This window comes from Ranitomeya imitator, chromosome 1 (genome assembly GCF_032444005.1).
Source record: "Ranitomeya imitator isolate aRanImi1 chromosome 1, aRanImi1.pri, whole genome shotgun sequence".
Classification (NCBI taxonomy): domain Eukaryota; kingdom Metazoa; phylum Chordata; class Amphibia; order Anura; family Dendrobatidae; genus Ranitomeya; species Ranitomeya imitator.
In genome coordinates this window covers 543,645,247-543,717,335 of record NC_091282.1, presented here as the reverse complement: position 1 = coordinate 543,717,335, position 72,089 = coordinate 543,645,247, and the positions used below count along the sequence as shown (strand labels likewise).

At 41.4% G+C, this 72,089-nt stretch overlaps 1 protein-coding gene across 1 annotated transcript; it reads left to right on the top strand.

Annotated features, from left to right (window-relative positions):
• The first annotated feature begins 23,768 nt into the window (after nucleotides 1–23,768).
• THAP1 (THAP domain containing 1) lies at nucleotides 23,769–71,496 on the top strand. The gene is made up of 4 exons (XM_069767669.1): nucleotides 23,769–23,841; nucleotides 23,921–24,048; nucleotides 66,533–66,728; nucleotides 69,803–71,496. The coding sequence occupies exons 2-4, from the start codon at nucleotides 23,978–23,980 to the stop codon at nucleotides 70,244–70,246; spliced, it is 711 nt and encodes a 236-aa protein (XP_069623770.1). The 5' UTR covers nucleotides 23,769–23,841; nucleotides 23,921–23,977; the 3' UTR covers nucleotides 70,247–71,496.
• The last annotated feature ends 593 nt before the right edge of the window (nucleotides 71,497–72,089 follow it).

Below are 72,089 nucleotides of genomic sequence, written 5' to 3'. Positions count from 1 at the left end.
TTGATCCCTTCACGAACAAGGAATTAGCACGCAGTACCTGGAAAACCATTCTGACTTGCTTCACATGAGACTCCCAATCATCTGAGAAGATCAAAATGTCATCCAAGTAAACCATCAAGAATTTATCCAGATACTCACGGAAAATGTCATGCATAAAAGACTGAAAAACAGATGGAGCATTGGCAAGTCCGAACGGCATCACCAGATACTCAAACTGACCCTCGGGCGTATTAAATGCCGTTTTCCATTCATCTCCCTGCCTGATTCTCACCAGATTATACGCACCACGAAGATCAATCTTAGTAAACCAACTAGCCCCCTTAATCCGAGCAAACAAGTCAGAAATCAATGGCAAGGGATACTGAAACTTAACAGTGATCTTATTAAGAAGGCGGTAATCAATACACGGTCTTAGCGAACCATCCTTCTTGGCTACAAAAAAGAACCCTGCTCCCAATGGTGACGACGATGGGCGAATATGTCCCTTCTCCAGGGACTCCTTCACATAACTGCGCATAGCGGTGTGTTCAGGTACGGACAAATTAAATAAACGACCCTTAGGGAATTTACTACCAGGAATCAAATCGATAGCACAATCACAATTCCTATGCGGAGGTAGGGCATCAGACTTGGACTCTTCAAATACATCCTGAAAGTCCGACAAGAACTCTGGGATGTCAGAAGGAATGGATGACGAAATAGACAAAAATGGAACATCACCATGTACTCCCTGACAACCCCAGCTGGTTACCGACATAGAGTTCCAATCCAATACTGGATTATGGGTTTGTAGCCATGGCAACCCCAACACGACCACATCATGCAAATTATGCAGTACCAGAAAGCGAATAACTTCCTGATGTGCAGGAGCCATGCACATGGTCAGCTGGGCCCAGTACTGAGGCTTATTCTTGGCCAAAGGTGTAGCATCAATTCCTCTCAACGGAATAGGACACCGCAAAGGCTCCAAGAAAAATCCACAACGTTTAGCATAATCCAAATCCATCAGATTCAGGGCAGCGCCTGAATCCACAAACGCCATGACAGAATACGATGACAAAGAGCACATTAAGGTAATGGACAAAAGGAATTTGGACTGTACAGTACCAATAACGGCAGAGCTATCGAACCGCCTAGTGCGTTTAGGACAATTAGAAATAGCATGAGTAGAATCACCACAATAGAAACACAGTCTGTTCAGACGTCTGTGTTCTTGCCGTTCTACTTTAGTCATAGTCCTGTCGCACTGCATAGGCTCAGGTTTACTCTCAGACAATACCGCCAGATGGTGCACAGATTTACGCTCGCGCAAGCGACGACCGATCTGAATGGCCAAGGACATAGACTCATTCAAACCAGCAGGCATAGGAAATCCCACCATTACATCCTTAAGAGCTTCAGAGAGACCCTTTCTGAACAAAGCCGCTAGTGCAGATTCATTCCACAGAGTGAGTACTGACCACTTCCTAAATTTCTGACAATATACTTCTACATCATCCTGACCCTGGCATAAAGCCAGCAGATTTTTCTCAGCCTGATCCACTGAATTAGGCTCATCGTAAAGCAATCCCAGCGCCTGGAAAAATGCATCAACATTACTCAATGCAGAATCTCCTGGTGCAAGAGAAAACGCCCAGTCCTGTGGGTCGCCGCGCAAAAAAGAAATAATAATCAAAACCTGTTGAATAGGATTACCAGAAGAATGAGGTTTCAAGGCCAAAAATAGCTTACAATTATTTCTGAAGCTCAGGAACTTAGTTCTGTCACCAAAAAACAAATCAGGAATCGGAATTCTTGGTTCTAGCATCGATTTCTGATCAATAGTATCTTGAATCTTTCGTACATTTACAACAAGATTATCCATTGAGGAGCACAGAGCCTGAATATCCATGTCCACAGCTGTGTCCTGAAGCACTCTAATGTCTAGGGGAAAAAAAAGACTGAAGACAGAGCTAAGAAAAAAAAATGATGTCAGGATTTCTTTTTTCCCTCTATTGGGAATCATTGGGTGGCTCCTTGTACTGTTATGGCTGGCAATCAGGCAACACAGCGTGCAGTAATCAGCGCACATACAGAGATCTGGCAATAACCAAAAACAATAAGACGAGCTCTGAGACGTGGAATCTCTGTAGACTGCAGTACCTGATCTATCCTCACACAACTATAAGCAGCAGTGGATTGCGCCTATCACTACCTATGCAACTCGGCACTGCCTGAGGAGCTGACTAGCCTGAAGATAGAAATACAAGCCTGACTTACCTCAGAGAAATACCCCAAAGGAATAGGCAGCCCCCCACATATAATGACTGTTAGCAAGATGAAAAGACAAACGTAGGAATGAAATAGATTCAGCAAAGTGAGGCCCGATATTCTAGACAGAGCGAGGATAGCAAAGAGAACTATGCAGTCTACAAAAAACCCTAAAACGAAAACCACGCAAAGGGGCAAAAAGACCCACCGTGCCGAACTAACAGCACGGCGGTGCACCCCTTTGCTTCTCAGAGCTTCCAGCAAAAGTTAATAGCAAGCTGGACAGAAAAAACAGAAAACAAACTAGAAGCACTTATCTAGCAGAGCAGCAGGCCCAAGGAAAGATGCAGTAGCTCAGATCCAACACTGGAACATTGACAAGGAGCAAGGAAGACAGACTCAGGTGGAGCTAAATAGCAAGACAGCCAACGAGCTCACCAAAACACCTGAGGGAGGAAGCCCAGAGACTGCAATACCACTTGTGACCACAGAAGTGAACTCAGCCACAGAATTCACAACAGGTTACGTACAGGGTTACAGATATCGTTTAAAGTAAACAAATTTACAATGACAGACCGGTACAGAGGGGAGAGGACCCTGTCCTTGCGGACTTACATTCTACTTAATTAAATACATGTACTGTAAGCTGCACACACTGTACTAATTGTATTTGTCACAGACATCTATATATCTACCTATTCTATATGTGTTTACTGTATGTAATACATCTCTTCTATTCTTCTATCCTGACGGCTCCTGCTGTGATTTCACACTACCGTGGCTGTTGAATTGCCGGCTTTTCTTCTATCTATCTATTTATCTATCTCACTGACATATATATATATATATATATATATACTAGCTGAAGAGCCCGGCGTTGCCTGGGCATAGTAAATATCTGTGGTTAGTTATAGCACCTCACGTCTCTTATTTTCCCATCATTCCTCTCATTTTCTCCCTTACCCCTCTCATTTTCTCCCTTACACCTCTCATTTTCCCCCTCACTCCTCTTATTTTCCCCCTCACTCGTCTCATTCCCCCCTAACAACACTTGTCATTTCGACCTCACATCTGTCATTTTCCGATCACTCTACTATTTTCCCTCACTCCTCTCATTTTGCACTCACACCTTTTCATTTTCACCTCACACCCCTCATTTTCACCTCTGTATATACATGTTTGTCATCTCCCTTATATATAGTATACACCTGTATGTCTTCTCTTGTATATAGTATATACCTGTATGTCATCTCCCCTGCAAATAGTATATACCTGCTGTATGTCATCTCCTCCTATATATTGTATATACCCATGTGTCATCTCCTCCTGTATATATATTATATACCTGTATGTCATCTCTTCTGTACATACTATATACCTGTATGTCCTCTCCTCCTATATATAGTATATACCTGTATGTCATCTCCTGTATATAGTATATACCTGTATGTCATCTCCCCTGTATATAGTATATACCTGCTGTATGTCATCTCCTCCTCAATATACCTATGTTTCATCTCTTATTTATATAGTATATACCTGTATGTCATCTCCTCCTGTATATAGTATATACCTGTAAGTCATCTCCTCCTGTATATAGTATATACCTGTGTGTCATCTGCTCCTGTATATAGTATATACCTGTGTGTCATCTCCTCCTATATATAGTATATACCTGTGTCATCTCCTCCTGTATATAGTATATATCTGTGTCATCTCCTCCTGTATTAGACCGCGTTCACACATTATTTGGTCAGTATTTTTACCTCAGTATTTGTAAGCTAAATTGGCAGCCTGATAAATCCCCAGCCAACAGGAAGCCCTCCCCCCTGGCAGTATATATTAGGTCACACATACACATAATAGACAGGTCATGTGACTGACAGCTGGCGTATTTCCTATATGGTACATTTGTTGCTCTTGTAGTTTGTCTGCTTATTAATCAGATTTTTATTTTTAAAGGATACCAGACTTGTGTGTGCTTTAGGGCGAGTTTCATGTGTCAAGTTATGTGTGTTGAGTTGCATGTGGCGACATGCATGTAGCGACTTTTGTGAGATGAGTTTTGTGTGGCTACATGCGTGTAGCAACTTTTTGTGTGTCGAGTTGCATGTGACAGGTTAGTGTAGCAAGTTGTGTGCAGCAAGTTTTGCGCATGGCGAGTTTTATGTGTGGTGCGTTTTGAGTATGTGCAAGTTTTATGTGAGGCAACTTTTGCATGTGTTGCAACTTTTGTGCATGTGGCAGTTTTTCCGCGTGTGCAAATTTTGTGTGTGGCGAGTTTTCCATGAGGCGAGTTTTGCACGTGTGGCGAGTTTTGCGTGAGCCTAGTTTTGCATGTGGCAAGTTTTGCCCGTGGCGACTTTTGAGCGGCGACTTTTGTGTTTCGACTTTTATGTGGCGAGGTTGGTTTATGTGTGGTGAAATGTGTGCTGAGGGTGGTATGTGTGTTCAAGCACGTGGTAGTTTGTGGCATCTTTTGTGTGTGTTCATATCCCCGTGTGTGGTGAGTATCCCATGTCGGGGCCCCACCTTAGCAACTGTACGGTATATACTCTTTGGCGCCATGGCTCTCACTCTTTAAGTCCCCCTTGTTCACATCTGGCAGCTGTCAATTTGCCTCCAACACTTTTCCTTTCACTTTTTCCCCATTATGTAGATAGGGGCAAAATTGTTTGGTGAATTGGAAAGCGCGGGGTTAAAATTTCACCTCACAACATAGCCTATGACGCTCTCAGGGTCCAGACGTGTGACTGTGCAAAATTTTGTGGCTGTAGCTGCGACGCCTCCAACACTTTTCCTTTCACTTTTTCCCCATTATGTAGATAGGGGCAAAATTGTTTGGTGAATTGGAATGTGCGGGGTTAAAATTTCACCTCACAACATAGCCTATGACGCTCTCAGGATCCAGACGTGTGACTGTGCAAAATTTTGTGGCTGTAGCTGCGACGGTGCAGATGCCAATCCCGGACATACACACATACATACTGTACATACAGTGGGGCAAAAAAGTATTTAGTCAGTCAGCAATAGTGCAAGTTCCACCACTTAAAGGGAAGGTGCCATCAAAAAAATTTTTTTTTCAGAAATTGTAAAAATGTAAAGAATTAATGATTACATTTTCTTAAAAAATATTATCATTTGTTTATAATTTAGTAAAATATGAAAAATAATTTGAAAAGTTTTGGAATTTCCACTTTTCAACACTAGGGGGAGCAGCTGCTGAAATTTCAGAAAAACCTAGTGTACAAATAGCTCACATTACTGCACTGCAGTAATTATGGGCGGAGTCTGCTGAGTGTGTGATGTCTCCTCTCCTCTCCTTATGGGTGTTTGCTAAGGGATTAGAGAGGATGACATTCAGGGACCCAGTGAGCAGCCATTTTGTTGGTGACTGCAGAGTATGGCTGCGGTCACACTATCAGTATTTGGTCAGTATTTTACCTCAGTATTTGTAGCCAAAACCAGGAGTGGAACAAATAGAGGAAAAGTATAATAGAAACATCTGCACCACTTCTGCATTTATCACCCACTCCTGGTTTTGGCTACAAATACTGAGGTAAAATACTGACCAAATACTGCTAGTGTGACGGCAGCCTTATACTGACAAGTAGACAGTCACCAAGGATGGCAGGCAGCAAGGATTCTGGGAGATACGTGGTGGAGGGAGCAGGGTGACAGCAGCACAGAGTATTTCAGGAGAGCAGTGTGCTGGTCTATGGGGGCCCCCTGTTTGGTGTGCGGAGCAGCCAGGGATTGTACATAGAGCGCTGTCTTTTATACACATGGATGGACCGTCTGCTCCACAGAAATCCAGGAAACATTTCTGCGGATTGATGGCCTGGTCTGATCCAGACTTTGCATGCAGACCCCATTCCCCTCCTCAGATCCGGTCTTCCCCATCCTGTCCTGGCAATGTGTGAAAGCGAGGCGACAGGCGAAGTACGGGGTGACGCTGGGAAGGAAATGTAGCCATATAGTAACGATAAAAATGAGACCCCTCTCTTCAGCTGCCTCACCAGCCTTCCCCTGACTACACCTAACTGGAGGTCACGCTGTCCCCTCTATTACCCCAGACCCGCGTGCAGGTGCTCAGCCAGAACCACCATAGAATGGGTCCGCTTTCTGAAGATAATACTGCCATAGTGTTCTCGCATAATACCGCCATATAGATCACACACAATACTATCAAATAGATCACACAATACTGTCATACAGTTCTCACATAATACCACCATATAGATCACACATAATACCGCCAGTGTTCTCACATACCGCCATATAGATCTCACATACCGCCATATAGATCACACATAATACCGCCAGTGTTCTCACATACCGCCATATAGATCACATAATACCGCCAGTGTTCTCACATACCACCATATAGATCACACATAATAGCACCAGTGTTCTCACATACCACCATATGCTTCTCACATAATACCGCCATATAGATCACCCATAATGCCGCCACATAGATCTCACATGTATTGTAAATAAAGACTCGGCCAGAATAAAGTCCTTTATTAATCTTTTTTATACCATACCGAACGCATAATCCTCGACTCCCTCATCTCCCACAACAAAAATAATAAACCACAATGGGGAAAGACACGCAGGGGGGAGAGGAGTGCATAGGAGAGGACTAGATACTGACTGCTGAGCTGTGTATCTAATCCTGTCCTGTGTGATACTGTGCTGCGCCGTGTATCTAATCCTATCTTGTGTGATACTGTGCTGCGCCGTGTATCTAATCCTATCTTGTGTGATACTGTGCTGCGCCGTGTATCTAATCCTGTCCTGTGTGATACTGTGCTGCGCCGTGTATCTAATCCTATCTTGTGTGATACTGTACACAGGACAGGATTAGCTACACAAGACTAGATTAGCTACACAGGACAGAGGTAGCAGTGGTAGATGGTATATAGAGGCAGGCAGCAGTGGTAGATGGTATATAGAGGCAGGCAGCAGTCGTAGATGGTATATAGAGGCAGGCAGCAGTGGTAGATGGTATATAGAGGCAGGCAGCATTGGTAGGTGGTATATAGAGGCAGGCAGCAGTCGTAGATGGTATATAGAGGCAGGCAGCAGTCGTAGATGGTATATAGAGGCAGGCAGCAGTGGTAGATGGTATATAGAGACAGGCAGCAGTGGTAGATGGTATATAGAGGCAGGCAGCAGTGGTAGGTGGTATACAGAGGCAGGTAGCGGTGGTATACAGAGGCAGGTAGCGGTGGTATATAGGGGCAGGTAGCAGTGGTATATAGGGGCAGGTAGCAGTGGTATATAGGGGCTAGTAGCAGTGGTATTTAGTGGGCTAGTAGCAGTGGTATATAGTGGCTGGTAGCAGTGGTATATAGGGGCTAGTAGCAGTGGTATATAGGGGCTAGTAGCAGTGGTATATAGGGGCTAGTAGCAGTGGTATATAGGGGCTAGTAGCAGTGGTATATAGGGGCTAGTAGCAGTGGTATATAGGGGCTAGTAGCAGTGGTATATAGGGGCTAGTAGCAGTGGTATATAGGGGCTGGTAGCAGTGGTATATAGGGGCTGGTAGCAGTGGTATATAGTGGCTGGTAGCAGTGCTATATAGTGGCTAGTAGCAGTGGTATATAGGGGCTAGTAGCAGTGGTATATAGGGGCAGGTAGCAGTGGTATATAGGGGCTAGTAGCAGTGGTATATAGTGGCTGGTAGCAGTGGTATATAGGGGCAGGTAGCAGTGGTATATAGGGGCTAGTAGCAGTGGTATATAGTGGCTGGTAGCAGTGGTATATAGGGGCTAGTAGCAGTGGTATATAGGGGCTGGTAGCAGTGGTATATAGTGGCTGGTAGCAGTGGTATATAGTGGCTGGTAGCAGTGGTATATAGTGGCTGGTAGCAGTGGTATATAGGGGCTAGTAGCAGTGGTATATAGGGGCTGGTAGCAGTGGTATATAGGGACAGGTAGCAGATGCATAAGAAAATAAAAACTCTGTACTTACCTTCCCTCCTCTCCCAGGAAGTTCTGAATCATGTTCAGGGCAGAGCAGTGTGACGATCTCCCTGCTCTGCTCAGGTCGGCAGTGAGCAGTGATTGCAGCCTGTGCTGTAATACTAAGTACAGACTGCAATCACCGCTCCTGGCTGCAGATACTCACCCCGACCCTCGCTCCCAGCAGCAGCTTCTCCCTGGCATCTCCTGCTATGATCGCTGTGTGTGCGATGACAGAGGAAAAAAACAAAATGGCCGCGATCTCCTCTCACAGCTGTGATGTAGCAGCCCAGGGGGCGTGCCCAAGTCACAGCTGAGAGGCAGGAGGAGCGGTCGGAGTCCGACTGTTGGCTCCTATGCCCATGGCTGCCATAAGTGAGGTGTGCAAGTGTCGTGCCCAGACACTTACACCCACACTAATGAAAATGGCGGCCTCCAGTGGCAAAAGTAAAAATGAATAAATAAAAAAGTATTAAAGTACTACATTTACTTTTGTATTAAAAATAATTGATTATATAATCAATAATTATTAATACAAAAACTAAAATCACGGCACCCTCCCTTTAAAAAGATGAGAGGCGTCTGTAATTTACATCATAGGTAGACCTCAACTATGGGAGACAAACTGAGAAAAAAAAATCCAGAAAATCACATTGTCTGTTTTTTTAACATTTTATTTGCATATTATGGTTGAAAATAAGTACCGTATATACTCGAGTATAAGCCGACCCGAGTATAAGCCGACCCCCCCTAATTTTGCCACAAAAAACTGGGAAAACTTATTGACTCGAGTATAAGCCTAAGGTGGAAATGCAGCAGCTACCGGTGAATTTCAAAAATAAAAATAGATCATTATTTCCCCATAGCTGTGCCATATAGTGCTCTGCACCGTTCATATTTCCCCATAGCTGTGCCCCATATACAGTGCTCTGCACCGTTCATTATGCCCCATAGCTGTGCCATATACGGTGCTCTGCACCGTTCATTGTGCCCCATAGCTGTGCCCCATATACGGTGCTCTGCACCGTTCACTGTGCCCCATAGATGTGCCATATACGGTGCTCTGCACCGTTCACTGTGCCCCATAGATGTGCCATATACGGTGCCCTGCACCGTTCACTGTGCCCCATAGATGTGCCATATACGGTGCTCTGCACCGTTCATTGTGCCCCATAGCTGTGCCCCATATACGGTGCTCTGCACCGTTCACTGTGCCCCATAGATGTGCCATATACGGTGCTCTGCACCGTTCACTGTGCCCCATAGATGTGCCATATACGGTGCTCTGCACCGTTCACTGTGCCCCATAGATGTGCCATATACGGTGCTCTGCACCGTTCACTGTGCCCCATAGATGTGCCATATACGGTGCCCTGCACCGTTCACTGTGCCCCATAGATGTGCCATATACGGTGCCCTGCACCGTTCACTGTGCCCCATAGATGCTCCACATAAATCTCTGCCGCCGCTGCTGCTGCTGCAATAAAAAAAAAAAACACATACTCACCTCCCTTGATTGCAGCTCCCGGCGTCTCGTTCCGGCGCCTCCATCTTCCCGGCGTCTCTGTTCTGACTGATCAGGCAGAGGGCGCCGCGCACACTATATGCGTCATCGCGCCCCCTGCCTGAACAGTCAGAGCGCAGACGCCGGGAAGATGGAGGCGCCGGCCGGGAAGATGGAGCGACGCTCGGCGGCTGGAACAAGGACAGGTGAATATGCTATACTTACCTAGTCCTGGCGATCCTCGCGCTGTCCCTCTGCCTGGTCTTCGGTGCCGCAGCTTCTTTCTCTATCAGCGGTCACCGGCACCGCTGATTAGTGGAATGAATAGGCGGCTCCGCCCCTATGGGAGGTGGAGCCGCTTATTCATTTCTGTAATGAGCGGTCCCACATGACTGCTGAAGAGGGGAAGAAGCTGCAGCACAGAAGACCGTGGGACGGCAGGGACAGCGCGAGGATCGCTGGGACTAGGTAAGTATACCTCAGCGCCCTCACCCCCTCACCCGCCGACCCTGCCACCCACCTTGACTCGAGTATAAGCTGAGAGGGGCACTTTCAGCCCAAAATTTTGGGCTGAAAATCTCGGCTTATACTCGAGTATATACGGTATTTGGTCAGAAACAAAATTTCATCTCAATACTTTGTAATATATCCTTTGTTGGCAATGACAGAGGTCAAACGTTTTCTGTAAGTCTTCACAAGGTTGCCACACACTGTTGTTGGTATGTTGGCCCATTCCTCCATGCAGATCTCCTCTAGAGCAGTGATGTTTTTGGCTTTTCGCTTGGCAACACGGACTTTCAACTCCCTCCAAAGGTTTTCTATAGGGTTGAGACCTGGAGACTGGCTAGGCCACTCCAGGACCTTGAAATGCTTCTTACGAAGCCACTCCTTCGTTGCCCTGGCGGTGTGCTTTGGATCATTGTCATGTTGAAAGACCCCCCAGCCACGTTTCATCTTCAATGCCCTTGCTGATGGAAGGAGGTTTGCACTCAAAATCTCACGATACATGGCCCCATTCATTCTTTCATGTACCCGGATTAGTCTTCCTGGCCCCTTTGCAGAGAAACAGCCCCAAAGCATGATGTTTCCACCACCATGCTTTACAGTAGGTATGGTGTTTGATGGATGCAACTCAGTATTCTTTTTCCTCCAAACACGACAAGTTGTGTTTCTACCAAACAGTTCCAGTTTGGTTTCATCAGACCATAGGACATTCTCCCAAAACTCCTCTGGATCATCCAAATGCTCTCTAGCAAACTTCAGACGGGCCCGGACATGTACTGGCTTAAGCAGTGGGACACGTCTGGCACTGCAGGATCTGAGTCCATGGTGGCGTAGTGTGTTACTTATGGTAGGCCTTGTTACATTGGTCCCAGCTCTCTGCAGTTCATTCACTAGGTCCCCCCGCGTGGTTCTGGGATTTTTGCTCACCGTTCTTGTGATCATTCTGACCCCACGGGGTGGGATTTTGCGTGGAGCCCCAGGTCGAGGGAGATTATCAGTGGTCTTGTATGTCTTCCATTTTCTAATTATTGCTCCCACTGTTGATTTCTTCACTCCAAGCTGGTTGGCTATTGCAGATTCAGTCTTCCCAGCCTGGTGCAGGGCTACAATTTTGTTTCTGGTGTCCTTTGACAGCTCTTTGGTCTTCACCATAGTGGAGTTTGGAGTCAGACTGTTTGAGGGTGTGCACAGGTGTCTTTTTATACTGATAACAAGTTTAAACAGGTGCCATTACTACAGGTAATGAGTGGAGGAAAGAGGAGACTCTTAAAGAAGAAGTTACAGGTCTGTGAGAGCCAGAAATCTTGATTGTGTGTTTCTGACCAAATACTTATTTTCCACCATAATATGCAAATAAAATGTTAAAAAAACAGACAATGTGATTTTCTGGATATTTTTTCTCAGTTTGTCTCCCATAGTTGAGGTCTACCTATGATGTAAATTACAGATGCCTCTCATCTTTTTAAGTGGTGGGACTTGCACTATTGCTGACTGACTAAATACTTTCTTGCCCCACTGTAAATACACACATACACACACACATTCAGATATATATATATATATATATATATATATATATATATATATATATATATATATATATATATATATATATATATATATATATATATATATATACACACACAGTATTTAGCTATAGTTCTTATATTTATCACTGTGATTTGTAAGCCACACGCAATTTTAGTACTCCAATTTTTTTTTGTGTCATAGCCTACTTATTGACACAATTTTGGTGGGCCCAAAAAAATCAGGGCCACATTTTGATCAGTCTGTTATCTCCGTCCGACGCCTGGTCTATCTGTGGTCTCCAATTACTTGTTTTTCAGACATACATTCCACTTTTTTGTTTGTCTGCTACCCTTGTTCTATACAGAATTTTGTGGTTAAAAAAATATCCCGGCCACATATTGAAACAGTCTGTTATCTCAGTCAGATGCCTGGTCTATCTGTAGTGTTGAAATCCTTGCTTTTCAGGCATACATTCCAGTTTTTTGCCTGCTACCCTTGGCCTATACAGTATTTTGTTGTTAAAATTAAAAAAAAAAAATACAGGCCATGGGCGTGGCCTAGCACTCGATGTGAGTGGACGGCTCCTGTGACCTCTCTGCTGCATTGCTTCATTTTTTCTGTTCAAAGTCCCTTCAGAGTGCTGATAACGATCTGTGCTGGTGGTGGTGGGGAGTGAAGGCAGACCCCCGGCACGCTGTGCTGTGGTGACTAATGACCTTTCTCATTGAAGAATCAACTATGGTTTGAACAAGTACTTATTATTGGCATCTTCATTTTTTAATGTGTCTTTTAATAAGTATAGATTTAAAGGGCTTTTTCTAAATTTGAGGCCCAACGCTGCCTTGGTAAGCCCTTGTCAATCTAGACAAATTCAAGTTGCTATATAATGGATTTTTCAAAGTAACAATAGACCTTGGTGTGTAGTATTCAGAAATAACAGGAGATAAACTTGTAAAAAAAATATTTGCAAGCATTCTTTTAATTGGATTTTGCCCAGTGAGTTCTTGTAGCTCAACTGGGCGTTTCTTCAGAGAAGAATCTGAAGAAACACCCAGTTGGTCTACAAGCAGAGATGTCACATAGCGTGCTCCAAAAGCAACAATTGTTAATATATTTGTAATGGAGCGACACAGCAGCAGAATCAGGTGAAATCAGGGATTTTTACAGGGTATTTAAAGGGACTCTGTCACCTGAATTTGGAGGGAACAATCTTCAGCCATAGAGGCGGGGTTTTCGGGTGTTTGATTCACCTTTTCCTTACCCGCTGGTTGCATGCTGGCTGTAATATTGGATTGAAGTTCATTCTCTGTCCTCCGTAGTACATGCCTGCACAAGGCAATCTTGTCTTGCGCAGGCGTGTACTATGGAGGACAGAAAATGAACTTCAATCCAATATTGCAGCCAGCGGGTAAGGAAAGGGTGAATCAAACACCCGAAAACCCCGCCTCTATGGCTGAAGATTGTTCCCTCCAAATTCAAGTGACAGAGTCCCTTTAAGGCATTTTTTTAAGCCAGTGTCAGGTCCTCATTAACTCATGCATGTTCATGAGTTAAACATTAAACTTCTTTAGTTTAGAGCCTTATTTCCACCTTAAGCAATAACATATTTTAGAAAGGCAAATTATGAAAACATTAGTACTTGGTATGGCTGATGTCAGAATAACATTTTTTGGCGAGGTAACAAAATCATATGCTTTTGCCTAAGCTTGTAATGGAATAATTTGAGCTATTTGGGCCCTAACCAAGGAAACGCATATGAAAATCGTTATCAAATCTTATTACATCAGCTTCTTTGGCAGCAGTAGAAATGACCTCATCAAATGTTATACTTGTGTGATACAAACCATGCAGCATGTTAAAGGTCAGCATTCTTATATCTAAATTTTCAACAGTTTAGAAGAAATACTCTTATATCAGCAGTTTCCTTTGCATGAAGCAGCTGAAAGCAAAGACAAGGGAACCATTGGTGGAGATTGATTATTATCTTTATGACAATTTTCTGGCTTCAAAAATTTTTGGTGCATAAAATATTTGCACTTAAATTTACTGTTTATTTTACTTATGTCCACTTTTGAAAAGTACAAAAAAAGACCATACCAGTGAAAAATGGAACAAATTTATTTGGAAGTTTGTACCAAATAAAAAAATACTTCTCATTTCAGGGGCTCAAAAATAAAAGGACAAATTAACTTTACCATAAATAAAATTTTATTTTGTACTACTTTTTTAGAGGTTCCTTTGCAGGCAATGACTGCCTGAAGTCTGGAAGCCTTCACTTGGTTTCCCCCTTCCGCCGTTGATGCTTTGTCAGGTCTTATTGCAGTTGACTTCAGTTGCTGCTTATTTGTGGATCTTTCTGCCTTTAGTTTTGTCTTAGGCCTCTTTCAGACGTCAGTCAGTGAATTTCCACGGACTGTGTGTCCATGGGCCAAATACATGTCCATTTTTTAACAGTAGCACGGGCCACAAAACGTCCCGCACACGTGCTGACTGATGTCACACAGATGACATCCATGTGTCATCAGTGTGACACGTACCGGCGCCTGAGAAGCAGCAGTACTGTTAGCGCTGTTCCCCAGCACTAAAGACAGCTCTGATGGTTCTCCCCTATTCGCACTGTGATCAGCACTAGCAGGGGAGAATTTTGAGAGTGTATTCAACTAACCACCTGCTGCCGCTAATAACAGCAAGAGCAGATGCTGACTGATGGGAGTATTTATCAGCCGCTACATGCACTATAAATTAATTTATAAAAAGTGGGGTTCACCTGTATTTTGTTAACCAGTCAGGCAAAACTGACAGCTGTGAGCTGCAACCCTCAGCTGTCAGCATTAGCAAGGCTGGTTATCAAGAATAGAGGGGTCCCCACAATGTTTTTTGTAAAATTATTTAAATAATTTTTTTAAAAACAGCGTGGGGTCCCCCACATTTTTTACAACCAGTCTTGCTAAAGCAGACAGCTGGGGGCTGGTATTTTCAAGCTGGTAAGGGGTCATGGATATTGCCCCTCATCCTAAAAAGAGCAGTTCCGCATAAAAGGCACATCTGTTAGGTGCGCCAATTCTGGCGCTTTGACTGGCTCTTCCCACTTACCCTGTGGCAGTGGCGTTCATATTTGTGGGGTTGATGTCACCTTTGTATTGTCTACTGACATTAAGCCCATGGGTTGGGTTAGTAATGGAAAGGCATCTATAAGACTATAAGAAACCTATCCATTACTAATCCTATAGTTGTACTGTAAATAAAGACACAGCAACAATAAAGTCTTTTATTTGAAATAAAAACAAAACACACTTTTCCTTTTTTATTTTAAAAATAACAAACATAATTATACTTATCTAACACCCATTCCATTGGAGCCCTTGTCTCCTGCAATAAGACAAAATAAAAAAATAACCATATCCCTCACCAGACCCACGTTCTGTCCCACACAGTAATCCATGTCTAGAAGATAAACAATTTTTAACCTGGACGGTGCCAAGATGCGACCATCCAGGCTAAGAGCCACTTGGAGTACGAACTGCTGCAAGCGCAACATAAGTGACCAGCGGTGACGTCATCGAGGTTACTGTGTGTCACTGAAACTGCCTTCCAAGCTGGGCTGAACTGCAGTGACAGCACCATGAGAAAAAGTTATTATTATTATTATTATGAGTTCACAGCAGTTCAGTGAGTTCACCGCAGATCACCTTGTGGTGATTTCTCACGGTGATCTGCAGTGAACTAAGTCAGCAGAACTGCAGTGTACTCACTAACATTTCCTTACAGTGCTGAGGTCACCGCAGTTCAGCCCAGCTGGGAACATAGCCTCAGTGAACCGCAGTAACCTCGATGATGTCACTGCTGTCTTCTCTTGCCGCCGTGGGACGATCTTGTTGCCATGGACTTGGTACACGCCCCAAGCTGCCTCTTGACTGACACGCCGAACGCGCATGCGCACTGCGTCCGGAGGTCTCAAGGTTTTCAGTCACATGACAACAGTCGGGTGACTGTGCTTCGGTGACGTGGGGCGGTGACGCATGCGCGGTTAGGCGTTTGCAAGCGGAGTGTCAGCCGATGTTTGGCAGTAAGTGGAGACATGCTCTAATTGTGTGAACGCCTGAGATTGGCTGATATGTGACTTCAGTTTGGTGTATTCAGCATTGATTATTCCTACTGGATCTGGTTAGTAATTTAACATATTATGAGCCTGTTTGTAGATTGGCCCCTGGTATCCATAACTACATTGATGCATATTGCTGATTGGACGACTAAATGCGATGGGATTGTACGAAATAGCTTGATTCATCCAAGATGTTGTTATTATTCTTTCAAATATTTATGATACATATACAATTAAGGTTATTACTTGTTAATATGTGATATATATATATATATATATATATATATATATATATATATATATATATATATGATTTCTTTATATTGTGATTTACACATGTGGGCAGTACATTCACGGTGATTGGTGGTATTTGTACCTCCATACTATACAAGTCTGCCATTTGTAATACTTGGATAGCACTGCAGCCTTGCAGCGCTGGGCTCCTGGGTTCTAATCTCACTCAGGACAACATCTGCAAAGAGTTTGTATGTTCTCCCCGTGTTTGCGTGGGTTTCCTCCGGGCACTCCGGTTTCCTCCCACATTCCAAAGACATACTGATGGGGAATTTAGATTGTGAGCGCCATCGGGGACAGTGATGATAATGTGTGCAACCTGTAAAGCGCTGTGGAATATGTTAGCGCTATATAAAAATAAAGATTATTATTATTATTATTAAAACTAAAGATTATAAAGGTCGAAAAGTTGTATCATGTTGGAATAAAGCCTCTTTATTTTCTTCACCTGGACTGGATGCTGTTTCCATGTATTACAGCATGGGACAGAACATCGGACAGGTGAGGGATCTGGTTGTTTTTTATTTTTGTTTTATCACAGGAGACGAGGGATTCAATGGAATGGGCGTTAGGTGAGTATAACTGTGTTTTTTTTATTTTTAAGTGAAAATGGAAATGTGTGTTTTGTTTTTATTTCAAATAAAAAGACTTTATACTTGTGTTTATTTACAATATACAGTGGTATGGAAAGTATTCAGACCCCTTTAAATTTTTCACACTTTGTTTCATTGCAGCCATTTGGTAAATTCAAGAGTTCATTTTTTTCTCATTATTGTACACTCTGCACCCCATCTTGACTGAAAAAAACTCCAGAAATGTAGTAATTTTTGCAAATTTATTAAAAAAGAAAACCGAAATATCACATGGTCATAAGTATTCAGACCCTTTGCTTAGTATTGAGTAGAAGCACTCTTTTGGGCTAGTTCAGCCATGAGTCTTCTTGGGAATGATGCAACGAGTTTTTCACACCTGTCAAATTTTGTTTGAATGCAGATTGCACATTTTCTGTTAGTTCAATAAACCTCGTTTCAAGGCAGAAACATTACTGTGTCCAACAGTTATTAGATATATGAAACTGAAATAGCTGTTGCAAAAAAAACAATTTTTATAAAACATTAAACTTAAAGGGACACTGTCACCTGAATTTGGAGGGAACAATCTTCAGCCATAGGGGCGGGGTTTTTGATTCACCCTTTCCTTACCCGCTGGCTGCATGCTGGCTGCAATATTGGATTGAAGTTCATTCTCTGTCCTCCGTAGTACATGCTTGCACATGGTAATCTTGCCTTGCGCAGGCGTGTACTATGGAGGACAGAGAATGAACTTCAATCCAATATTGCAGCCAGCATGCAGCCAGCGGGTAAGGAAAGGGTGAATCAAACACCTGAAAACCCCGCCTCCATGGCTGAAGATTGTTCCCTCCAAATTCAGGTGACAGTGTCCCTTTAAGATTAATAGGGGTGCCCAAACTTTTTCATATAACTGTATGATTCCCTGCTCATCTGAAATCAGACTGAGAAAAAAACTGCAGCCTGCTGTGACTGTCCTCCTATCTCAGATGAGACTCGCCAATGCAAATCAATGCGTGTGATTAAAAAAAAAAATCACACGACGCTCGGACCATGCGAAGGCCGTCCGATTTGTACACACCGACGTCCTTTGAGAAGCCGACAATTCATCTGCCGTGTACAGTAAAATCATCAAGTCAAGTCAGAATAGAATAGATATAATAATGTCAGTCACATATAATTACGGTAGGCGAGGGCTTGTGCAGCTTAATGTACATGTATTTTTTTACTAAATAATTTTCTGTCACCAAAATTGACGCCTTTTGAGATTGGTTAAAAATGTAAATTTTATTTTTTACCACAATAAACAATATTACTCAAGTACTCAGTACCCCGACGAAGCCACTGCAAGTGGCGACACACGTTGGGTATTTGCTCCACTCCCAGTGGGTTTTTACAGCTAATGGCGCCACTCTAATTCATTGGGTACGGGTGGATTGCCTGTTTCTTGCCTTTAACCCTTATGTGCCTATCCTGAGGCATAATGCATGACTTGCTCTTTGCATCTCTTCTATCTTTTTTGTAGATTGAATAGAGACTGGTATCTGAATTGATATTTCTTCACAATTGTGCACCTTACACCAGTAAGTTATTTAAAGGGATGTGTGAATATGTAAATCTATTTGAGCTATACAATTGTTCATTTGTAGCATGTCCCATTGTTGCAAGGTTTGGTTTCATTAATATAGCCTTTACTGCATTGAGCTACAGATGGGCATGTTTAGGCAGTAGGTTATTGTATAGGTGCTCATTATCAACAGTAATGCACAAGTGGATATGCCCTGCACATGGGAAACCCTATTTTTGATATGCTGTCTATATAGGCTATTGACCATTGTGTATAGCATATGTATCTTTGGAGTTCAGCCTAGGTGGTTAGCCCTATTATGGGCCTTGGATTAACAGGTGTTAGGTCACATGTGGGACCATTTTTAGTGTTTTTAACCCCTTAAGCCCCAAGGGTGGTTTGCACGTTAATGACCGGGCCAATTTTTACAATTCTGACCACTGTCCCTTTATGAGGTTATAACTCTGGAACGCTTTAACGGATCCCAGTGATTCTGACACTGTTTTCTCGGGACATATTGTACTTCATGTTACTGGTAACATTTCTTTGATATTACCTGCGTTTATTTGTGAAAAAAATGGAAATTTGGCGAAAATTTTGAAAATTTCACTATTTTCCAAATTTGAATTTGTATGCCCTTAAATCACAGAGATATGTCACACAAAATATTTAATAAGTAACATTTCCCACATGTCTACTTTACATCAGCACAATTTTGGAACCAAAATTTTCTTTTGTTAGGGAGTTATAAGGGTTAAAAGTTGACCAGCAATTTCTCATTTTTACAACACCATTTTTTTTTAGGGACCACATCTCATTTGAAGTCATTTTGAGGGGTCTATATGATAGAAAATACCCAAGTGTGACACCATTCTAAAAACTGCACCCCTCAAGGTGCTCAAAACCACATGCAAGAAGTTTATTAACCCTTCAGGTGTTTTACAGGAATTTTTGGAATGTTTAAATAAAAATGAACTTTTAACTTTTTTCACACAAAATTTATTTTAGCTCCAACTTGATTTATTTTACCAAGGGTAATAGGAGAAAATGGACCCCAAACGTTGTTGCACAATTTGTCCTGAGTACGGTGATACCCCATATGTGGGGGTAAACCACTGTTTGGGCGCATGGCAGAGCTCGGAAGGGAAGGAGCGCCATTTGACTTTTCAATGCAAAATTGACTGGAATTGAGATGGGACCCCATGTTGCGTTTGGAGAGCCACTGATGTGCCTAAACATTGAAACCCCCCACAAGTGACACCATTTTGAAAAGTTGACCTTCTAAGGAACTTATCTAGATGTGTGGTGAGCACTTTGACCCACCAAGTGCTTCACAGAAGTTTATAATGTAGAGCCGTAAAAATAAAAAATAATATTTTTTCACAAAAATGATTTTTTTCGCTCACAATTTTTTATTTTCCCAAGGGTAAAAGAAATTGGAGCCCAAAAGTTGTTGTACAATTTGTCCTGAGTACGCTTATACCCCATATGTGGGGGTAAACCACTGTTTGGGCGAATGGCAGAGCTCGGAAGGGAAGGAGCGCCGTTTGACTTTTCAATGCAAAATTGACAGGAATTGAGATGGGATGCTATGTTGCGTTTGGAGAGCCACTAATGTGCCTAAACATTGAAACCCCCCCCAAGTGACACCATTTTGGAAAGTAGACCCCCTAAGGAACTCATCTAGATGTGTTGTGAGGGAGTTGAACCCCCAAGTGCTTCACTACAGTTTATAACACAGAGCTGTGAAAATGAAAAAAAAATTTTCCCGCAAAAATTATTTTTTAGCCCCCAGTTTTGTATTTTCCCAAGAGTAACAGTAGAAATTGGACCCCAAAAGAAAAGTTGTTGTCCAATTTGTCCTGAGTACGTTGATACCCCATATGTGGGGGGGAACCACCGTTTGGGCGCATGGCAGAGCTCGAAAGGGAAGGAGCGCCATTTGGAATGCAGACTTAGATGGAATGGTCTGCAGGCGTCACATTAGGTTTGCAAAGCCCCTAATTAACCTAAACAGTAGAAACCCCCTACAAGTGACCCCATATTGGAAACTAGACCCCTCAAGGAACTTATCTAGATGTGTTGTGAGTACTTTGAACCCCCAAGTGTTTCACTACAGTTTATAACGCAGAGCCATGAAAATAAAAAATCATTTTTTTCCCACAAAAATGTTTTTTAGCCCCCCAAATTTTTATTTTTCCAAGGGTAACAAGAGATATTGGACGCCAAAAGTTGTTGTCCAATTTGTCCTGAGCATGCTGATTCCCCATATGTTGGGGTAAATCCCTGTTTGGGTGCCTTGGAGAGCTCGGAAGGGAAGGAGCACTGTTTTACTTTTTCAATGCAGAATTGGCTGGAATTGAGATCGGACGCCATGTCGCGTTTGGAGAGCCCCTGATGTGCCTAAACAGTGGAAACCCCCCAATTATAACTGAAACCCTAATCCAAACACACCCCTAACCCTAATCCCAACAGTAACCCTAACCACACCTCTAACCCTGACACACCCCTATCCCTAATTCCAACCCTATTCCCAACTGTAAATGTAATCTAAACCCTAACCCTAAATTTAGCCCCAACCCTAACTTTAGCCACAACCCTAACCCTAACCCTAATGGGAAAATGGAAATAAATACATTTTTTTAATTTTTCCCTAACTAAGAGGGTGATGAAGGGGGGTTTGATTTACTTTTATAGCGGGTTTTTTAGCGGATTTTTATGATTGGCAGCCGTCACACACTGAAAGACGCTTTTTATTGCAAAAAATATTTTTTGCGTTACCACATTTTGAGACCTATAATTTTTCCATATTTTGGTCCACAGAGTCATGTGAGGTCTTGTTTTTTGCGGGACGAGTTGACGTTTTTATTGGTAACATTTTCGGGCACGTGACATTTTTTGATCGCTTTTTATTCCGATTTTTGTGAGGAAGAATGACCAAAAACCAGCTATTCATGAATTTCTTTTGGGGGAGGCGTTTATACCGTTCCGCGTTTGGTAAAATTGATAAAGCAGTTTTATTCTTCGGGTCAGTACGATTACAGCAATACCTCATTTATATCATTTTTTACGTTTTGGCGCTTTCATACGATAAAAAATATTTTATAGAAAAATAATTATTTTTGCATCGCTTTATTCTGAGGACTATAACTTTTTTTTTTTGTGCTGATGATGCTGTATGGTGGCTCGTTTTTTGCAGGACAAGATGACGCTTTCAGCGGTACCATGGTTATTTATATCTGTCTTTTTGATCGCGTGTTATTCCACTTTTTGTTCGGCAGTATGATAATAATACGTTTTTTGCCTCGTTTTTTTTTAAAAAAATTTACGGCGTTCACTGAAGGGGTTAACTAGCGGGACAGATTTATCGGTGGGGTCGTTACGGACGCGGCGATACTAAATACGTGTACTTTTATTTTTTTTTATTATTTAGATAAAGAAATGTATTTATGGGAACAATATATATATTTTTTTTCTTTATTTAGGAATTTTTTTTTTACACGTGAATATATATATATATTTTTTTACTTTATAACGTTGCCCCAGGGGGGGAAGGGGCATCATGTTATAGTGACAGATCGCGTTGCTGTGCACTGTGTCAGATCAGCGATCTGACGTGCATTGCTGCAGGCTTACCAGCGCTTGCTCTGAGCAGGCGCTGGTAAGCCACCTCCCTGCAGGACCCGGATGTAGCCCCGCCGCCATTTTGGATCCGGGCCTGCAGGGAGAAGGAGGTAGGAGACCCTCGGAGCAACGCGATCACATCGCGTTGCTCTGAGGGTCTCAGGGAAGCACGTAGGGAGACACCTCCCTGCGCGATGCTTCCCTATGCTGCCGGAACACTGAGATCATGTTTGATCGCAGTGTGCCGGGAGTTAATGTGTCGGGAGCGGTCCGTGACCGCTCCTGGCACATAGTGCTGGATGTCAGCTGCGATAGTCACGGGGGAGCGCGGCCGATCGCACATGACGTACTATCCCGCCACTGGGAATTAAGTCCCAGGTCACCTTGACGGGATAGTACGTCTTATGGGATTAAGGGGTTAATGTGTATGTTTTCTGTGTGTTTAACTCAATAAAAGTATATTTATTTCATGCTTTATCTTTGCCTCAGGTGGTCCCCTCCTTATGGCCTATCTCTTTTGTTTTGGTTCTACATTTTTTGTACAGGCCGAGGTTGGATCCCTTTTTTAACCATTCTGTGGTGCCCCCTCAATTTATATTGTAGCCTGGGAAGGGGGTAATACCCATGGAGCTTCCCAGGCTATTAATATCAACTCACAGTTGTATACTTAGCCTTTACTGGTTATGAAAATGGGGGACTCACAAAAAAATGACGTAGGGTCCCCCTATAATTAATAACCAGCCAAGGCTCGGCAGACAGCTGAGGGCTGATATTAATAGCCTAGGAAGGGGCCATGGACATTCAAAGCAAATGAACTCAGCTCAACTCACTGATGTCAGTGCCGTGGGAAAATTTTGAACAGTCTCTTTGGCTATTAGCTCCCAGGACCTTCCTGACGGTACCGTGAGAACTTTATCACACTCGCAGTGATTCGCATTCGCATGTAAATCGGATGACACTTGTCCCACTTTTCTGGACCAAAACCAGATAATTGTTACGGTGATGCGTATGAGACCTGAAGGTGAGTATGATGTGTTTTATTCTTAATTTTACTCTTGATGTAGACAGCAGGGGCTGACTACAACTCTGAACGTTTTCCTTTGCTCGCACTGACGGCAGGGGACAATGACGTTAGCTGCTTTCAGCACCCCGTGCCTGAGAGAATTATTAATACAAAATTAAAAATAGCGGCACCCTCCCTTTTAAAGGTGATGTCTGGGATGTAAATGGTCACTTGTTGATCGGTGGGCTACGCATCAGTAGAACCGAGCACTATTATCTCTAGGAGGGCATGTTCACACGTGGCATTTGGAAGGAGCATGAAATATGCAGCATTTTACAGTACCAGCAACAGCAATGAGATTTGTCATGCGGATTTTGAGCCTTTCTGCTATTTGCCAAGAGGCAACATGTCAGGTCAGTGTTTATGCAGCACTACTCACCCATCTAATGACTGGGAGAAAACTGGAGCAAAAAATACATGTATTGTACACAGCGTATTTCCTGCAAAAATCGCAATGTGTGAACATACCCTTAGAATGGAACTAGTCACTATGCTACCCTCTGCCAACCTCTGGAGGTCTCAGCGTGGGATGCCCACCGATCACCAAGTTATCCCCCCACACTTAAAATCTTTCCTAATTATTGTGGCATAAGAGCCGCAGGCCTCGGCTATTACCACCCGTCAGCCATGTCTGAGTGCACCCGCCTCCTGACGTCACGACCCTCGGCCCCTCCCCTATAACATCCCACAATGACGTCCGCGACCTACAAGCTAACTGGGCGTGGCAGATCACCACGTGACTCAAGCTGGCAAATGGTAGGCGTGCGCTGAGCTAGCAAACGTGACGACAGCTGAAGCGGGGTCAGCCATCTTGGAGCCGGGAGGAGCAGTACCCGCTAATTTCACTCTCTTTTAATAAACGGTAGTCGGCTGTAGGCGAAACAAATACCCTTCGGGACGGTGAACCGAGAAGACGACGTTAATCGTTTGTTTCTATCCAGAGGGAAAAATCGGGTGAGCTCATCACTGAAAAACAAGAGGCGGAGGGAGCCGACGCGATGGTGCAGTCCTGCTCTGCGTACGGCTGCAAAAACCGATATGACAAGGATAAACCCATCTCGTTCCACAAGTGAGTGATGCACGGGAAGGCGGTGAGGGGACGATGGCTTTTAGTTTTCCGTGAAGCCATAGTAGTGGCCGCGCTCCCGCCAAACATTGGTGTGCGCATGCGCTGCCTGTGAAGCGCGCCGCCGAGAGGGGGCGAGCTCAGTGCTGTGCGCGCTCCCGTGGAAGTGGCGGAGGCCGGCCGCACTGTGCCACTGATGGGGAGACTAGACGCCGACGGCTGCTGCTTTCTGCGCTTCCTTCATGGTGGACATAAAGCCACAAACTGTTTTGTATGCTCGGGAATATGGACACCCGCTGTGCCTATGGGAAGAAGATTCTTCAGCACACGCGTGTTTTTGTCATAAAACCTCCCTCTCCCTCCTGTTTTGGATAGTTTTCTTACTACTTTTTGTGACGAATGTTGCTGTTGCCATTTTTTGTATAGACTAGTGACCATCTTCCAAGCAGCAGCTGCCTGCAGAGTGGTCCACGGGCGGCGTGCGTCGCTCTGGGGTGTTGTTTCAGAAAAACAGACTTGTATTAACCGTCGGGACCGAGCCGCACTGTGCACTAGTCCTACCGGCGGGTCCAGTGACTGACAAGCCTTGACCTACGTGCGCGCGTATAAGAACAATTTTTCCATGGCAATAATGCAGTTCCAATGCTCTAGATGTACTATTCGGAACTTTCCAGAGCGCAGCTTTGTTTTTTTTTTTCTTAGAATTGTTGTGTTAGCACCCGTTCACACCAGTTTGGATGTGCTGGCCAGTTTTCTGCTATGTGCGGGGACGGACTAAACTGCATATTGGGATGATGGGATGATTGGCTGCAATACTAGACTCCACCACTAGATGGCAGCACATTTTACAAATGCAGCCCAGGAAATGACTTCTTGTAATATAGCAAGAAAGGAATTCAATGGAAATACTTAAATGAATCAGAACATCCACAGGGCTGGATTAAAGTTTAATAATAGAACCAGGGAAAAAAGATTGTAACTATATGGGATTATGTGTAGAATATCGGGTTACACACGCCTGGTGATATATCTCATCAACATCTCATAGGAATATGGGTATAACTATTGTTCTGTATGGGGATTATGGGTGAAATATCACAAATACACATGCTCAGGAACATACTTCATCTACTTCTGATAGGAATATGGGTATAATTATTGTTCTGTATGGGGATTATTGGTGAAATATCACAAATACACATGCTCAGGAACATACTTCATCTACTTCTGATAGGAATATGGGTATATCTATTATTCTGTATGGGGATTATGGGTGAAATATCACAAATACACATGCCCAGGAACATACTTAATCTACTTCTGATAGGAATATGGGTATAATTATTGTTCTGTATGGGGATTATGGGTGAAATATCACAAATACACATGCCCAGGAACATACTTCATCTACTTCTGATAGGAATATGGGTATATCTATTGATCTGTATGGGGATTATGGGTGAAATATCACAAATACACATGCTCAGGAACATACTTCATCTACTTCTGATAGGAATATGGGTATAACTATTGTTCTGTATGGGGATTATGGGTGAAATATCACAAATACACATGCTCAGGAACATACTTCATCTACTTCTGATAGGAATATGGGTATAATTATTGTTCTGTATGGGGATTATTGGTGAAATATCACAAATACACATGCTCAGGAACATACTTCATCTACTTCTGATAGGAATATGGGTATATCTATTGTTCTGTATGGGGATTATGGGTGAAATATCACAAATACACATGCCCAGGAACATACTTAATCTACTTCTGATAGGAATATGGGTATAATTATTGTTCTGTATGGGGATTATGGGTGAAATATCACAAATACACATGCCCAGGAACATACTTCATCTACTTCTGATAGGAATATGGGTATAATTATTGTTCTGTATGGGGATTATGGGTGAAATATCACAAATACACATGCCCAGGAACATACTTCATCTACTTCTGATAGGAATATGGGTATAATTATTGTTCTGTATGGGGATTATTGGTGAAATATCACAAATACACATGCTCAGGAACATACTTCATCTACTTCTGATAGGAATATGGGTATATCTATTGTTCTGTATGGGGATTATGGGTGAAATATCACAAATACACATGCCCAGGAACATACTTAATCTACTTCTGATAGGAATATGGGTATAATTATTGTTCTGTATGGGGATTATGGGTGAAATATCACAAATACACATGCTCAGGAACATATTTCATCTACTTCTGATAGGAATATGGGTATATCTATTGTTCTGTATGGGGATTATGGGTGAAATATCACAAATACACATGCCCAGGAACATACTTCATCTACTTCTGATAGGAATATGGGTATAATTATTGTTCTGTATGGGGATTATGGGTGAAATATCACAAATACACATGCCCAGGAACATACTTCATCTACTTCTGATAGGAATATGGGTATAATTATTGTTCTGTATGGGGATTATGGGTGAAATATCACAAATACACATGCCCAGGAACATACTTCATCTACTTCTGATAGGAATATGGGTATATCTATTGATCTGTATGGGGATTATGGGTGAAATATCACAAATACACATGCCCAGGAACATACTTCATCTACTTCTGATAGGAATATGGGTATATCTATTGTTCTGTATGGGGATTATGGGTGAAATATCACAAATACACATGCCCAGGAACATATTTCATCTACTTCTGATAGGAATATGGGTATAATTATTGTTCTGTATGGGGATTATGGGTGAAATATCACAAATACACATGCCCAGGAACATACTTCATCTACTTCTGATAGGAATATGGGTATATCTATTGATCTGTATGGGGATTATGGGTGAAATATCACAAATACACATGCCCAGGAACATACTTCATCTACCTCTGATAGGAATATGGGTATAATTATTGTTCTGTATGGGGATTATGGGTGAAATATCACAAATACACATGCCCAGGAACATACTTCATCTACTTCTGATAGGAATATGGGTATAACTATTGTTCTGTATGGGGATTATGGGTGAAATATCACAAATACACATGCTCAGGAACATATTTCATCTACTTCTGATAGGAATATGGGTATAATTATTGTTCTGTATGTGGATTATGGGTGAAATACCACAAATACACATGCCCAGGAACATACTTCATCTACTTCTGATAGGAATATGGGTATAATTATTGTTCTGTATGGGGATTATGGGTGAAATATCACAAATACACATGCTCAGGAACATACTTCATCTACTTCTGATAGGAATATGGGTATAATTATTGTTCTGTATGGGGATTATGGGTGAAATACCACAAATACACATGCCCAGGAACATACTTCATCTACTTCTGATAGGAATATGGGTATAATTATTGTTCTGTATGGGGATTATGGGTGAAATATCACAAATACACATGCTCAGGAACATACTCCATCTACTTCTGATAGGAATATGGGTATAATTATTGTTCTGTATGGGGATTATGGGTGAAATATCACAAATACACATGCCCAGGAACATACTTCATCTACTTCTGATAGGAATATGGGTATAATTATTGTTCTGTATGGGGATTATGGGTGAAATATCACAAATACACATGCTCAGGAACATACTTCATCTACTTCTGATAGGAATATGAGTATAATTATTGTTCTGTATGGGGATTATGGGTGAAATATCACAAATACACATGCTCAGGAACATATTTCATCTACTTCTGATAGGAATATGGGTATAATTATTGTTCTGTATGGGGATTATGGGTGAAATATCACAAATACACATGCCCAGGAACATATTTCATCTACTTCTGATAGGAATATGGGTATAATTATTGATCTGTATGGGGATTATGGGTGAAATATCACAAATACACATGCCCAGGAACATACTTCATCTACTTCTGATAGGAATATGGGTATAATTATTGTTCTGTATGGGGATTATGGGTGAAATATCACAAATACACATGCTCAGGAACATACTTCATCTACTTCTGATAGGAATATGGGTATAATTATTGTTCTGTATGGGGATTATGGGTGAAATATCACAAATACACATGCTCAGGAACATATTTCATCTACTTCTGATAGGAATATGGGTATAATTATTGTTCTGTATGGGGATTATGGGTGAAATATCACAAATACACATGCCCAGGAACATATTTCATCTACTTCTGATAGGAATATGGGTATAATTATTGATCTGTATGGGGATTATGGGTGAAATATCACAAATACACATGCCCAGGAACATACTTCATCTACTTCTGATAGGAATATGGGTATATCTATTGTTCTGTATGGGGATTATGGGTGAAATATCACAAATACACATGCCCAGGAACATACTTCATCTACTTCTGATAGGAATATGGGTATATCTATTGTTCTGTATGGGGATTATGGGTGAAATATCACAAATAGACATGCCCAGGAACATATTTCATCTACTTCTGATAGGAATATGGGTATAATTATTGTTCTGTATGGGGATTATGGGTGAAATATCACAAATACACATGCCCAGGAACATACTTCATCTACTTCTGATAGGAATATGGGTATAACTATTGTTCTGTATGGGGATTATGGGTGAAATATCACAAATACACATGCTCAGGAACATATTTCATCTACTTCTGATAGGAATATGGGTATAATTATTGTTCTGTATGGGGATTATGGGTGAAATATCACAAATACACATGCCCAGGAACATATTTCATCTACTTCTGATAGGAATATGGGTATAATTATTGATCTGTATGGGGATTATGGGTGAAATATCACAAATACACATGCCCAGGAACATACTTCATCTACTTCTGATAGGAATATGGGTATATCTATTGTTCTGTATGGGGATTATGGGTGAAATATCACAAATACACATGCCCAGGAACATACTTCATCTACTTCTGATAGGAATATGGGTATATCTATTGTTCTGTATGGGGATTATGGGTGAAATATCACAAATAGACATGCCCAGGAACATATTTCATCTACTTCTGATAGGAATATGGGTATAATTATTGTTCTGTATGGGGATTATGGGTGAAATATCACAAATACACATGCCCAGGAACATACTTCATCTACTTCTGATAGGAATATGGGTATATCTATTGTTCTGTATGGGGATTATGGGTGAAATATCACAAATACACATGCCCAGGAACATACTTAATCTACTTCTGATAGGAATATGGGTATAATTATTGTTCTGTATGGGGATTATGGGTGAAATATCACAAATACACATGCCCAGGAACATACTTCATCTACTTCTGATAGGAATATGGGTATAATTATTGTTCTGTATGGGGATTATGGGTGAAATATCACAAATACACATGCTCAGGAACATATTTCATCTACTTCTGATAGGAATATGGGTATAATTATTGTTCTGTATGGGGATTATGGGTGAAATACCACAAATACACATGCCCAGGAACATACTTCATCTACTTCTGATAGGAATATGGGTATATCTATTGTTCTGTATGGGGATTATGGGTGAAATATCACAAATACACATGCCCAGGAACATACGTCATCTACTTCTGATAGGAATATGGGTATAACTATTGTTCTGTATGGGGATTATGGGTGAAATATCACAAATACACATGCTCAGGAACATACTTCATCTACTTCTGATAGGAATATGGGTATAATTATTGTTCTGTATGGGGATTATGGGTGAAATATCACAAATACACATGCCCAGGAACATACTTCATCTACTTCTGATTATAATATGGGTATAATTATTGTTCTGTATGGGGATTATGGGTGAAATATCACAAATACACATGCCCAGGAACATATTTCATCTACTTCTGATAGGAATATGGGTATAATTATTGTTCTGTATGGAGATTATAGGTGACATATCACAAATACACATGCCCAGGAACATACTTCATCTACTTCTGATTATAATATGGGTATAATTATTGTTCTGTATGGGGATTATGGGTGAAATATCACAAATACACATGCCCAGGAACATATTTCATCTACTTCTGATAGGAATATGGGTATAATTATTGTTCTGTATGGAGATTATAGGTGACATATCACAAATACACATGCCCAGGAACATACTTCATCTACTTCTGATTATAATATGGGTATAATTATTGTTCTGTATGGGGATTATGGGTGAAATATCACAAATACACATGCTCAGGAACATACTTCATCTACTTCTGATAGGAATATGGGTATAATTATTGTTCTGTATGGAGATTATAGGTGACATATCACAAATACACATGCCCAGGAACATACTTCATCTACTTCTGATTATAATATGGGTATAATTATTGTTCTGTATGGGGATTATGGGTGAAATATCACAAATACACATGCCCAGGAACATATTTCATCTACTTCTGATAGGAATATGGGTATAATTATTGTTCTGTATGGGGATTATGGGTGAAATATCACAAATACACATGCCCAGGAACATACTTCATCTACTTCTGATAGGAATATGGGTATATCTATTGATCTGTATGGGGATTATGGGTGAAATATCACAAATACACATGCCCAGGAACATACTTCATCTACTTCTGATAGGAATATGGGTATATCTATTGATCTGTATGGGGATTATGGGTGAAATATCACAAATACACATGCCCAGGAACATACTTCATCTACTTCTGATAGGAATATGGGTATAATTATTGTTCTGTATGTGGATTATGGGTGAAATACCACAAATACACATGCCCAGGAACATACTTCATCTACTTCTGATAGGAATATGGGTATAATTATTGTTCTGTATGGGGATTATGGGTGAAATATCACAAATACACATGCTCAGGAACATACTTCATCTACTTCTGATAGGAATATGGGTATAATTATTGTTCTGTATGGGGATTATGGGTGAAATACCACAAATACACATGCCCAGGAACATACTTCATCTACTTCTGATAGGAATATGGGTATAATTATTGTTCTGTATGGGGATTATGGGTGAAATATCACAAATACACATGCTCAGGAACATACTCCATCTACTTCTGATAGGAATATGGGTATAATTATTGTTCTGTATGGGGATTATGGGTGAAATATCACAAATACACATGCCCAGGAACATACTTCATCTACTTGATAGGAATATGGGTATAATTATTGTTCTGTATGGGGATTATGGGTGAAATATCACAAATACACATGCTCAGGAACATACTTCATCTACTTCTGATAGGAATATGGGTATAATTATTGTTCTGTATGGGGATTATGGGTGAAATATCACAAATACACATGCTCAGGAACATATTTCATCTACTTCTGATAGGAATATGGGTATAATTATTGTTCTGTATGGGGATTATGGGTGAAATATCACAAATACACATGCCCAGGAACATATTTCATCTACTTCTGATAGGAATATGGGTATAATTATTGATCTGTATGGGGATTATGGGTGAAATATCACAAATACACATGCCCAGGAACATACTTCATCTACTTCTGATAGGAATATGGGTATAATTATTGTTCTGTATGGGGATTATGGGTGAAATATCACAAATACACATGCTCAGGAACATACTTCATCTACTTCTGATAGGAATATGGGTATAATTATTGTTCTGTATGGGGATTATGGGTGAAATATCACAAATACACATGCTCAGGAACATATTTCATCTACTTCTGATAGGAATATGGGTATAATTATTGATCTGTATGGGGATTATGGGTGAAATATCACAAATACACATGCCCAGGAACATACTTCATCTACTTCTGATAGGAATATGGGTATATCTATTGTTCTGTATGGGGATTATGGGTGAAATATCACAAATACACATGCCCAGGAACATACTTCATCTACTTCTGATAGGAATATGGGTATATCTATTGTTCTGTATGGGGATTATGGGTGAAATATCACAAATACACATGCCCAGGAACATACTTCATCTACTTCTGATAGGAATATGGGTATATCTATTGTTCTGTATGGGGATTATGGGTGAAATATCACAAATACACATGCCCAGGAACATACTTCATCTACTTCTGATAGGAATATGGGTATAACTATTGTTCTGTATGGGGATTATGGGTGAAATATCACAAATACACATGCTCAGGAACATACTTCATCTACTTCTGATAGGAATATGGGTATAATTATTGTTCTGTATGGGGATTATTGGTGAAATATCACAAATACACATGCTCAGGAACATACTTCATCTACTTCTGATAGGAATATGGGTATATCTATTGTTCTGTATGGGGATTATGGGTGAAATATCACAAATACACATGCCCAGGAACATACTTAATCTACTTCTGATAGGAATATGGGTATAATTATTGTTCTGTATGGGGATTATGGGTGAAATATCACAAATACACATGCCCAGGAACATACTTCATCTACTTCTGATAGGAATATGGGTATAATTATTGTTCTGTATGGGGATTATGGGTGAAATATCACAAATACACATGCCCAGGAACATACTTCATCTACTTCTGATAGGAATATGGGTATAATTATTGTTCTGTATGGGGATTATTGGTGAAATATCACAAATACACATGCTCAGGAACATACTTCATCTACTTCTGATAGGAATATGGGTATATCTATTGTTCTGTATGGGGATTATGGGTGAAATATCACAAATACACATGCCCAGGAACATACTTAATCTACTTCTGATAGGAATATGGGTATAATTATTGTTCTGTATGGGGATTATGGGTGAAATATCACAAATACACATGCCCAGGAACATACTTCATCTACTTCTGATAGGAATATGGGTATAATTATTGTTCTGTATGGGGATTATGGGTGAAATATCACAAATACACATGCCCAGGAACATACTTCATCTACTTCTGATAGGAATATGGGTATATCTATTGATCTGTATGGGGATTATGGGTGAAATATCACAAATACACATGCCCAGGAACATACTTCATCTACTTCTGATAGGAATATGGGTATATCTATTGTTCTGTATGGGGATTATGGGTGAAATATCACAAATACACATGCCCAGGAACATATTTCATCTACTTCTGATAGGAATATGGGTATAATTATTGTTCTGTATGGGGATTATGGGTGAAATATCACAAATACACATGCCCAGGAACATACTTCATCTACTTCTGATAGGAATATGGGTATATCTATTGATCTGTATGGGGATTATGGGTGAAATATCACAAATACACATGCCCAGGAACATACTTCATCTACCTCTGATAGGAATATGGGTATAATTATTGTTCTGTATGGGGATTATGGGTGAAATATCACAAATACACATGCCCAGGAACATACTTCATCTACTTCTGATAGGAATATGGGTATAACTATTGTTCTGTATGGGGATTATGGGTGAAATATCACAAATACACATGCTCAGGAACATATTTCATCTACTTCTGATAGGAATATGGGTATAATTATTGTTCTGTATGTGGATTATGGGTGAAATACCACAAATACACATGCCCAGGAACATACTTCATCTACTTCTGATAGGAATATGGGTATAATTATTGTTCTGTATGGGGATTATGGGTGAAATATCACAAATACACATGCTCAGGAACATACTTCATCTACTTCTGATAGGAATATGGGTATAATTATTGTTCTGTATGGGGATTATGGGTGAAATACCACAAATACACATGCCCAGGAACATACTTCATCTACTTCTGATAGGAATATGGGTATAATTATTGTTCTGTATGGGGATTATGGGTGAAATATCACAAATACACATGCTCAGGAACATACTCCATCTACTTCTGATAGGAATATGGGTATAATTATTGTTCTGTATGGGGATTATGGGTGAAATATCACAAATACACATGCCCAGGAACATACTTCATCTACTTCTGATAGGAATATGGGTATAATTATTGTTCTGTATGGGGATTATGGGTGAAATATCACAAATACACATGCTCAGGAACATACTTCATCTACTTCTGATAGGAATATGAGTATAATTATTGTTCTGTATGGGGATTATGGGTGAAATATCACAAATACACATGCTCAGGAACATATTTCATCTACTTCTGATAGGAATATGGGTATAATTATTGTTCTGTATGGGGATTATGGGTGAAATATCACAAATACACATGCCCAGGAACATATTTCATCTACTTCTGATAGGAATATGGGTATAATTATTGATCTGTATGGGGATTATGGGTGAAATATCACAAATACACATGCCCAGGAACATACTTCATCTACTTCTGATAGGAATATGGGTATAATTATTGTTCTGTATGGGGATTATGGGTGAAATATCACAAATACACATGCTCAGGAACATACTTCATCTACTTCTGATAGGAATATGGGTATAATTATTGTTCTGTATGGGGATTATGGGTGAAATATCACAAATACACATGCTCAGGAACATATTTCATCTACTTCTGATAGGAATATGGGTATAATTATTGTTCTGTATGGGGATTATGGGTGAAATATCACAAATACACATGCCCAGGAACATATTTCATCTACTTCTGATAGGAATATGGGTATAATTATTGATCTGTATGGGGATTATGGGTGAAATATCACAAATACACATGCCCAGGAACATACTTCATCTACTTCTGATAGGAATATGGGTATATCTATTGTTCTGTATGGGGATTATGGGTGAAATATCACAAATACACATGCCCAGGAACATACTTCATCTACTTCTGATAGGAATATGGGTATATCTATTGTTCTGTATGGGGATTATGGGTGAAATATCACAAATAGACATGCCCAGGAACATATTTCATCTACTTCTGATAGGAATATGGGTATAATTATTGTTCTGTATGGGGATTATGGGTGAAATATCACAAATACACATGCCCAGGAACATACTTCATCTACTTCTGATAGGAATATGGGTATAACTATTGTTCTGTATGGGGATTATGGGTGAAATATCACAAATACACATGCTCAGGAACATATTTCATCTACTTCTGATAGGAATATGGGTATAATTATTGTTCTGTATGGGGATTATGGGTGAAATATCACAAATACACATGCCCAGGAACATATTTCATCTACTTCTGATAGGAATATGGGTATAATTATTGATCTGTATGGGGATTATGGGTGAAATATCACAAATACACATGCCCAGGAACATACTTCATCTACTTCTGATAGGAATATGGGTATATCTATTGTTCTGTATGGGGATTATGGGTGAAATATCACAAATACACATGCCCAGGAACATACTTCATCTACTTCTGATAGGAATATGGGTATATCTATTGTTCTGTATGGGGATTATGGGTGAAATATCACAAATAGACATGCCCAGGAACATATTTCATCTACTTCTGATAGGAATATGGGTATAATTATTGTTCTGTATGGGGATTATGGGTGAAATATCACAAATACACATGCCCAGGAACATACTTCATCTACTTCTGATAGGAATATGGGTATATCTATTGTTCTGTATGGGGATTATGGGTGAAATATCACAAATACACATGCCCAGGAACATACTTAATCTACTTCTGATAGGAATATGGGTATAATTATTGTTCTGTATGGGGATTATGGGTGAAATATCACAAATACACATGCCCAGGAACATACTTCATCTACTTCTGATAGGAATATGGGTATAATTATTGTTCTGTATGGGGATTATGGGTGAAATATCACAAATACACATGCTCAGGAACATATTTCATCTACTTCTGATAGGAATATGGGTATAATTATTGTTCTGTATGGGGATTATGGGTGAAATACCACAAATACACATGCCCAGGAACATACTTCATCTACTTCTGATAGGAATATGGGTATATCTATTGTTCTGTATGGGGATTATGGGTGAAATATCACAAATACACATGCCCAGGAACATACGTCATCTACTTCTGATAGGAATATGGGTATAACTATTGTTCTGTATGGGGATTATGGGTGAAATATCACAAATACACATGCTCAGGAACATACTTCATCTACTTCTGATAGGAATATGGGTATAATTATTGTTCTGTATGGGGATTATGGGTGAAATATCACAAATACACATGCCCAGGAACATACTTCATCTACTTCTGATTATAATATGGGTATAATTATTGTTCTGTATGGGGATTATGGGTGAAATATCACAAATACACATGCCCAGGAACATATTTCATCTACTTCTGATAGGAATATGGGTATAATTATTGTTCTGTATGGAGATTATAGGTGACATATCACAAATACACATGCCCAGGAACATACTTCATCTACTTCTGATTATAATATGGGTATAATTATTGTTCTGTATGGGGATTATGGGTGAAATATCACAAATACACATGCCCAGGAACATATTTCATCTACTTCTGATAGGAATATGGGTATAATTATTGTTCTGTATGGAGATTATAGGTGACATATCACAAATACACATGCCCAGGAACATACTTCATCTACTTCTGATTATAATATGGGTATAATTATTGTTCTGTATGGGGATTATGGGTGAAATATCACAAATACACATGCTCAGGAACATACTTCATCTACTTCTGATAGGAATATGGGTATAATTATTGTTCTGTATGGAGATTATAGGTGACATATCACAAATACACATGCCCAGGAACATACTTCATCTACTTCTGATTATAATATGGGTATAATTATTGTTCTGTATGGGGATTATGGGTGAAATATCACAAATACACATGCCCAGGAACATATTTCATCTACTTCTGATAGGAATATGGGTATAATTATTGTTCTGTATGGGGATTATGGGTGAAATATCACAAATACACATGCCCAGGAACATACTTCATCTACTTCTGATAGGAATATGGGTATATCTATTGATCTGTATGGGGATTATGGGTGAAATATCACAAATACACATGCCCAGGAACATACTTCATCTACTTCTGATAGGAATATGGGTATATCTATTGATCTGTATGGGGATTATGGGTGAAATATCACAAATACACATGCCCAGGAACATACTTCATCTACTTCTGATAGGAATATGGGTATAATTATTGTTCTGTATGTGGATTATGGGTGAAATACCACAAATACACATGCCCAGGAACATACTTCATCTACTTCTGATAGGAATATGGGTATAATTATTGTTCTGTATGGGGATTATGGGTGAAATATCACAAATACACATGCTCAGGAACATACTTCATCTACTTCTGATAGGAATATGGGTATAATTATTGTTCTGTATGGGGATTATGGGTGAAATACCACAAATACACATGCCCAGGAACATACTTCATCTACTTCTGATAGGAATATGGGTATAATTATTGTTCTGTATGGGGATTATGGGTGAAATATCACAAATACACATGCTCAGGAACATACTCCATCTACTTCTGATAGGAATATGGGTATAATTATTGTTCTGTATGGGGATTATGGGTGAAATATCACAAATACACATGCCCAGGAACATACTTCATCTACTTGATAGGAATATGGGTATAATTATTGTTCTGTATGGGGATTATGGGTGAAATATCACAAATACACATGCTCAGGAACATACTTCATCTACTTCTGATAGGAATATGGGTATAATTATTGTTCTGTATGGGGATTATGGGTGAAATATCACAAATACACATGCTCAGGAACATATTTCATCTACTTCTGATAGGAATATGGGTATAATTATTGTTCTGTATGGGGATTATGGGTGAAATATCACAAATACACATGCCCAGGAACATATTTCATCTACTTCTGATAGGAATATGGGTATAATTATTGATCTGTATGGGGATTATGGGTGAAATATCACAAATACACATGCCCAGGAACATACTTCATCTACTTCTGATAGGAATATGGGTATAATTATTGTTCTGTATGGGGATTATGGGTGAAATATCACAAATACACATGCTCAGGAACATACTTCATCTACTTCTGATAGGAATATGGGTATAATTATTGTTCTGTATGGGGATTATGGGTGAAATATCACAAATACACATGCTCAGGAACATATTTCATCTACTTCTGATAGGAATATGGGTATAATTATTGATCTGTATGGGGATTATGGGTGAAATATCACAAATACACATGCCCAGGAACATACTTCATCTACTTCTGATAGGAATATGGGTATATCTATTGTTCTGTATGGGGATTATGGGTGAAATATCACAAATACACATGCCCAGGAACATACTTCATCTACTTCTGATAGGAATATGGGTATATCTATTGTTCTGTATGGGGATTATGGGTGAAATATCACAAATACACATGCCCAGGAACATACTTCATCTACTTCTGATAGGAATATGGGTATATCTATTGTTCTGTATGGGGATTATGGGTGAAATATCACAAATACACATGCCCAGGAACATACTTCATCTACTTCTGATAGGAATATGGGTATATCTATTGATCTGTATGGGGATTATGGGTGAAATATCACAAATACACATGCCCAGGAACATACTTCATCTACTTCTGATAGGAATATGGGTATAATTATTGTTCTGTATGGGGATTATGGGTGAAATATCACAAATGCACATGCCCAGGAACATACTTCATCTACTTCTGATAGGAATATGGGTATAATTATTGTTCTGTATGGGGATTATGGGTGAAATATCACAAATGCACATGCCCAGGAACATACTTCATCTACTTCTGATAGGAATATGGGTATAATTATTGATCTGTATGGGGATTATGGGTGAAATATCACAAATACACATGTCCAGGAACATATTTTATCATTATTTTAAGAACATATATCTTTATCCCAAATAGTCATGCCCAGTACCACATTTGATGAATTTCCCATCATAATATGAATAGAATTATTCACCTCCATGGTAATTCAATGTGAAATATTATATTTACAGAGGCCAAATAATTTTGCAGCTTTGTTTGAAAAAATATCTTTAAAAACTTGTGGGCACCTAAGCTCCATAATAAATGAATACATATATGTACATTTATATTACAGCGTCAAATAGGCTAAGTAATTTCCTTTTACAGCTTGGTAATTCTGCATTCAGTAGCGCTGTAATAAGTCAGTATAGGCTGTTTATTGTCTCTATATGACGGCTTTTCATTAATATAGCGATAACAGTTTGAACTATTAATTTGAAAATATCTGCATTGATTTCCTGGACATATGCAGTGTTTATACGCTCAAAGATGCTGAAACAGGCCTGGAAAGACGGGTTTAACAAAGTTTTTGCTTTTTTTTTTTTTTTCTTCAAGATTGTGAAAACTGTCTGAAGCATTGACTTGAAAATAGCTTTTGTGACTTTATTGATATATTTTGTGGTTGGACGTCAAGGTTGCTGAAATAAGTTAATAAAGGCTGATTTAACCCCTTAGCGACCGCCGATACGCCTTTTAACGGCGGCCGCTAAGGGTACTTAAACCACAGCGCCGTTAATTAACGGCGCTGTGGAAAAAGTGAATAGCGCCCCCCAGAGTCGGATTTTCTCCGGGGTCTCGGCTGCCGAGGGTAGCCGAGACCCCAGAGAACATGATTCGGGGGGTTTTTAACCCACCCCGCATTTGCGATCGCCGGTAATTAACCGTTTACCGGCGATCGCAAAAAAAACACAAAACGCAATCTCTTTTTAATTTCTCTGTCCTCCGATGTGATCGCACATCGGAGGACAGAGAAAAGGGGTCCAAGGTGGCCCCCCAATACTTACCTATCTCCCCCGATGCTCCTCATGTCTCCCGGTGGGCGCCGCCATCTTCAAAATGTCGGGCGCATGCGCAGTGCGCCCGCCGGCCGGCCCCGCGAGAATCTTTGGGGTCTCAGCTGCCGGGGGTAGCTGAGACCCCAAAGAGCATGATTGGGGTCGGTTTTACCGACCCCTGTTTTGCGATCGCCGGTAATTAACTGTTTACCGGCGACCGCAAAAAAAAAAAAAAAAGTAAAGTGTAATTCTCTGTCCTCTGATGTGATCGCACATCAGAGGACAGAGAAATAGGGGGATTCGGGGACCCTAGCATACTCACCTGTGTCCCTGGATCCTCTTGCTGCTCCTCCTGGCCGCCGGCAGAAGAGAATGGCGGGCGCATGCGCAGTGCGCCCGCCATCTGTCTCCATCTGCCGGCCGGCAGGAGAACAGCAGTTGGGGCTAAAATTAGGGGTAGGGTTAGGGGTAGGGTTAGGGCTAGGGTTAGGGGTAGGGGTTAGGGGTAGGGTTAGGGGTAGGGTTGGGGCTAAATTTAGGGTTAGGGTTGGGGCTAAATTTAGGGTTAAGGTTGGGGCTAAATTTAGGGTTTGGCTTTTTTCACACTTACATCGGTACGGGGCCGTCGCAATGCGTCGACCCGACATACCGACGCACGTTGTCAAAATTGTGCACAACGTGGGCAGCAGCTGTGGTTTTTCAACGCATCCGCTGCCCAATCTATGTCCTGGGGAGGAAGGGGCGGAGTTACGGCCACGCATGCGCGGTCAGAAATGGCGGATGCGACGTACAAAAAAACATTTCATTGAACTTTTTTTGTGCCGACGGTCCGCCAAAACACAACTGATCCAGTGCACGACGGACGCGACGTGTGGCCATCCGTCACGATCCGTCGGCAATGCAAGTCTATGGGCAAAAAACGCATCCTGCGGGCACATTTGCAGGATCCGTTTCTTGTCCAAAACGACGGATTGCGACGGAATGCCAAACGACGCAAGTGTGAAAGTAGCCTTAGGGCTAGGGTTAGGGTTGGGGCTAAAGTTAGGGCTAGGGTTGGGGCTAAAGTTAGGGTTAGAGTTGGCATTAGGGTTATGCTTGGGATTAGGGTTAGGTTTGGGATTAGGGTTAAGGTTAGGGTTGTGATTAGGGGTGTATTGGAATTAGGGTTAGGTTTGAGGTTAGGGTTGAGATTAGGATTAGGGGTGTGTTGGATTTAGGGTTTTGATTAGGGCTATGGTTAGGGTTGACATTAGGGTTGTTTTGGGGTAAGGGTTGTGATTATGGTTAGGGTTAGTGATTAGGATTATGGATCAGGTTGGGGTTAGGGGTGTGTTGGGGTTAGGGTTGGAGCTAGAATTGGGGGGTTTCCACTGTTTAGGTACATCAGGGGGTCTCCAAACACGACAGCCAATTTTGCGCTCAAAAAGTCAAATGGTGCTCCCTCCCTTCTGAGCTCTGCCGTGCGCCCAAACAGTGGGTTACCCCCACATATGGGGCATCAGCGTACTCGGGATAAATTGGACAACAACTTCTGGGGTCCAATTTCTCTTGTTACCCTTGTGAAAATAAAAACTTGGGGGCTACAAAATCTTTTTTGTGGAAAAATATATATATATATATATTTTTTATGACTCTGCATTATAAACTTCTGTGAAGCACTTGGGCATTCAAAGTTCTCACCACACATCTATATAAGTTCCTTGGGGGGGTCTAGTTTCCAAAACGGGGTCACTTGTGGGGGGTTACTACTGTTTAGGTACATCAGGGGCTCTGCAAACGCAACATAACGCCCACAGACCATTCTATCTAAGTCTGCATTCCAAAATGGCGCTCCTTCCCTTCCGAGCTCTGCCGTGCGCCCAAACAGTGGGTTACCCCCACATATGGGGCATCAGCATACTCAGGATAAATTGGACAACAACTTTCGTGGTCCAATTTCTCCTGTTACCCTTGTGAAAATAAAAACTTGGGGGCTAAAAAATCTTTTTTGTGGAAAAAAAAAATATTTTTTATTTTCACGACTCTGCATTATAAACTTCTGTGAAGCACTTGGGCATTCAAGGTTCTCACCACACATCTAGATAAGTTCCATGGGGGGTCTAGTTTCCAGAATGGGGTCACTTGTGGGGGATTTCTACTGTTTAGGCACATCAGGGGCTCTCCAAACGCGACATGGCGTCCGATCTCAATTCCAGCCAATTCTACATTGAAAAAGTAAAACGGCACTCTTTCTCTTCCAAGCTCTGCGGTGCGCCCAAACAGTGGTTTACCCCCACATATTGGGTATCGACGTACTCAGGAGAAATTGCACAACAACTTTATTGGTCTAATTTCTCCTGTTACCCTTGTAAAAATAAGAATTTGTGGGCGAAAAGATCATTTTTGTGTAAACAAAAGCGATTTTTTATTTTCACGGCTCTACGTTATAAACTTCTGTGAAGCACTTGGGGGTTCAAAGTGCTCACCACACATCTAGATATGTTCCTTAAGGGGTCTAGTTTCCAAAATGGGGTCACTTGTGGGGGGTTTCCACTGTTTAGGCACATCAGAGGCTCTCCAAACGCGACATGGCGTCCAATCTCAATTCCAGCCAATTCTACATTGAAAAAGTAAAACGGCGCTCCTTCACTTCCAAGCTCTGCGGTGCGCCCAAACAGTGGTTTACCCTCACATATGGGGTATTGACGTATTCAGGAGAAATCGCACAACAACTTTTGTGGTCTAATTTCTCCTGTTACCCTTGTGAAAATAAGAATTTGTGGGCGAAAAGATCATTTTTGTGTAAACAAAAGCGATTTTTTATTTTCACAGCTCTACGTTATAAACTTCTGTGAAGCACTTGGGGGTTCAAAGTGCTCACCACACATCTAGATAAGTTCCTTAAGGGGTCTAGTTTCCAAAATGGTGTCACTTGAGGGGTTTCCACTGTTTAGGCACATCAGGGGCTCTCTAAACGTGACATGGCGTCCGATCTCAATTCCAGACAATTCTGCATTGAAAAAGTCAAACGGCGCTCCTTCACTTCTAAGTTCTGCGGTGCGCCCAAAAAGTGGTTTACCCCCACATATGGGGTATTGGCGTATTCAGGAGAAATTGCATAACAAAATTTATGTTTACATTTCTGTTTTTACACTTGTGAAAATAAAAAAAATGGTTCTGAATTAAGATGTTTGCAAAAAAAATTTAAATGTTCATTTTTTCCTTCCACATTGTTTCAGTTCCTGTGAAGCACGTAAAGGGTTAATAAACTTCTTGAATGTGGTTTTGAGAACCTTGAGGGGTGTAGTTTTTAGAATGGTGTCACACTTCATTATTTTCTATCATATAGACCCCTCAAAATGACTTCAAATGTGATGTGGTCCCTAAAAAAAAATGGTGTTGTAAAAATGAGAAATTGCTGGTCAATTTTTAACCCTTACAACTCCCTAACAAAAAAAAATGTTGTTTCCAAAATTGTGCTGATGTAAAGTAGACATGTGGGAAATGTTATTTATTAACTATTTTTCGTGACATATCTCTCTGATTTAAGGGCAGAAAAATACAAAGTTTGAAAATTGCAAAATTTTAAAAATTTTCACCATATTTCCGTTTTTTTCATAAATAATCGCAAGTAATATCGAAGAAACGTTACCACTAACATGAAGTACAATATGTCACGAAAAAACAATCTCAGAATCAGCGGGATCCGTTGAAGCGTTCCAGAGTTATAACCTCATAAAGTGACAGTGGTCAGAATTGCAAAAATTGGCCTGGTCATTAAGTACCAAATTGGCTCTGTCACTAAGGGGTTAAGAGACTTAACTGCTTATCTTCAGTACTGAAAAAAAGGCTTAAAGCTGACCTGTCATCACATTCAACGCCACCAAGCCGCAGCTATGGTGGCATAGCTGACAGGTCCAGCAGTGTGGACAGCCCTCTATCCGCCTCCCTGGTGCCTCCGCACTAAAATATTACACTTTATTCCTCTCGACGGGCACCACTGGAAGCATGAAGTGTCTGTATCGGTCCGATGGAGTGTGAACAAATCTGCGCTATCTACAATGCACTGCGTCATCAGTTGCTGGGCAGGAATTTTTTTACTGCCCAGCGACTGATGACGCGGCACAGCGCAGGGCTCAAGCACTGATTGGTTCACACTCCAAAACACCAACAGGACCACTTCTTGATTCCCGTTACGCGCGCCAAGGGGGCAATAAAGTTTAGTATTTCAATGAGGAGGCACCCAGGGAGGTGGACAAAGGTCTCTCCACACAGCTGGACCTGTCAACTATGCCACCATAGCTGCAGCTTGGTGGCATTGAATGTGATGACAGGTACAGATGAGGTTTAACAATGATAAATAATAATAATAATAATTTTATTTATATAGCGCCAACATATTCCGCAGCGCTTTACAAATTATAGAGGGGACTTGTACAGACAATAGACATTACAGCATAACAGAAATACAGTTCAAAACAGATACCAGGAGGAGTGAGGGCCCTGCTCGCAAGCTTACAAACTATGGGGAAAAGGGGAGACACGAGAGGTGGATGGTAACAATTGCTTTAGTTATTCGGACCAGCTATAGTGTAAGGCTCAGGTGTTCATGTAAAGCTGCATGAACCGGTTACCTGCCTAAGTATGTAGCAGTACAGACACAGAGGGCTAATACTGCATAAAGTGTATGAGAACATGATGCGAGGAACCTTTTTTTTTTTTTTTTTTTATTATAAATAGGCCACACAGGGATCGTTAGGTTAATGCATTGAGGCGGTAGGCCAGTCTGAACAAATGAGTTTTTAGGGCACGCTTAAAACTGTGGGGATTGGGGATTAATCGTATTAACCTAGGTAGTGCATTCCAAAGAATCGGCGCAGCACGTGTAAAGTCTTGGAGACGGGAGTGGGAGGTTCTGATTATTGAGGATGCTAACCTGAGGTCATTAGCGGAGCGGAGGGCACGGGTAGGGTGGTAGACTGATACCAGGGAGGAGATGTAGGGTGGTGCTGAGCCATGGAGTGCTTTGTGGATGAGGGTAGTAGTTTTGTACTGGATTCTGGAGTGGATGGGTAGCCAGTGTAATGACTGGCACAGGGTAGAGGCATCGGTGTAACGGTTGGTGAGGAATATGATCCTGGCTGCAGCATTCAGGACAGATTGGAGCGGGGAGAGTTTTGCAAGAGGGAGACCGATTAGTAGAGAGTTACAATAGTCCAGACGAGAATGAATAAGTGAAACAGTCAGAGTTTTTGCAGAGTCGAAATTAAGAAAAGGGCGAATTCTAGAAATGTTTTTGAGATGCAGGTAAGAAGAGCGAGCCAGTGATCGGATGTAGGGGGTGAATGAAAGGTCAGAATCAAGGATGACCCCAAGGCAGCGGGCATGTTGCTTTGGAGTAATGGTGGAACCGCACACGGAGATGGCAATGTCAGGCAAAGGTAGGTTAGTAGAGGGAGAGAACACGAGGAGTTCAGTTTTTGACAGGTTTAGTTTCAGATAGAGGGAGGACATGATGTTAGAGACAGCGGTAAGACAATCACTGGTGTTTTCTAAAAAGGTCGGTGTGATATCGGGAGCAGAAGTGTATAATTGGGTGTCGTCAGCATAGAGATGGTACTGGAAACCAAATCTACTGATTGTTTGTCCAATAGGGGCAGTATACAACGAGAAGAGTAGGGGGCCTAGGACTGATCCTTGAGGAACCCCAACAGTAAGGGGAAGGTGAGAGGAGGAGGAACCAGCAAAACATACAGTGAAGGATCGGTCAGAGAGATAGGAGGAGAACCAGGAGAGAACGGTGTCCTTGAGGCCGATGGAGCGGAGCATAGTGAGGAGGAGCTGATGATCCACAGTGTCGAATGCTGCAGAGAGATCCAAGAGAATTAGCATGGAGTAGTGACCATTAGATTTAGCTGTTAGTAGGTCATTAGAGACTTTAATGAGGGCAGTTTCAGTAGAGTGTAAAGAGCGGAAGCCAGATTGAAGAGGGTCGAGAAGAGAGTTATCTGAGAGATAGCGGGTAAGACGGGAGTGGACCAGGCGTTCGAGGAGTTTAGAGATGAAGGGAAGATTAGAGACAGGTCTATAATTAGCGGCACAGTTTTGATCGAGGGATGGTTTTTTAAGTAATGGATGTATGATGGCATGCTTAAATGAGGAGGGAAAAATACCGGAAGTGAGGGAAAGGTTGAATATTTTTGTTAGGTGAGAGGTGATAGCCGGGGAAAGGGACTGGAGGAGATGTGACGGAATGGGGTCACTGGTGCAAGTGGTCGGGCGAGAAGATGCAAGGAGCCTGCTTACTTCTTCTTCTGTAACTGCTTCAAAGTCAGAGAGTGAACTAGATGCAGTGGGGGAGGGAGGACAGTGCATGGTATGAAGAGATTGGGAGATGATTTCCTGTCGAATGTGGTCAATTTTTTCTTTGAAGTAATTGGCCAGATCGTCAGCACGGAGATCCGTGGTTGGGGCCTGCTCTCTTGGGTTGAGTAGGGACTGAAACGTGTCAAAGAGACGTTTAGGGTTATTGGACAGGGAGGTGATGAGGGTGTTGAAGTAGGTTTGTTTGGAGAGGTGAAGGGCAGAATTGTATGTCTTTAGCATGAACTTATAATGGATGAAATCTTCGGGTAGATTAGATTTTCTCCACAGACGTTCTGCGCACCTGGAGCACCGCTGCAGGAAACGTGTTTGCAGCGTGTGCCACGGTTGTTGCCGTCTGTGCCGAGTTGTTTTATGTATAGGAGGAGCAGCTTCATCCAGAGCACTTTGCAGGGTTTCATTGTAATGCTTCAATGCAGAATCAGGACATGAGATGGAGGAAATAGGGGCCAATGAGGACTGCAAGTTCATCATAAGTTTCTGGGTGTTAATGGCCTGTATGTTTCTATAGGTGTGGAAAGTGGGGGTGACCTGAGCGGGATGGCAGTTCTTGATAGAGAATGAAAGAAGGTTGTGGTCAGAGAGCGGGAGAGGGGAGTTTGTGAAGTCATCCACTGAGCAAAGTCGGGAGAAGACCAAGTCAAGGGAGTTTCCATCTTCATGTGTTGGAGAGTTAGTATGCTGCGAGAGGCCAAAAGAGGAGGATAGAGATAAAAGGTGAGAAGCAGATGGGGAGAGGGGAGAGGCAATGGGGATGTTGAAATCACCCATGATAAGGGTGGGGGTGTCACAGGAGAGAAAGTGTAAAGTGATAAATGTAAGGTTATACACATGGGAAGAAGGAATCAATGTCACCATTACACACTGAATGGGAAACCACTGGGTAAATCTGACAGGGAGAAGGACTTGGGGATCCTAGTTAATGATAAACTTACCTGGAGCAGCCAGTGCCAGGCAGCAGCTGCCAAGGCAAACAGGATCATGGGGTGCATTAAAAGAGGTCTGGATACACATGATGAGAGCATTATACTGCCTCTGTACAAATCCCTAGTTAGACCGCACATGGAGTACTGTGTCCAGTTTTGGGCACCGGTGCTCAGGAAGGATATAATGGAACTAGAGAGAGTACAAAGGAGGGCAACAAAATTAATAAAGGGGATGGGAGAACTACAATACCCAGATAGATTAGCGAAATTAGGATTATTTAGTCTAGAAAAAAGACGACTGAGGGGCGATCTAATAACCATGTATAAGTATATAAGGGGACAATACAAATATCTCACTGAGGATCTGTTTATACCATGGAAGGTGACGGGCACAAGGGGGCATTCTTTGCGTCTGGAGGAGAGAAGGTTTTTCCACCAACATAGAAGAGGATTCTTTACTGTTAGGGCAGTGAGAATCTGGAATTGTTTGCCTGAGGAGGTGGTGATGGCGAACTCAGTCGAGGGGTTCAAGAGAGGCCTGGATGTCTTCCTGGAGCAGAACAATATTGTATCATACAATTAGGTTCTGTAGAAGGACGTAGATCTGGGGATTTATTATGATGGAATATAGGCTGAACTGGATGGACAAATGTCTTTTTTCGGCCTTACTAACTATGTTACTATGTTACTCTTTAAAGCGTCAAGTTGAAAATAGCCTGTGTTTTCCTTGTGAAATTTAATACTTAGCTGCTCAATCGTGCATAGCGTGTGCTGTCAACCAACAAACACCTTACCCCACTAATTTCACATAAAATGTAATGTGATATGATCATCAGATGTGGATGATTATATTATTGATTATTATCAATATTCATTTATATGGGGATTATGATTTGGATAACATGGCTACAAATCCCAACTCCCATATTTATCCTTTACCTGATAAAAATATCCAGTAGAGTCTCTTTTATCCAAGCTAAACGGGAGCAGAGGGTGCTTGGATTTGTGAAAAACTGGGATAACTCAAACAACTGATTAAAATGCCCCCCTTTGTATCCTGCTGTCCCGCTTTGGGTCTTCCTGTCCCTCTTGTATCCTTCTGTCCCTCTGAGTATCCTCCTTTTGTGTCATCCTACCTCTCTTTTATGTTCTACTGTCCGCTTTTGTCCATTTTTTGTGTCTAAAAGGGGAGCCCTGGGCAGCCGCCTGGATGCTTGGATAAAGCAGTAAATTGGCTGGCAAAGTGCTGTACAGTCATGGCCAAAAGTATTGAGAATGAGACAAATAGTAATTTTTCCAAAGTTTACTGCTTCATTTTTGTAATGGCAATTTGCATATACTCCTGAATGTCAAAGAGTGATCAGCTTAACAGCAATTACTGTACTTGCAAAGTCAATATTTGCCCAGAAAATGAACTTTAACCCCCAAAACACATTTCAACATCATTGCAGTCCTGCCTTAAAAGGAGCAGCTAACATCGTTTTAGTGCTTGATCCATTAACACAGGTGTGGGTGTTGATGAGGACTGGGCTGGCGATCAATCAGTCATGATTAAGTAAGAATGACATCACTGGACACTGTAAAAGGAGCTGGTGCTTGGTATGATTGTTTCTCTTCAGTTAACCATGGTTATCTCTAAAGAAACACGTGCAGCCATGATTGCACTGCACAAAAATGGCCTAACAGGGAAGAGTATCGCAGCTACAAAGATTGCACCTCAGTCAACAATCTATCGCATCATCAAGAACTTCAAGGAGAGAGCTTCCATTGTTGTCAAAAAGGCTCCAGGGCGCCCAACAAAGACCAGCAAGCGCCAGGACCGTATCTTCAAACTGTTTCAGCTGCGGGATCGGACTACCAGCAGTGCCGAGCTTGCTCAGGAATGGCAGCAGGCTGGTGTGAGGGCTTCTGCACGCACTGTGAGGCCGAGACTCTTTGAGTAAGGCCTGGTTTCAAGGAGGGCAGCAAAGAAGCCATTTCTCTCCAGAAAAAACATCTGATATCTGATATTCTGCAAAAGGTACAGGGAGTGGACTGCTGAGGACTGGGGCAAAGTCATTTTCTCTGATGAATCCCCTTTTCGATTGTTTGGGACATCTGGAAAACAGCTTATTCGGAGAAGAAGAGGTGAGCGCTCCCACCAGTCTTGTCTCATGCCAACTGTAAAGCATCCTGAAACCATTCATGTGTGGGGTTGCTTCTCAGCCAAGGGAATCGGCTCACTCACAGTCTTGCCTAAAAACACAGCCATGAATAAAGAATGGTACCAGAATGTTCTCCAAGAGCAACTTCTCCCAACCGTCCAAGAGCAGTTTGGCGCCCAACAATGCCTTTTCCAGCATGATGGAGCACCTTGCCATAAAGCAAAGGTGATAACTAAATGGCTCATGGAACAAAACAGAGATTTTGGGTCCATGGCCTGGAAACTCCCCAGATCTTAATCCAATTGAGAACTTGTGGTCAATCATCAAGAGACGGGTGGACAAACAAAAACAAACAAATTCTGGCAAAATGCAAGCATTGATTATGCAAGAATGGACTGCTATCAGTCAGGATTTGGTCCAGAAGTTGATTGAGAGCATGCCAGGGAGAATTGCAGAGGTCTTGAAGAAGGAGGGTCAACACTGCAAATATTGACTTGCTGCATTAACTCATTCTAACTGTCAATATAACCTATTGGTACTCATAATACGATTGCAATTATATTTCTGTATGTGATATAAACATCAGACAAACACTAATAAAAACCAGAGGCCAGCAGATAATGGGAAAATATCATTTTGGTGTCATTCTCAAAACTTTTGGCCATGACTGTATACGTTACCCTCATCTTTTTCCCACAGCCACACACAAAAAAAAAAAAACTGCCCTGTATAGCGGGGAACAATATGAAAGTTTCCATTCCCATTCTAGTGAACCTGGATGGAAAACAGGCACATAAGATTCAATTATGCCTTGCCTACTGACGAAGAAGCAATACCGAGTCCTATATCAGACATGTGAACGTAAGCAGGATCATTTATTGTTCCATGAAAGCTATTTTGTTGGATTTGTTATGATGGCCTTCGTATTAACCTAGAGACCAGTATACACTAAAATACATGTTCCATTTCCAAATATTTTTGTTAAGATAAAACCTATTATTTTATTAAAAGTTATTTTAAAAAAATTCTATATATCTCCATTAAAAGTTACTGATGTCAACAAACCTAAGTAACCAATAAAATCCTGCAAAAGATCCAACATCCTATAAAGAACAATGTATTGAGAATAATATAGGTATATAAGCAAGAAGTATGGTGCAAGACTGCTCATCTCTATGACATGGCCGGCCTAATAAGGAGGTGGGAACACTGGGTCAAAGACCTATGATGCCAGGGGTGGGAGAAGTCAATGGACATGTAATCCTGTCAGATGCAAATAGGTTACAGGATCTGTATATCCATAGCATTCTGACCATAACCCCATATAGAATAATAAATATACCCATATTCTTACCGGAAGTTAATGAAATGTTTCATCATATTTTACCAATAATCAACATATAAAACAATAATTGTACACATACGTGTTCTTATCAAGAATTGATCGAATATGACACTGGGCATGTGTATTCATGATATATCACCTATAATCCCCATACAGACCAATAATTATACCCATATTCCTAGCAGAAGTAGATGAAGTATGTTCCTGGGCATGTGTATTTGTGATATTTCACCTATAATCCCCATACAGAACAAAAATTATACCCATATTCCTATCAGAAGTAGATGAAGTATGTTCCTGAGCATGTGTATTTGTGATATTTCACCCATAATCCCCATACAGAACAATAATTATACCCATATTCCTATCAGAAGTAGATGAAGTATGTTCCTGGGCATGTGTATTTGTGATATTTCACCCATAATCCCCATACAGAACAATAATTATACCCATATTCCTATCAGAAGTAGATGAAGTATGTTCCTGGGCATGTGTATTTGTGATATTTCACCCATAATCCCCATACAGAACAATAGTTATACCCATATTCCTATCAGAAGTAGATGAAGTATTTTCCTGAGCATGTGTATTTGTGATATTTCACCCACAATCCCCATACAGATCAATAATTATACCCATATTCCTATCAGAAGTAGATGAAATATGTTCCTGGGCATGTGTATTTGTGATATTTCACCCATAATCCCCATACAGATCAATAATTATACCCATATTCCTATCAGAAGTAGATGAAGTATGTTCCTGGGCATGTGTATTTGTAATATTTCACCCATAATCCCCATACAGAACAATAGATATACCCATATTCCTATCAGAAGTAGATGAAGTATGTTCCTGGGCATGTGTATTTGTGATATTTCACCCATAATCCCCATACAGATCAATAGATATATTCATATTCCTATCAGAAGTAGATGAAGTATGTTCCTGGGCATGTGTATTTGTGATATTTCACCCATAATCCCCATACAGAACAATAGATATACCCATATTCCTATCAGAAGTAGATGAAGTATGTTCCTGGGCATGTGTATTTGTGATATTTCACCCATAATCCTCATACAGAACAATCAATATACCCATATTCCTATCAGAAGTAGATGAAGTATGTTCCTGAGCATGTGTATTTGTGATATTTCACCCATAATCCCCATACAGAACAATAGATATACCCATATTCCTATCAGAAGTAGATGAAGTATGTTCCTGGGCATGTGTATTTGTGATATTTCACCCATAATCCCCATACAGATCAATAGATATACCCATATTCCTATCAGAAGTAGATGAAATATGTTCCTGAGCATGTGTATTTGTGATATTTCACCCATAATCCCCATACAGAACAATAGATATACCCATATTCCTATCAGAAGTAGATGAAGTATGTTCCTGGGCATGTGTATTTGTGATATTTCACCCATAATCCCCATACAGATCAATAGATATACCCATATTCCTATCAGAAGTAGATGAAGTATGTTCCTGGGCATGTGTATTTGTGATATTTCACCCATAATCCCCATCCAGATCAATAGATATACCCATATTCCTATCAGAAGTAGATGAAATATGTTCCTGGGCATGTGTATTTGTGATATTTCACCCATAATCCCCATACAGATCAATAGATATACCCATATTCCTATCTGAAGTAGATGAAATATGTTCCTGGGCATGTGTATTTGTGATATTTCACCCATAATCCCCATACAGAACAATAATTATACCCATATTCCTATCAGAAGTAGATGAAGTATGTTCCTGGGCATGTGTATTTGTGATATTTCACCCATAATCCCCATACAGAACAATAATTATACTCATATTCCTATCAGAAGTAGATGAAGTATGTTCCTGGGCATGTGTATTTGTGATATTTCACCCATAATCCCCATACAGAACAATAATACTCATATTCCTATCAGAAGTAGATGAAGTATGTTCCTGGGCATGTGTATTTGTGATATTTCACCCATAATCCCCATACAGAACAATAATTATACCCATATTCCTATCAGAAGTAGATGAAGTATGTTCCTGGGCATGTGTATTTGTAATATTTCACCCATAATCCCCATACAGAACAATAGTTATACCCATATTCCTATCAGAAGTAGATGAAGTATGTTCCTGAGCATGTGTATTTGTGATATTTCACCCATAATCCCCATACAGATCAATAGATATACCCATATTCCTATTAGAAGTAGATGAAGTATGTTCCTGGGCATGTGTATTTGTAATATTTCACCCATAATCCCCATACAGAACAATAGTTATACCCATATTCCTATCAGAAGTAGATGAAGTATGTTCCTGAGCATGTGTATTTGTGATATTTCACCCATAATCCCCATACAGATCAATAGATATACCCATATTCCTATCAGAAGTAGATGAAGTATGTTCCTGGGCATGTGTATTTGTGATATTTCACCCATAATCCTCATACAGAACAATCAATATACCCATATTCCTATCAGAAGTAGATGAAGTATGTTCCTGAGCATGTGTATTTGTGATATTTCACCCATAATCCCCATACAGAACAATAGTTATACCCATATTCCTATCAGAAGTAGATGAAGTATGTTCCTGGGCATGTGTGTATTTGTGATATTTCACCCATAATCCCCATACAGATCAATAGATATACCCATATTCCTATCAGAAGTAGATGAAATATGTTCCTGGGCATGTGTATTTGTGATATTTCACCCATAATCCCCATACAGATCAATAGATATACCCATATTCCTATCAGAAGTAGATGAAGTATGTTCCTGGGCATGTGTATTTGTGATATTTCACCCATAATCCCCATCCAGATCAATAGATATACCGTATATACTCGAGTATAAGCCGAGATTTTCAGCCCAAATTTTTGGGCTGAAAGTGCCCCCCTCGGCTTATACTCGAGTCACGGTAGCGGTGGGGTCGGCGGGTGAGGGGGTGAGGGCGCTGAGGTATACTTACCTAGTCCCAGCGATCCTCGCGCTGTCCCTGCCGTCCCACGGGCTTCGGCGCTGCAGTTTCTTCCTCTCTTCAGCGGTCACGTGGGACCGCTCATTACAGAAATGAATAAGCGGCTCCACCTCCCATAGGGGCGGAGCCGCTTATTCATTCCTCTAATCAGCGGTGCCGGTGACCGCTGATAGAGAAAGAAGCTGCGGCACCGAAGACAGGAGGGGACAGCGCGAGGATCGCCAGGACTAGGTGAGTATAGCATATTCACCTGTCCTCGTTCCAGCCACCGGGCGCCGATCCATCTTCCCGGCCGGCGCCTCCATCTTCCCGGCGTCTCTGCTCTCTGACTGTTCAGGCAGGGGGCGCGATGACGCATATAGTGTGCGCGGCGCCCTCTGCCTGATCAGTCAGAGCAGAGACGCCGGGAAGATGGAGGCGCCGGAACGAGACGCCGGGAGCTGCAATCAAGGGAGGTGAGTATGTGGTTTTTTTTCTTTATTGCGGCAGCGGCGGCACAAATTTATGTGGAACATCTATGGGGCACAGTGAACGGTGCAGAGCACCGTATATGGCACAGCACAGCTATGGGGCACAGTGAACGGTGCAGAGCACCGTATATGGCACAGCACAGCTATGGGGCACAGTGAACGGTGCAGAGCACCGTATATGGCACAGCACAGCTATGGGGCACAGTGAACGGTGCAGAGCACCGTATATGGCACAGCACAGCTATGGGGCACAGTGAACGGTGCAGAGCACCGTATATGGCACAGCTATGGGGCACAGTGAACGGTGCAGAGCACCGTATATGGCACATCTATGGGGCACAATGAACGGTGCAGAGCACCGTATATGGCATAGCTAGGGGGCACAATGAACGGTGCAGAGCACCGTATATGGCATAGCTAGGGGGCACAATGAACGGTGCAGAGCACTATATGGTTCACACCTATGGGGAAATATGAACGGTGCAGAGCACTATATGGCACAGCTATGGGGAAATAATGATCTATTTTTATTTTTGAAATTCACCGGTAAATGCTGCATTTCCACCCTAGGCTTATACTCGAGTCAATAAGTTTTCCCAGTTTTTTGTGGCAAAATTAGGGGGGTCGGCTTATACTCGGGTCGGCTTATACTCGAGTATATACGGTACCCATATTCCTATCAGAAGTAGATGAAATATGTTCCTGGGCATGTGTATTTGTGATATTTCACCCATAATCCTCATACAGAACAATCAATATACCCATATTCCTATCAGAAGTAGATGAAGTATGTTCCTGAGCATGTGTATTTGTGATATTTCACCCATAATCCCCATACAGAACAATAGATATACCCATATTCCTATCAGAAGTAGATGAAATATGTTCCTGAGCATGTGTATTTGTGATATTTCACCCATAATCCCCATACAGAACAATAGATATACCCATATTCCTATCAGAAGTAGATGAAGTATGTTCCTGGGCATGTGTATTTGTGATATTTCACCCATAATCCCCATACAGATCAATAGATATACCCATATTCCTATCAGAAGTAGATGAAGTATGTTCCTGGGCATGTGTATTTGTGATATTTCACCCATAATCCCCATACAGATCAATAGATATACCCATATTCCTATCAGAAGTAGATGAAGTATGTTCCTGGGCATGTGTATTTGTGATATTTCATCCATAATCCCCATACAGATCAATAGATATACCCATATTCCTATCAGAAGTAGATGAAGTATGTTCCTGGGCATGTGTATTTGTGATATTTCACCCATAATCCCCATCCAGATCAATAGATATACCCATATTCCTATCAGAAGTAGATGAAATATGTTCCTGGGCATGTGTATTTGTGATATTTCACCCATAATCCCCATACAGATCAATAGATATACCCATATTCCTATCTGAAGTAGATGAAATATGTTCCTGGGCATGTGTATTTGTGATATTTCACCCATAATCCCCATACAGATCAATAGATATACCCATATTCCTATCTGAAGTAGATGAAATATGTTCCTGGGCATGTGTATTTGTGATATTTCACCCATAATCCCCATACAGAACAATAATACTCATATTCCTATCAGAAGTAGATGAAGTATGTTCCTGGGCATGTGTATTTGTGATATTTCACCCATAATCCCCATACAGAACAATAATTATACCCATATTCCTATCAGAAGTAGATGAAGTATGTTCCTGGGCATGTGTATTTGTGATATTTCACCCATAATCCCCATACAGAACAATAGATATACCCATATTCCTATCAGAAGTAGATGAAGTATGTTCCTGGGCATGTGTATTTGTGATATTTCACCCATAATCCCCATACAGAACAATAGATATACCCATATTCCTATCAGAAGTAGATGAAGTATGTTCCTGGGCATGTGTATTTGTGATATTTCACCCATAATCCCCATACAGATCAATAGATATACCCATATTCCTATCAGAAGTAGATGAAGTATGTTCCTGGGCATGTGTATTTGTGATATTTCACCCATAATCCCCATACAGATCAATAGATATACCCATATTCCTATCAGAAGTAGATGAAGTATGTTCCTGGGCATGTGTATTTGTGATATTTCACCCATAATCCCCATACAGATCAATAGATATACCCATATTCCTATCTGAAGTAGATGAAATATGTTCCTGGGCATGTGTATTTGTGATATTTCACCCATAATCCCCATACAGATCAATAGATATACCCATATTCCTATCTGAAGTAGATGAAATATGTTCCTGGGCATGTGTATTTGTGATATTTCACCCATAATCCCCATACAGAACAATAATACTCATATTCCTATCAGAAGTAGATGAAGTATGTTCCTGGGCATGTGTATTTGTGATATTTCACCCATAATCCCCATACAGAACAATAATTATACCCATATTCCTATCAGAAGTAGATGAAGTATGTTCCTGGGCATGTGTATTTGTGATATTTCACCCATAATCCCCATACAGAACAATAGATATACCCATATTCCTATCAGAAGTAGATGAAGTATGTTCCTGGGCATGTGTATTTGTGATATTTCACCCATAATCCCCATACAGATCAATAATTATACCCATATTCCTATCAGAGGTAGATGAAGTATGTTCCTGGGCATGTGTATTTGTGATATTTCACCCATAATCCCCATACAGATCAATAGATATACCCATATTCCTATCTGAAGTAGATGAAATATGTTCCTGGGCATGTGTATTTGTGATATTTCACCCATAATCCCCATACAGATCAATAGATATACCCATATTCCTATCTGAAGTAGATGAAATATGTTCCTGGGCATGTGTATTTGTGATATTTCACCCATAATCCCCATACAGAACAATAATACTCATATTCCTATCAGAAGTAGATGAAGTATGTTCCTGGGCATGTGTATTTGTGATATTTCACCCATAATCCCCATACAGAACAATAATTATACCCATATTCCTATCAGAAGTAGATGAAGTATGTTCCTGGGCATGTGTATTTGTGATATTTCACCCATAATCCCCATACAGAACAATAGATATACCCATATTCCTATCAGAAGTAGATGAAGTATGTTCCTGGGCATGTGTATTTGTGATATTTCACCCATAATCCCCATACAGATCAATAATTATACCCATAATCCTATCAGAAGTAGATGAAATATGTTCCTGGGCATGTGTATTTGTGATATTTCACCCATAATCCCCATACAGAACAATAGATATACCCATATTCCTATGACATGTTGATGAGATATATCACCAGGCGTGTGTAACCCGATATTCTACACATAATCCCATATAGTTACAATCTTTTTTCGCTGGTTCTATTATTAAACTTTAATCCAGCCCTGTGGATTTTCTGATTCATTTAAGTATTTCCATTGAATTCCCTTCTTGCTATATTACAAGAAGTCATTTGTAAAATGTGATGCCATCTAGTGGTGGAGTCTATTATTGCAGCCCATCATCCCATCATCCCATCATCCCAATATGCAGTTTAGTCCGTCCCTATGTGCGCATATACCGTATTTTTCAGACTATAAGATGCACATTTTCCCCAAAAAATATTTGGAGGAAAATGCGTCTTATAGTCCGAACGCAGGCTTACCGGGGGGGTGGGGGCAGCAGTGGTGTAGCAGCATCCCTCCCTCAGGGAACAGAAGTGTGGCGATGCTGAAGTTTGGGGTCGGCAGTGAACAGTGCAGAGTGCATCATTTGTTTCCCTGCAGCCATCTTCCTGAAGCCGTGGGCCACTGGAGGCGGCGCATGCGCGAATTCAGATCTCAGCTGGGCCTCTCGTGCTCCATTTTCCTGAGGCTGTGGGTTTCAAGAAAATGGCCACTGGAGGCCACACTTGCTCGGATTGAGAGCTCAGCAGTAGTGATGAGCGAATATACACGTTACTCAAGATTTCCTGAGCATGCTCGGGGGTCATCCGAGTATTTTTTAGTGCTCGGAGATTAGGTTTTTCTTGCTGCAGCTGAATGTTTTACATCTGTTAGCCAGCATAAGTACTGGGGATTCCCTAGTAACCAGGCAACCCCCACATGTACTTATGTCAGCTAACAGATGTAAATCATTCAGCTGCGGCAATAAAAACTAAATCTCTGAGCACTAAATAATACTCGGAGGACCCCCGAGCATGCTGGAGAAATCTCAAGTAAAGAGTATATTCGCTCATCACTACTCATCAGCCATCAGCTTCAGGAAAATGGCCGCCGAGAAACCAATGATGCACTTGGGCTCTGCTCACCTTGGACACCGGGCTGCAGGATCACCACATTTCTACCGCACCGCTGCTGGCAGTTTCCTGGGAAAGGACCATGCCTCTTGTTACCATGCTCTACCACCACCAGCCCTTAGAAAAGATACCTTAAATTCGGACGATAAGGCTGACCCCCATCTTATAAAAAAGTTTTTTTTTTTACTGTTTTCCACCCAAAAATTTGGGTGCGTCCTATAGTCTAAAAAATCCGGTAAGGACAGACTTGGTCAGTAGTCCAGCTCAATCCCTGGCAGCTATTAACCCTTTCACCTTCATGACCAAGCTAATTTTCACAATTGTGACCACTGTCCCTTTATGAGGTTATAACTCTGGAACTCTTCAGTGTATCCCGCTGATTCTGAGACTGTTTTTTCATGACATATTGTACTTCATGATAGTGGTAAAACTTGTTCAATATAACTTGCATCTATTTGTGGGGGAAAAAAATGAAATTTTGCCAAAATTTTACAATTTTCAAACGTTTCATTTTTATGTCCTTTAATCCCTTCACCCCAAAGCCTGTTTTCACCTGACCAGACCAATTTTTACAATTCTGACCACTGTCTCTTTATGAGGTTATAACGCTTCAACAGATCCTAGTGAGACTGTTTTTTCATGACATATTGTACTTTTTTGATAGTGGTAAAATTTCTTTCATATGACTTGCATTTATTCGTGAAAATGATGAAAACTTCGCAATTTTCAAATTTTTAATTTTTATGCCCTTGAATCAGAGAGTGGTATCACACAAAATAGTTTAAAAAAATAACATTTCCCACATGTCTACGTTACATCAGCACAACTTTTTTTTGTTAGGAAGTTATAAGGGTTAAAAGTTGACCAGCGATTTCTCACTTTTCCAACAAAATTTGCAAAACCATTTTTTTTAAGGACCACCTCACATTTGAAGTGACTGAGGGGTCTATATGATAGAAAATGCCTCAAAATGACACCATTCTAAAAACTGCACTAGTGTTGAGCATTCCGATACCGCAAGTATCGGGTATCGGCCGATACTTGCGGTATCGGAATTCCGATACAGAGATCCGATACTTTTGTGGTATCGGATACATAGAGATGTGTAAAATAAAGAATTAAAATAAAAAATATTGATATATTTACCTCTCCGGCGGCCCCTGGACTCAGCGCGGGTAACCGGCAGGCTTCGTTGTTCAAAATCAGCGCTTTTAGGACCTGAGAATCACGTCCCGGCTTCTGATTGGTCGCGGGCCGCCCATGTGACCGCCACGCGACCAATCACAAGCCGCGACGTCACCGCAAGCTATTAACGCGCTCATTTTTGAAAAATGAGCGCGTTAATGACTTTCAAAGACGTAGCGGCTTGTGATTGGTCGCGGCCACGCGACCAATCACAAGCCGCTACGTCTTTGAAAGTCATTAACGCGCTCATTTTTAAAAATGAGCGCGTTAATAGCTTGCGGTGACGTCGCGGCTTGTGATTGGTCGCGGGCCGCCCATGTGACCGCCACGCGACCAATCAGAAGCCGGGACGTGATTCTCAGGTCCTAAAAGCGCTGATTTTGAACAAAGAAGCCTGCCGGTTACCCGCGCAGAGTCCAGGGGCCGCCGGAGAGGTAAATATATCAATATTTTTTATTTTAATTCTTTATTTTACACATCCCTATGGATCCCAGGGCCTGAAGGAGAGTTTCCTCTCCTTCAGACCCTGGGAACCATCAGGATACCTTCCGATACTTGATGTCCCATTGACTTGTATTGGTATCGGATATCGGTATCGGCGATATCCGATATTTTTCGGGTATCGGCCGATACTATCCGATACCGATACTTTCAAGTATCGGACGGTATCGCTCAACACTAAACTGCACCCCTCAAGGTGCTCAGAACCACATTGAAGAAGTTTATTAACCCTTCAGGTGCTTTACAGGAATTTTTGGAATGTGGAAGAAAAACAAACATTTACCTTTCTTTCAAACATTTTCCTTTAGGCCTATTTTTATTTTTTTTTACATTTGCAAGGGTAACAGGAGAAAATGGTCCATACAATTTGTTGTGCAATTTCTCCTGAGTACACCGATACCCCATATGTGGGGGAAAGGCTACTTTCACACTTCTGTTTTCTAGGGTCCGTCGTGGTGCAGCAAAATGACGTATAGACGGACGTCATGAAAATAGGGGAAAACGTGTGCGACGGATCCAGTGTAATGACGGATCCGTCGTAGAGAAATTCCGGGTATTGTCTGGGGACGAGAGAGAGAGAAATTTACCTACAGGTGTAGTGACGATTTTGACTCCATGGGTGTTTTCCAGAAACAGGCAGCAGTGGATGTTGCTGAGTGAAAGGGTATGTGCACACGATGCAGATTTAGTGCAGAACTGCAGCAGATTTTTCTGCAGCAGAAACGCTGCAGAACTGCACTGTGATTACAGGACAATGTAAATCAATGTGAAAAAAAAAAAGCTGTGCACATGGTGCAGAAAAATCTGCGCAGAAACGCTGCAGATTTCAAAGAAGTGCATGTCACTACTTTTGTGCAGTTCTGCAACGTTTCTGCACCCCTTCATAATAGAAATCCATTGGTAAAATCTGCACAAAAAACGCATAATAAACGCACCTGTGGATTCTGCCAGGAGATGCAGATTTTATGCAGAAAATTCTGCACCAAATCTGCATCGTGTGCACACAGCCAAAATTGCAAACTGTCTTTGTAGTGACCAGTATATTACGCCCAGCTCATGCTTCTGGAGACACGCACCTGTAAATTAGGCGGACTCTCATCACTACAGAAATGCCAAACGTGGGCGCTAAATGTTTTTTTTAGGCAAACTGGGGCTCAGAATGGAGGAGGGGCATTTGGATTTGGGAATACTGAATTTCTTTTGGGGAGCGTGAGGCCATTTAGCTTTTCCAGAGCCTTTGTGCTACCAGTAATGTGAAACTCCCTATATTTCCGTTAACCAATGACGGACCTGAGTGGGGACATGCTTTTTTGTGGATTGAGTTGAAGCTTTTATTGAGAGCATGTTACATAGCATTTATGATCACATTTTTTTGGTGCTTTATTCTGAGCACTTACTTTGGGGATTCCATCTAAATCTCCAAGTGATGTGACAGATAGTGGATCCATTCACTACATTCACTATAAAGAGGCAGCAGAGTTACTCTGGGCTCCGTCTGGCCTCTGTTCAGTGGTGTCTTTTTTTTTTTTTTTTTTTTTTCTTTTTTTGTAGAGGTGCAGATAGCTGTGGCTGATGGCACTTTTCTGCCCTTTTAAAGCAACTCCAGCATTATTTTTCTTTTCATTGCACTGCTGGAGTGGTGCTTTAAATGTAAGTCCCTGCTGCCTTCATCCATTTCCAGCGTTGCTCCTGTCGATCTCCAGTGAAAAGTGACCTGCCAGCAGCTCCAGTGTTTCATGGAGCAATACGGAGGTCACTTTTCAATACTAGAAAAATTGGAAGTCTTGGGCTATGTGCACACCTTGCGGATTTTGATGCGTTTCCGCAATGTTTTTGGACATGCAAAATTGCATCAAATCCGCAGTGTAGTGCACCACCAATGCTAGTCCAGATCCAGAGTTGGTGTGCACATGCTGCGGAAAAATCAGCGTGGATTTGCAGTATTTTATTTTCCTCAGTATGTCAATTCTTTTTGCTGATCTGCAGCGTTTCTGCACCCATTGAGTCATTCAAATCCTCAGCAAAATCGCAGGTCTAAAACGATCTGTTTTGCTGCAGAGTTGCGTGCGAGAAACGCTGCAGATCGGGAGGAGGAAGTGTGTAGGTGGAGATTGTATGCGGAGAATATGTGCGTGTCTGTGTGTAGGCAGGCATCGTCCAATGGGACTACTAGTGCCATCCGGCTATGTCTGCTACAGTGACAGCTAGCTGATGATGGGACAGTAGTAGCCCCATCAACCGGCTACTGTGTGGAATTGTAAAAATCACACATAGAGTACACACATATACACATACAGTACACAGATTGGGAGATGTGACTGCTCTACAGGGGCTCCGGTGTACAGTGACAGGAGGTATCCTCCCGCACTGTATCACTCCGTCGCCTAGAGGTTACCGAAGTTCGTCTGGTCGCTTGCGGCACCGCTGCGTGAGAAAATTCCCACGCTAGTGGTGCCATAAAGTAAGAGCACGAACTCCAATGATACACTGACCAGAGATAATACTCCCACCATGTATCATCGGAGGCCCCTGTAGAGCTGATGTGACTCTTCTACACGGGAGATTGTTGTGGGACACTGGTTATTAAATTGATTACATCTGAACAGGGAGTATTTGTGTTGGTTTGTTATTTTTTTTGCAGGAGATCAAGGGTGTTGCATGGATTAGTAGAATAATAAATATGGCAAACTATGTGGTGTTTTATTTCATTAAAAGACTTTATTCTGGCTGTGTCTTTATTTACCATATAACTATAGGATTAGTAATGTATAGGCGTCTTATTGATACCTCTCCATTACTAAGCTGGGCTTGATGTCACCTTACAATACAAAGGTGACATCAACCCCACAACTATTACCCCACTTGCCACTGCTACAGGGCAAGTGGGAAAAGCGAGCCTAAGTGCCAGAATTGGTGCATCTTAGAGATGCACCATTTCTGGGGTGGCTGAGAGCTGGTGTTTGTAGCCAGGGGGGGATAATATCCATGGCCCCTTCCTAGGCTATTGTCAGCCCGCAGCTGTCTGCCTAGCCTTTGCTGGTTATTAATTATGAGGGGACCCCACTTCATTTTTTGGGTGGGGGCTGGGCTTCCCTATTTTAATAGCCAGTAATGGCTAAGTATACAGCTGTGAGCTGACATTAATATCCTGGGAAGCTCCATGGGTATTTCATCTGCCCCCAGTCACTGGATTTCCCTCTGCTGGTTTTGAAAATTGCACGGGAACCCACACCATTTTTTTTTCCTTTGTTTAATTTAAAAAAAATGTTGCATTTAAAGGGAACCTGTCACCTGAATTTGGTGGGACTGGTTTTGGGTCATATGGGCGGAGTTTTTGGGTGTTTGATTCACCCTTTCCTTTCCCGCTGGCTGCATGCCGGCTGCAATATTGGATTGAAGTTCATTCTCTGTCCTCCATAGTACATGCCTGCACAAGGCAAGATTGCTTTGCGCAGGCGTGTACTATGGAGGACAGAGAATGAACTTCAATCCAATATTGCAGCCGGCATGCAGCCAGCGGGTAAGGAAAGGGTGAATCAAACACCTGAAAACTCCGCCCATATGACCCAAAACCAGTCCCGCCAAATTCAGGTGACAGAGTCACTTTAAGGCCGGGGTCACACTTGCAAGTTTCTTGCACGAGTCTCGCGCCTCAATACACGGCACTCGGGACCGGAGTGTGCGGCTGCATGTATTTCTCGGGTCCAAGGGGCGGCGGCAGTGCTGTGTATTGATGCAAGAGACTCACGCGAGTTTCTTGCAAGTGTGACCCCAGCCTTAGGGTATGCTTCCATGGTCAGGAAAAGCTGCGGATTGGACGCTGAATACAGCTGCAGCGTCAAGATGTTAAAGCATACTGGATGGGATTTTATGAAATCCCATCTCCACTATGCGTTCAAAGACGCAAGTGGCAGACCTGCACATACGCACATGTGGCGCGTCTTTATAAACCGCAGCATGTCTAGATAAATGACACAGTCTATGTATAGGATGCGGTGATTCCGCATGTGTTCAGATTTTGTGTGTGTCTTTATTTAACTCTTATGTACCATTTTATTATGTTCATTACTAAACATCGGGCTTGGTATTATCTTTCTATCAATCTATTATCCATCAATCTATCTACAGTATCTATTATCTATCTGTGTGTGTAAACATAATCCATTGAAGAATAATGTAAATGAAGAGGTTGGACAAGAAATGACATCACAATTTATAATATTTCTTTGTTTAGCTTACAAAAACATACAAATCCACATAAACACATCAAATCCGTGCGGATTTTTACCTGCGTTTACTGCCAAGAGATGCAGAATCTGCACAGAAAATTCTACAGTCAAATCTGCAATGTGTGCACATACCCTTAGATTTGAAGCGCCTTTCCAGCACTAGAAAAAAAAAAATGGACAACATGGGTTCCACCCTAATTTTGATAACCAGCATAGATAAAGCAGACAGCTTGGGGCTGATATTATTATACTCGAGTATAAGCCGAGATTTTCAGCCCAAATTTTTGGGCTGAAAGTGCCCCTCTCGGCTTATACTCGAGTCACAGTTGGCGGTGGGGTCGGCGGGTGAGGGGGAGAGAGGTCTGAGGCATACTTACCTGCTTCCGGGGCTCCTAGCGCTCCCCCTGCCTGTCCCATGGTCTTCGGGTGCTGCAGCTCTTCCCCTGTTCAGCGGTCACGTGGGACCGCTCATTAAAGTTATGAATATGGACTCCACTCCCATAGGGGTGGAGCCGCATATTCATTTCTCTAATGAGCGGTGTTAGTGACCGCTGACAGAAAGAGGCTGCGGCACCCGAAGACCGTGGGACAGGCAGGGGGAGCGCTAGGAGCCCCGGAAGCAGGTAAGTATGTCATATTTACCTGTCCACGTTCCACACGCCGGGCGCCGCTCTGTCTTCGCGTCCTCTTGCAGTGACTGTTCAGGTCAGAGGGCGCGATGACGTACTAGTGTGCATGCCGCCCTCTGCCTGAACAGTCAGTGCGAAGAGACGCCGAGACGGGACGCTGAGGAGCTGCAAGCAAGAGAGGTGAGTATGTCATTTTTTTTTTTTGTGCTTGATCTCGTTTCTCACTGTCCACAATATCCTTCGCTTCGTGTCCTTTCTTTAGATGCCGCCGCAAGGTAGTGCAGGCGCGGCTCTGTAACGATCTGTCCTTGTCGCTAAGTCACTGCCAGGTTCCTACGCCTGACAGGGACCCCTCTGAATCTCCCCCGCAACACCCTCTGACACGGGATGTTGCCTGGGTAAACCCCAGCCAGCTTCTCACTAACTTCCTATCCAACCCCTAGTTTTACCAGTGTGAGGAGTCGCCTAATAAATAAAACCTTTTGCTCCCCCTAGTGGCCGGAGTGTGAAGTGTAATGTGCTTGTGATACCTGGTCAGGTGAACTCCTTTAGTGCCATCAGACGTACCATCACTCCCCTTAGTGGCAGAGCGACACTACTGCAACGACCAGGTCTCTGGGGCGCTGCACATCTATGGGGCAATAATGAACGGTGCAGAGCACTATATGGCACATCTATGGGGCAATAATGAACGGTGCAGAGCACTATATGGCACAGCTTTCTATGGCACATCTATGGGGCAATAATGAACGGTGCAGAGCATTATATGGCACAGCTTTATATGGCACATCTATGGGGCAATAACGAACGGTGCAGAGCATTATATGGCACAGCTTTATATGGCACATCTATGGGGCAATAATGAACGGTGCAGAGCACTATATGGCACAGCTTTCTATGGGGCAATAATGAACGGTGCAGAGCACTATATGGCACAGCTTTATATGGCACATCTATGGGGCAATAATGAACGGTGCAGAGCATTCTATATGGCACAGCTTTATATGGAGCATCTATGGGGCAATTATGAACGGTGCAGAGCATTATATATGACACAGCTTTATATGGAGCATCTATGGGGCCATAATGAACTGTGCAGAGCATTACATGTGGCACAGTTTTATATGGAGCAATAATGAACGGTATGGAGCATTATATGTGGCACAGCTTTATATGGAGCATCTATAAGGGAAATAATGAATGGTATGGAGCATCTATTTTTATTTTTGAAATTCACCGGTAGCTGCTGCATTTCTTACCCTAGGCTTATACTCGAGTCAATAAGTTTTGCCAGTTTTTTGTGGCAAAATTAGGGGGGTCGGCTTATACTCGGGTCGGCTTATACTCGAGTATATACGGTACTTTGATATTGGCACCTTTCCAGTCTAACAATATCAGCCAGCATCCACTGCTCAAACTGGTGAAATGTCCTCTTTGAATAGGCTGCTTTTTGGCCATCTAAATAAGGCTTTAGATGAATAAATGTTACGTTAGCAGCTATAAAAAGCACTCCAGAGAAATCTTTAAAGAGTTACCTATACGTTTTCTGTTACTACATCTACTTCCCTTTTATTTTTTCTTTAGATTTCCCTTAACACGACCAATTCTTTGTAAGAAATGGGAGGCTGCAGTCAGAAGGGCTGACTTTAAACCAACCAAGTACAGTAGCATCTGTTCGGACCACTTTACACCCGACTGCTTTAAGAGGGCTTGTAACAATAAACTACTCAAGGATAACGCTGTTCCAACTGTGTTCTCTTACACTGAAAATAAGCCCATGGTAAGTTAAAATTTCTGCTTTTACTTCATCTTAAAGGATAATTGTCATCATGTAAGACACAGTACTTAAATCCATGTTTTAACAGCTGAATGAGGAGACTTGGCACCTATGTGTGATACATCTATACTTTCTAGATACCATAAATAATTTACTACCTATACCATCCTTGAAGGGGATTTCATTCACACAACACCTGACTATAGCAGCCATTGTGGCAATGCTGTTTAAAATATGATACTATCTCTGACTCATACTAATATGATTATATTCTGCTCTAATCACCCCCAAAATGCATTTTAAATGGGCTATAGAATGTTGTTTGGGACTTAGCCCCAATAACTTCCACGGCACTGTGCCTAATAAAGTAAGTTTTAATCATATGTAAATGAGGAGGCTTTGGTGCGCCCTTGGCTTGGCCACTAAGTTGGTGCACTGTTCCGGCTCCTAATTTGCATATTGGGGCCCTATCTCCACTTCTGATTGACAGTGCTGACTGTCTGAATGCTGCCAGCATGTGTGTGGATGCAATCAATTGCCGCACGCTTTCTCCTCTCTGTCTCCTTTCTTCTGACGCCACTAGCTTCACTTCTGAGTTATTAGTGTAACGAGCGGCATCAGAAGGAGGGAGACAACACAGCATGCACGCAAGCCGCATTCAGACACTGCTTTCCCTGGGATGTCAAGCCCATTTAAAATGCAGTTTGAGGCTAATGATCTCCCTTTAAAGTGACTGTCCAATACTGGAGAACCCTTTTTTTATATGCTACAGCACCCCACTTACTGACCTCCTAGGCCAGTTCAGTTCCAGTGATATCGACTCTGTCTTCTAGCCCATAAGCAGTTAATATCACGTAACTGCTGGGAGACACAGTGCCGACCAGGTGTGAGTATACTTTTCTATTTTCTACGGGGCATTGTAGTATTTAGGCAGGTGTTGTCCAGCAATGGCTTGAGATAACTGGACACAGTATAGCAGAGCTTTTCAGGCTGCCAGTTCTATTTTATACATTCATCAGTCAGCCTGCTTCCAGCACAGCTCTGACTAATAAACTCAGAGAGGCAGGGCTAGTCATGTACACACAGAAGAGGGAGGCAGGTGACTGCAGCATTGAGGAAAAGCAGTGTGCAGCTGTAATATGTCGTTTAAAGCGAACCTGTGAGCAAGATTTTGCTCAGTAAACTAGACACTGTCAGGTTGACGCTGCTATACTGATTAATCATACCTTGGTAGATGAAATCCGTCTTCTGGTGGTTGTTGTGTTTAATCTGTATTGTCAGTTAATGATATGCTCGTGCTCCGGTGAGGGGCTCTGTGTTGCTCTGTTCACATATTCAGCCTTATGAGCTTAAGACCTGACCTGCCTCCTATTTTACATAATGCATATAATATTGTTGGCTCAAAGAGAAAAAAAAGTATTGTCAGTAAAATGGCGGCCAATAGATGCTACTGTGCAAGCATTGGTGCCATTTTGCTGCAGCCAAATATATGCAGCATCAATAGTAAAACAAGTGCAGGAGTAACCCGCAGCGGAAACCGCAAGACAAACCGTGATAAATCTGCAGGGATAACCGCAGCGGTTTTGCCCTGCAGATTTATCAAATCCGCTGCGGGAGAACCCACAGAGGACCCTGCCTATATGTGCACATAGCCTAAGACAAAAGGTTAGACTACTTTATTAACGCCCAAATACAAAGATAATTTCAAGTTTTCCCACCTACAAAGAATGGAGAGGTCTGTAATTTTTATCGTAGAGAGATCTCCGAACTTTCAGTCCAAAGGAAAAGACTGTGGGACGAATAGTGGTAGAATAAGAAAAAAATACCTTTATTGAACAAACGGTAAACGGAAGCACTACATGCAACGAAGTGCCCACACTTGGATAAAAAAACATTAATTCATGTACAAAGGGTTAAAAGATATACATAAATATGTGGTTGATTAACCAAAAAGCAAAAAAACAAAACACGGACCACTAGATGGAGAATGAAATACTTCATCTAAGTATTGTGCTATTTATCAACATAGGTAATTGACAAAAAAGAATGGTTGTGAGAAGGCAAGATAGACAGTCATATATGTATATAGCCTGAAAAACAACTTATTGTGAAAGGGAAAACCATGAATATTAGGGTGTAAAAAGGGGGAATGCTCAAGTGTTGTTAAAAGGACATGTGTCAAAAAACCATAAAAAGAGACCATAGGTGTAGAGTGAGAAATAATGTTAGCAATCAATAAATGAGGAAACAATCTAAATTGAGACGGTCCCCCTGAAATATGTGGGGGAAGATTGATGGGGTCATATATCGCAAGAGTTTGGCCAACAACCTCCTTCCCTCAGTAAGCGCATTGAAAATGGGTTGTGGCTGGGTCTTCCAGCATGACAATGACCTGAAACACATAGCAAGGGAAGCTAAAGAGTGGGTCCACAAGAAGTATTTCAGGTTCCTGGAGTTATTTCAGGTTCCTGGAGTGGCCTAGCTGGTCTCCAGACCTGAACCCAATACATTATCTTTGGAGGGAGCTGAAACCTTTAAGATCTGGAGAAGATCTGTATGGAGGAGTGGGGTAAAATCCCTGCTGCAGTGTGCGCAAACTTGGCCAAGAACTACAGGAAACGTCTGACCTCTGTAGTTGCAAACTAAGGTTTCTGTACCAAATATTAAGTTCTGTTTTTCTACTGTATCAAATACTTGTTTGATGCAATGAAATGCAAATTAATTATATAAGAATCATACAATGTGATTTTCTGGTTTTTATTTTTAGATTCTGTCTCTCACAGTTGAAGTGTACCTATAATAAAAATTACAGACCTCTCCATTCTTTGTAGGCCGGAAAACTTGCAAAATCGGCAGCGTATGAAATACTTTTTTTCCCCACTGTATAATTGCTTGGGCACCACTTTTGTTTCTGTAAAAAAAAAAAGCCCCCAATGGGACTTACTCTGACTTCAATGTAATAGATGACTTTTATTTTAACACATTAAGCTAGAAAACAAATAATCTTCTCTGCAGATATCTATGCATCCATATATGTTCTGTACGTATTTAACATACATTTCTGTCATTTACTTTAGACCACAAAGACTATAAAAAAGGAAGACCAAAACCCACCGGTTCCTACAATTCCAGAAATCGATCCTGCTATTGGATTGCTTTTGCCGCCTCCATACACCCCTAGTCACATAGCAGTGATCTGTGACCACAATTATACAGTGGAAGATACAGTCCATCAGAGGAGGAGAATACAACAGCTGGAAGAACAAGTTGATAAACTGAGGAAAAAGCTTAGAATTGCAAACCAGAGGTGCAGAAGGCAAGAGCGTAATCTGGAAAAACTGGAGAAAGAAGTGTGTGATTATAGAAACGGTGCTGGCTATGTGATTTTACCAAGCAATTATTTTGAAGTGTGCAATGAGAGTGAAAGAACTGAGATCCCTCAATTATTAATATCTAGTCCTGGAGGAAGTGCAGGTGATCACTGTCATGTGCAGACCCATAATCGCATAACCATTGCTTAATAGAAGTTCTGCACTATGTTCTTCCATTACGTTTTGATAGCAGGGCTCCTGGCATCTCCTGTTTTGTGGACTTCAACATGCTGCAAGAGATTTTAAGATTTAAAGGGATCACATAACACGAACTACCTACTACCATGTTCAATAAAACCTATTACTACTCTATAAAATATTTGACTGTAACAGATTTCGAGAGATTGGTGACTAAAATAACCATAGTAATCCTTTCATGGTTGCTTAACATTACTCCTGTGCTCCGTATTCTGTTTCCACAGCTTCATATCCAAATTGATTTTTTTTGTTTTAATTTCAAGTAAACTGGGGTATATTGCCATCTTGGCCACTTATGATTGAGATGGGAACAATTGTCTATATGCGACAGCCAGAGATGGGTGGGATTATGTGCCACCCTGTATCCGAAACTTCCATTCCATATTTTGGGAGTTCTGATAATGGTGTAATATAACCAACTTGTCTGTTTTGTTAATCCGTCCACCTTTGGTCACTAAATAAATGTAGTCCAATCTTGGTCATAAATGGCTAAGCAGGAATACCCCATTAAGGCTACTTTCACACTAGCGTCGGTATGAGCCCGTCGCAGTGTGTCAGGCCGACGTACCGATGCATGCTGTGAATTAAAAGCACAACGGGGCAGCGGATGCAGTTTTACAACGCATCCGCTGCTCCATTGTAAGGTCCGGGGAGAAGGGGGCGGAGTTCCGGCTGCGCATGCGCGGTCGGAAAAAGCGGAACTGACAGACAAAACACCGTTGCAAGCAACGTTTTTTTGTCCCGACGGACTGCAAACACATGTCGCATCCGTCGCAGGCAACTTTGCAGGCAACGTCGCAGGCAAATTTTCTCCAAAATGACGCATTGTGACGTGCGTCGAACGACGCTAGTGTGAAAGTAGCCTTAGTGTCTAGATTATGAATATACTTAAGGTTAAAGGCTTTCAATTTGTCATGAGGCATCTGTATGTATTGTATGGAGGGATTACTTTATATAGTATAAACTGCAATGAAGTTCACAGGTTATTTTTGAAAGTATCAATTTAGTTGCAGTTGCAAAAAAATCTAAAGTTCCCAGATTATCTGTTTCAAAGTGGTGAAACCTCACAATTTCATTTTATCTCGATTAATTTTTTTTCTACTTTTTTTTTTTTTTGACCTTTTTCAAGTTATCTTTCTGATATCTGTATCAAGGTTGAAGACGTTTACTTTTAGATACAGGTGAATTTTCTGTTTTTGTACCACTCACATTAAAATGACAAATAAATGCAATCAATTGTCTTGTATTTATTTAGGATATTGGTAAGCTAATGTCCACAAAAATATGGCTTGTATGGTTCTTTCACATAACACTTTTCCTTTCTGCTGTTGAAATATTTTACTAGCTGTCTATTGTAAATCCGTAAATAAATATACAAGCCATGAAACAATTGTATTTGTATATTGAAACAAAGATATATAAAAAAAATAACTTTTTCATAACTGAGATTCATTGTGTTGTGTTTTTGTATATATGTATATGTGTATATATGTATATATGTGTATATATATATATATATATATATATATATATATATATATATATATATATATTATTTATACTAGCTGAAGAGCCCGGCGTTGCCTGGGCATAGTGAATATCTGGTTAGTTATAGCACCTCACGTCTCTTATTTTCCCATCATGCCTCTCATTTTCTCCCTTACACCTCTCATTTTCCCCCTCACTCCTCTCATTCCCCCCTAACACTTCGACTTCACATCTGCCATTTTCCGATCACTCCACTATTTTCCCTCACTCATCTCATTTTGCACTCACACCTTTTCATTTTCACCTC

Coding starts and splice junctions, on each gene's coding strand:
- THAP1 (XM_069767669.1), top strand. CDS start 23,978: ATGGTGCAGTCCTGCTCTGCGTACGGCTGCAAAAACCGATATGACAAG. Junction 24,049..66,532: donor AAACCCATCTCGTTCCACAA/GTGAGTGATGCA, acceptor TTTTTTCTTTAG/ATTTCCCTTAACACGACCAA. Junction 66,729..69,802: donor ACACTGAAAATAAGCCCATG/GTAAGTTAAAAT, acceptor CATTTACTTTAG/ACCACAAAGACTATAAAAAA.